General features: G+C 45.5%; 2 protein-coding genes across 3 annotated transcripts; one reads left to right on the top strand and one right to left on the bottom strand.

The window, feature by feature from the left end:
* Positions 1-4,982: 4,982 nt before the first annotated feature.
* LOC133353845 (N-arachidonyl glycine receptor-like) lies at positions 4,983-16,114 on the bottom strand. Of its 2 annotated transcripts, none has more exons than XM_061570284.1 (3): positions 15,998-16,114; positions 11,122-11,234; positions 4,983-7,308 (listed from the first exon to the last, which is right to left on the bottom strand). In XM_061570284.1, the coding sequence occupies exon 3, from the start codon at positions 7,142-7,144 to the stop codon at positions 6,107-6,109; it is 1,038 nt and encodes a 345-aa protein (XP_061426268.1). In that variant the 5' UTR covers positions 7,145-7,308; positions 11,122-11,234; positions 15,998-16,114; the 3' UTR covers positions 4,983-6,106. The 2 variants fall into 2 exon arrangements, with proteins under 2 accessions (XP_061426268.1, XP_061426267.1); XM_061570283.1 differs by lacking the exon at positions 15,998-16,114 and adding an exon at positions 12,201-12,835.
* A 3,613-nt stretch (positions 16,115-19,727) lies between these two features.
* On the top strand, positions 19,728-54,119 carry LOC133353931 (transmembrane 9 superfamily member 2-like). Its single transcript, XM_061570448.1, is given in 18 exon segments — positions 19,728-19,975; positions 23,305-23,372; positions 25,383-25,476; positions 27,665-27,694; positions 27,696-27,796; positions 29,145-29,274; positions 30,095-30,222; positions 31,069-31,180; positions 32,142-32,221; positions 33,628-33,736; positions 38,031-38,163; positions 39,769-39,888; positions 41,719-41,776; positions 42,573-42,732; positions 47,075-47,226; positions 49,182-49,293; positions 52,039-52,210; positions 54,014-54,119. Coding segments are annotated over 18 exon segments (1,956 nt in total). The 5' UTR covers positions 19,728-19,846; the 3' UTR covers positions 54,082-54,119.
* Positions 54,120-57,064: the final 2,945 nt, after the last annotated feature.

Below are 57,064 nucleotides of genomic sequence, written 5' to 3'. Positions count from 1 at the left end.
CCCCCGCCTCTCCCCCTCAAGTCACTGCACCAGATTGGGTTAAATGATGACGTCACCGTGCTGCTGCTCTATTGAAGACCGGGAAGCACGTGGAGGGCTTCACCATTCTGGCAAATCGCCCTCTGATGCTGGATGTAATTACGAGCGAAACGTCGTACTCCAAAATTGTAAATGATGTTGATTCACTCTTCAACACACCGGTGGGCTAAAGTAGTGAACTGTTTGTCTTTAGTTAACGCGACACTTGTTTTTACTGATTGGCCGTGTCGGGTGGTGGAGGGTTACGACACATTTATAAAAAAACGCGATCTAACCCAAAAACCTTTACTATGAATAATATTCGTCGCGAAAGCCTACGTGCTAAACAGCGTGTAAGGGTAGGTCAAATACCATCGAAACGAAGAGTCCGGATTTTTAGAGCTGACTCGAGTGGAAAGTGTGTTGACGTTTGACCTTCCAGAGAAGAAAACTATTTGAACATTTGACTTCACAGACAACTCTCCGATTATTGGGGGGTGGGGGGGGTCAGAATCAGAATATTTATTTATACTGGGGAAGAAATCCGATGAGCCATAAAACTCTTATCCACATATGTCCAGTCGGGGCAGGATATTGAGAGAGAAGGTGGTCCATTCTAGACGTAGATTTCATCGTAAAACATGTTTTTTTATTGATTCCTAAAGTGAATGAAACACATCAACACATTTAAAAGGAAGCGTAAGTAAAAGGCGACGTTTCTGGCAATGACCCTTCTGCATTTCCAGAGCGTGGACAATACGAGTTGGGAGACTGATCTTTACCCCATGGGGGTTGATGAGAATAAATACAAATCCTGATGAACATAAATGTAAACTCTTCACACGCCAATTTAAGAACTGTTAATCATTTTGGTAACATTTTTTAAATTCCCATCAGGCCCCATGGTGTTAAGTACCAACTCTTATTATCCACTCTCTGGCCTCTACAATTATATTTTAATCCTCGCAGCGGATTTTGGCGAGACATCGAACAAAGACGGTCACCGCATTGCTGTACTTCTGCGGCCGTCTGGAACGCTCTTCCGATATTAGGAAGCCTCCTGGAGCTATGTACTTTCAAATCTAGATTGAAAACTCATTTCTTTGGAACTGATTCTTGTATTTAGTGTGTTGTCCTTCTCCCACACCTCCGATTAGCGCGATTGGCTACGTATCGTGCGAAAGAAGTTCAACATAGTACGTACATGTACAGGGACTCCGGTAATTACGAACGAGTTAGGTTCCAGAGGTCTATTTGTCAGTGGAGTTGTTCGTAAGTCCAACTTTACTCCTGTTGATTCCAAACATGTTGTACGTCATGTACACTAAACACCGGGAATGGCTTTAAAAGTTGTATAATCTGCTGTAGATGTAGATGCCACTGGTTCGTCACGTTCTGTAGATGTGGATGTCACCACCGCCATCTATTGTGCTGCGGTTGAACTTACGACTGGGCACGAACAGACAACTGGACATACGGACAGGTTTGTTCATATCTCTGAAAGTTCGTAAGTCGAATGTTTGTAAGTAGAGGAGTCCCTGTACTCTGTAGAAGGGCCATTGCCCAAAACGTTTCCTATTTTATACTTTTAAGGCCGCAGTGTTATTGACAAACGTGTTGAGTCTTGTTGTTCATAATATAGGTTTTTGGGTCAGATCGCGTTATTTATAAATGTGTCGTAACCCTCCACCACCCGACACGGCCAAACAGTAAAAAATGTGTCACGTTTTACAAAGGACAAAATAATTCACTTCTTTAGCCCACCGGTGTGCTGAAGAGAGAATCAACAGCATTTTGAAATGTATGAATAATATTGGTCGCGAAAGCCTACGTGTTAAGTCTTGTTGTTGTTCATGCACCACAAACAAGGCAGTAGCAGCGGAATCACCACCACCACCACCAACATAATTAGTTTCATCTTAAAAGCAGACGGTGTACTTGCCAACCAATGTTTCACCATGACAAGAGCACCACATCACTGACGCTCAGCGAGCGGGGATCGGACAATGTCATAATTTACCCGGCGCGTGCGTAAAAATATTTTTATATGTCTACCATATTCGTTTACAAGTCCAATTAACCCTGCGATCCGCATTCAGAGCCGTCCTCCAGGGTGCGGCGCATCGGGGCGCCTGATATGCGGAGACATTTCGTGCGAATGTATTTTTGTAATTCATATTCTCCACAGCGACGCGTGTGATTGCTTTGAGTTTGGCGCTGTATTACGATTTAATGTCGCGTTGAACTAGCGCCACACATTATACTGGTAGGAACCCACTGGTTCCGCCAGCCCACAGGGGATTATTGTGTCCGTCCGTCTGTCGTGCAGGGAGGGGCTGGGTGGAGAGGGGCTGGGTGGGGAGGGGCTGGGTGGGGAGGGAGAGGCTGGGTGGGGAGGGGAGGGTGGGGAGGGTGGGCTGGGTGGGGAGGGGAGAGTCGGGGAGCGGCTGGGTGGGGAGGGTGGGGAGGGGCTGGGTGGGGAGGGTGGGGAGGGGCTGGGTGGGGAGGGGCTGGTCACCCCGTGGTGCCCTTATAAAACTCAACGTTTAACCTACTCACGCCGGCTTGTGCCCGCCCTCACATTCGGGCATATTTGTGGAATACACCACGCCGCCGTTCACCCTGGCCATTGACCGAGCAACCCAACGTTCCTACCAGCTCGCTCCGCAGGAATGTGTTACAGGCCCTTGCCTGTAAGATCATCAGCATTGGTTCAAGGAAGCCCGTTTCTGTTGATGAGAGGGTGAATGTCACAACCGGGCCAGTTTAATTCTCTTGAAACAGAGCTTGCTGAAATCACGCACTCCCGGAAAGCTGCGTGTAAGAAATATTAAATGTATGTGCAGACTAATATGTGAAGGAGACACGGTCTGCTTATTTGGTTATTTAAGCACTACCGTTTTTTGTCATAGGTCTTCACTTTTTTTAGATTGTGTTGGCGTATATATTACATCGCGTCTAATGCTCCTTCGCAATAATCTATTTAACAGGAACTCTATATATATATACTTGCAGAGGTGTGGACTCGAGTCATGTGACTTGGACTCGAGTCAGACTCGAGTCATGAATTTGATGACTTCAGACTCGACTTGGACTTGCATAACAATGACTTTGTCCCACCTCTGAGGTGTGGACTCGAGTCATGTGACTTGGACTCGAGTCAGACTCGAGTCATGAATTTGATGACTTCAGACTCGACTTGGACTTGCATAACAATGACTTTGTCCCACCTCTGTATACTTGTTTTTCCCGTTTAAAACTCAAGTGTCCTTCTGTATTGTGAATAATTGTTACCGGTTCACAACACGTTCATGTGCAAAACGTAACGTTGAAGGTGGCGCATTTGTAATGTGCATTTTCTGAACAAAGGTACTCTATTGGGATTACAAAGATAAAGGTCCCCCATATAGCCTAAACAGAGTTTTTGGGGCAAGTGCTGTGAGCGAGCACCTATGAAGGCCGGCACGGCACACGAGGGTTTCGGTGGCCAGCACTACGCCCGGCCGCCTTTGTCTTCCCAGTGGCGATTTGTTTACACACCGCGCCAGGGTACTCATTTAAGGACGAGTCGACCTAGGGGAGGCCCAAGACCGGATCAGATAATCGTTACTGGTGTTGGCCGTGGGCAGGAATCCAACTCGGGTCGCCGGGTTCTTAGCGCAGCGCGCTAACCGTTACAGAATGTCTTTCGACTGATGGTGATTAAGAGGCTGAAAGGTGATTGATTGATTAGTCTAGGGCAGGGGTCGGCAACCAAAATAACAAGAAGAGCCATTTCTTTCCAATTCGGTACAAAATTCAGTATTTCAAGAGCCGCAATGCATCTGAGTACATACGTACTCATCGTCAAGAAGCAGCCCGTAAAGAGCCGCCCTAGACCCCTGGTCTAGGGCCTCCGCGCATAACCGCCCAACGCTCCTGGGCATGGCCCAGGACCGGTTCAAATATTCGCCACTGTTATTGTCCACGAGCGGGAATCGAACTCGGGTGGCCGGGTTCGTGACGCAGTGAGTGCGCATGCGTCACTGCTCCCCAGCCAATTGTGATTACAAACACAGAGAGCAGCAATCGTCGTCCCATACTGGCGGACTGATGCTCCATGGCAGTCACGCGTTTGCAAATGAGACTCTGTCCTGGTCTGGTGCGTCCTCACCCGGTTAAATAAAATCAACTTAACACTTAACTTGTGCAATGTAAACACAATGATTGTGGTGGTGGTGGTGATGATACATGATTGTTGTGGTAGGGTGGTAGTGATGATTCTGGTGCTTCTTACTGCTACTGATGTTGGTGGGTGGTATTCGTGTTGGTAGCGCTTTTGATTGTGATAAATATGCTGCTACTGATGATGGTGTTGAGTTAAGGAGGGGTAGTCATGGTTATGATCGTACTTGTGCTGTTACTGGAGCCGTCCCGAGGGCGACCGCCCCAGGCCCCATGCTTTGGGGGGCGCCATGCGTAGATGTCACGGTGGTGTCAGATGTAGATTATGATAACGATACTTGTGATCTGCTGCTGCTGATGAAGGTGATGATGATGATGGCGATGCAGGCGGTAGTTTGGTGATTGATACGTTCTGCTTCCGATGTGTCTATTGCTCACTCAAAATATGTAAATGGCTAGAAGAAGCCATCATAACAGAAGGGGTGATGTGTACATTTGTAATTGTGTAACAGGAACCTACCCGGACTGACTTCAGGACAAACGTGTTCAAAATCGTAGGTGCCTCACAACACTAAAGGGGCCGTCCATAAATGACGTCACGCGATTTTAGACGATTTTTGACCCCCCCCCTCAAATATGACGTCACAAAGCTTTGCCCCCCCCCAAATAAAACATGCTTCAAATCGCTTTAAACTATTGTCATTGTCGTGCGTATTTAATGTGTCGCTGCACTCTGATGTTGTGGGAGAAAACATTAAAACGTCTATTTAATTAAGTAGAACGTGTTGTTTATGTTTATTTAAAGTTGCGCATTTTGATGTGACATCACATTTCTAAAACCCCCAACCCCCTCGTCACACATCGTCACAAATGTCTGACCGAGAACAAAACAGGTCACGCGGTTCTCACTCATTCTCTGCTTATGCCCCAAACGCCTGAAACCCCATCGCTTTAGGTAGACTCATACGTAGATCCAAAGGTTCGCACAGAGACCCATAGACTTAGAGAGAGAGAGACCCATGGAATCATAGATAAGGCAATAGACTCACACATAGATCCATAGACTAACACAGACACCCATAGACTTATAGGGAGAGGCATAGACGTATAGATACATCGAGATAGAGAAACCAATAGCCTCACGCACAGCCTGACAGCCTCACACAGATGCCCCTCGACTCACACACAGACCCACAGACTCATAGCGAAACCAAGTAGACTCACACAGAGTTCCATATTCGGTGTAAATGCGGTGGGCATATTTCTCCGTGAATACCTCAAATTCCTGGAATGCCACCGTTTCAAATATGTCCTCGGTCACCCACCTACCAAAACAACAATTCTGACGCTGAGCTGTCGATCCTTTACGATAACGTCACTGCCAACTGCAGCTGACTCCTTACAACGCGGTGTGTTTACACGTCGGTGCGATAGTCGCCAAAAATTTCTGTTTGGCGTTTCTGCAACTCATGTCATTGTACAACATCATTGGTCTAAAAGTTGTCTGCCCGTGCGAAAGTGTCTTTGTGCTCGTGCGACGTTTTCGATTTCTCGCGTGGCGCAGTTGTTTTTGTGCCGATTTCTACTTGGTCCTTCGTTGCTGCAGGAAGCCACTGGAGCTGCGGCACTTTGAAATCTAGATTCAAAACTGATTTCTTGAAAACGGCTTTGTGTGTTGAGTTTGCGTGTGCCCCCCCCTGCCTGCAACCTCCTATTAGCGCAGTTGGCTATGTACGGCGCGAAAGAAGTTCAACAAAAAGTGCACATACACACACACACTTCGTCACTCTTCCAAATGAGTATCTCATCCCTGGCAAGTCCCATGAGCACCGCACACGCGGTTCGAACGAAAGCACCTCCTGGCCTCAAACTCGACACACGCCGCTGACGATGCTGATGCTGCCGCCGATGGCAACCGCGGCGGTCACTCCAGGGAGTCCATGGCCACGGACGCACGCCTCTTCCTCGTGAGCCTCGACAGGTAGCGCTGGTAGACGAGCACGCTGTTAAAGCGCTGCCTGAAGTACTTGGACACGAGGAAGTAGAGCGGGAAGAGCGCGCAGCAGCTGACGTCCATGAGCAGCGATAGGCAGGCGATGACGGCGCCCGAGACGCCGCAGCCATCCGCCGCGTCGCTCCACAGCCACTGTGTGCCCAGGTGGATGGTTATGCCGATGTGGTAGGGCATGTAGAAGACCGCCAGCAAGCCGACGATCGTGAAGATTATCCTCAGGGACTTCGACCTGCCCTTGCTGCCGCTCAAGCTGCCGCCGAAATTGACGCGGCCACCGCCGCCGTGGTGCCTCTTGCCCAGCAGGAACCTCACGATGTGAAAGTAGGTGACGGTGATGACGGCGAACGGCGCCAGGAAGTGGAAGATGGTCATGACCAGCTGCTGCAGCCATATCTCCCGCCAGGACGTGATCACGCTCATCTTGTGGCAGCTGCCACTGCACACCGCCTTGCCGGCCTCCTCCGTGAGCATGATCGGCGGGATCTGCGTGGCGACCAGAAGCCACACGGCCACGCTGGCGAGCCGGTAAACCTTGGCCCGGCGGATCGGCCCCGCGGCCACCTTGTGCACCACGGCCAGGTAGTGCTCGACGCTGATGCACGTGAAGAACCAAAGCGTGGCCGCCGAGAAGACGCAGCGGGCGGCCACCAGGACGCGGCAGAACGACTTGCCGAGCGACCAGCCGCCAGTGATGAAGTGGAAGAGGCGGAAGGGTATGAAGGCGATGGCGATGAGGTGCGCGACGGTGAGATTGATCATGAAGATGTGCACCTTGTTCTTCTTGGAGGTGTGCGTGAAGACCCAGAGAGCGAGCCCGTTGATCAGGCAGCCGACCACGAAGGTGACGCTGTAGACGACGCTGTTCAGGGCGGCGTACCATCGCTGCGACCACAGCCACTCAACGCACGCGCCGCCGACGGCCGTCGCGTTGGCGTCACCGAAAGCCATGGGCCTTCACGGGCCTTCTCGCCGTGGGTGGGTGGGTGTGCCGGTCGCCCACGGGTTGATCGAAGGGCAGTGGAGGAGCACGCGGCAGTGAGATCGTGAACGGTGGCGAGAACAAGCCCGGGTAAGTTCCCAACGTCCGGAGGTTTTGAAATGTTGCCACGTTCCTGGAAACAGCGGTGCAAACGCAAGCAAGAGTCATATTTCTTGAAATGTCATTTGTTTGAAACTGATTTTTTCGCGTGCATTTAGTTTGTTATCCACCCCCCCTGCCCGCACCTCCGATTAGCATGGTTGGCTACGTACGGTGCAAAAGAAGTTCAACATATTTATATATCGATGCACACTCGGTCAAAATTGGAAAGGATCTCTTGGAAAAAAACCCCATTGACCCATATATAGATGTGAATAATGTAAATTGTTTTATGCATGAAATCCTCACTGAGTCTCCAGACTCTTGCATGAGAAGTGTCCTGCACTGGCCAATTTGTGCACCAAGGAAAGATAACTCACAATAGAGCCAGCGGTCTTTCATCTCCAACAGAAGCATAATCGGCAGCATTGTCAACATTCGAATCATCATCAGCACCAGTGGCAACATAACCCACTATTACCTGATGTGACATGGACCAAAAACACACGGGCAGCGGCATGGCAAAAAAAAATCGAACAAAGGCTGAAAATTGTGCAAAGAAGCGTGCATATCGACAGCGGCATCGAGAGATAAAAAAGGGAAGACAAGAAGACAAAGATACCCCATGTAGATTTTGATTTAACGCTTTCGTGACTGTAGGAATTCATATTCTTGGTTCTTTCGGTAAAGTGCCATAGAACGGAAACAATAAAATAATAAAAATATAAAACAATAAAATTCTGACGATGTTTCGACTGCAACACAAGCAATCATCATCAGGTGTGAAAAACACCTGTTTTTAACACCCTTCAACGTGACTTTACCGAAAGAACCAAGAATATGTATCCTCCACATAGCCTAAAAAAATAAGAGTTTCGGGGCAAGTGCTGTGAGCGAGCACCTATGAAGGCCGGCACGGCACACGAGGGTTTGGGTGGCCAGCACCACGCCCGGCCGCCTTTGTCTCCCTAGTCGACGATCCTTTACACACCGCACCGGGCACAGTACTCATTTGAAGCCGAGTCGACCTAGGCGAGGCCCAGGACCAGTCCAGATAATTGTCACTGGTGTTGTATTCAGGCCCGTCCATGGCATGGAGTTTACGAGCCCCAGGGCAAACCCCACTGTGTACCCTCCCGCCAGCCCCTACCAACGCCTTCGAACTAAACCGGGGAAGTATTACATCTGACACTGTGACGTCGAAACGCTGGGGGGTGGGAGGTGGGAGGTGGAGGGCGGCAATTCGCGGGGCCCCGGGCGGCCGCCCCGATTCTCCGTTGCCCCGGTGGGGAACGGCTCTGCTTGTCATAACGAGACGCATTCTGGTGGGGAAGGAAGCAGGGGTGAACTTGCCGCGTGAAGAGTCGCGCGTGCGGGGACTCGGTGGCACAATGGAAGGCGCAGCAGAGGGGACGGCTCGTGGAGCTTCGGTGATATGGGGGCGCCATGGCGGCGAGATGTTGACTACCTCGCCTGGTATACAGGAGCCGGCAGCATTTATTCAGTACGAGCAAACCCCTGGACGGTTTTCGACAATCAGTGTTTCATCAGCAGTCAGGCTTGCTTGAATCAATGCTGGCGAACTGCGCATCTGACAGGCAAGGCCCCTTACACTCTTAACGAAATGGAGTCCTTGTTCTACACAACGGCGCTCCTCATGATTATTTTTAACAGCAAGTGCCACTGGTTTGCTCGTAATTGGCACCGCGGTGGAGAGATGTTAACTCTCTCGCCTGGTATACAGGAGGTTGTGGGTTCGATCTCGACCCTGGTGCCTGTTGTAGTATATTTGGAGTTTGCATGTTCTCCCCGTGGTGGCGTGGATTTTTCTCCGGGTCCTCTGGTTTTCCCCTCCACATTTAGAAACACGCGTTTAGAGTGTTTGGCTGCGATACATTTACACACGACGATAAGCCACTTCGTTGAGCTATCTTGTGTGGCCAGGTCGCTTCTGAAAAAGAGCTACATAGCTCAGTGGGCTTTGCCTGGTAAAATAAAAGTTTTAGTTTAGTTTTAAATCGGTCCAAGTGCCGGCGTGAGACGGAAGATTATAGGCCTCGCAAGGCCCATGTGGCATGTGCAGGCCTTCATCCAGCAGTGGATGGACAATAGCCGCTGATGATGAACGTACTTACACAGTCATAGTAATAATGAAATTAATCCGTTTATCCAGCTGAGCCATACTACTCCATTTTAGGAGGGTGTTGCATTGGGATGTTTGCCAATATTGTACTACAATATATGGCTATTTTGCACACAAAAATAAAACATTTTACCGAAAGCCCTAGATTCATGAAGGGGTGGTTTGAGATTTGGAAGGACGGGTGGGTGGCACGGTGGTAACATGCCACACGGCAAGAAGGACCTGGGTTTAATTCCCTGCCCCGGGCGCATTTGATAGAGTAGAGTTTGTCCAGCTCCCTCCCCTGTTGCTCTGCATGGGATTCCTCCGACTTCTACGGTTGCCAACCGCAGCTAATAAGAATGTGCAATGTTTGTATGTTGAACTTCTTTGGCACCGTACAGGTGTTGGCCAAATATCCAAATGTAGCAGGACTCCCCTGACAAAAGAGTCGTTGGACTTTGGTGTGAAAACTCATTTCTTTCGAACTGCTTTTCGTGTTGTCCTCCCCCCGCACCTCTGATTTACCACTGTTGGTTACGTACGGTGCGAAAGAAGTTCAACGTACATACATAGCGTGACTTTTCTGGGTAAATAATATATATTTTGAAAAAATGTAAACAAAGTATGCCTCCAGAAGGCCTCTCTTTAAATTGTCAGTTGTGAAAAAAAACATCTCCACTCACTGCCCATTTTCTCCGGAATGAGAGACACGCAGTGAACGGATGGAAAAGAAAAGTAACCCAAAAATAATCTGGATAATACGGAGCTGCATTTTAGATTTCCCAACCTCAAAAGCCTTTTAGCACGACTACAGTGTGAGACTCGGGGCTTGTTTTAAATGATTTCGCCGACTTCCTGAATGTCATTGCCATCTGCAGTCTGCACTAAGTTGATTTACACGCAAATAAAAAAAATCGAGCCTTAAAGGCATTTGGTCATACATCCCGATTACGGGACCCTCCGCAAAAAAAATTACGTGAACGCCGATTTTGTTTGTATCAATGCATGTTTCAAAATTACGTCGCATTTGCCGGGATACATGAATCAGTTATTTATCTTCTTGGTTCTTCCGGTAAAGTCACGTAGAATAGAAATAATAAAATAATGAAAATAAAACATAATAAAATAATTCTCACGACGTTTCGGCCACAACGCAAGCAGCCATCCTCAGGTGAAGACCAGTTCTGTCAGCGTCAGACGCTGTCTCCCCGACAGACCTGGTCTTCACCTGAGGACGGCTGCTTGCGTTGTGGCCGAAACGTCGTGAGAATTATTTTATTATGTTTAATTTTTATTATTTTATTATTTCCATTCTACGTGACTTTACCGAAAGAACCAAGAAGATGAATCCCTGCAGTCACGAAAGCTTTAAATCGAAATTCAGTTATTTACGTTTACACATCCTCTGAAGCGTGACTCCTGAATAAGTACGTTGAACCTCTTTGGCACCGTACGTAGCCGACCGTGCTAATCGCAGGCGCAAGGGAAGTAAGGACAACTAACTAAACACACAGAGCAGTTCCAGAGAAATTAGTTTTCATTCTAGATGTAGAAGTGCTTAGCTCAAGTGGCTTCCTATCGGAGGGACGCGCGTTTCAGATGCCTGCAGAATCGCATCTGATACAGTGACCGTCTTTGTTCAATATAACAAGCAGACCCACCATAGCCACCGGGCACATCGACACAATATCAGAGAGCCGAGTAAATGACGTCGCTACATACCTTCCACCGCGTCCGTCCACTTTGTCCGATGTGCGGGAGTTGGTCCGTAATGTGATCCGTCTCTGGTTACGCCAACCCTCCACGCAGCTGGCTTCGAGTATATTCACGCAAAACTCCAGGGTGTCCGGGTCGGAGGGGGAGAGAGGGGAGGGGGGTTAAGAAGAATGCTCGCTTTGGGTGCTAAAAATTATCAAATCCCTTTTTTTTAAAACATGTTTTTTTCGCCTCCTATTTAGAAGCACGGGCGTGACCAAAACGCGAAGGCGAGCAGCTGGCTGCATGAATTCTGCTCCGCAGCTTCCTATTTCGAGGGCACTGGTCAAAAGCTGAACTTGGGTGCGCAAATGTGACGGCCGGGGCGACGAAAAAAAAATTCCGGTTCATTACTCACTGCCCGCCGAATGACGTCCGCGTCAAGACGGGGAAGTTGGTCGCAAAGCGGTGCGTGCATCCACATTCCTCCGTAAAAACCGTGGGAGCTCGCGTTTCAAGCCGAACATTTTTAAAACTCACTTCTTCAGGACTGCTTTTTGCGTTCAGTGTGTTGTCCTTCCCTCGTAGCTCCGAAAAGCACGTTAGGCTATACGGTGCGAAAGAAGTTCACCATACATATGTACTGAATCGCGCGCTTTCAGATGCAATTCTGCGGCCGTCTGGAACGCTCTTCCGATGTTAGGAGCAATGCACTTTAAAATCTAGATTGAAAACTCATTTCTTTAGAACTGCTTCTTGTGTTTAATTTATTATCCAACCTCCACACCTCCGAGTAGCACGGTTGACTGCGTACGGCGTGAAAGAAGTTCAGCACACACGGTACAAACAAAACAAGCACGATTCTGCACGCAACACGTGCACCGGACCGCGAATGCGAAACAGAAGCAGCCGCAAGCCGTTGTCATCAAATGGCTCACAAACGTTACCCTGGACGTACAGTCTACAGACACACTCCCCCACAAGCTAGAAGAAGGAGATTGTGTTCTGAGACGATGACCAGGAATGCTTAGAAAATCCAGCATTCCATAAATGTACACAGCACGTGCCGATGAACTGGTCAAATCCCTACCAATATAATTGCTCACTGGCGGCTTAATGCTTTTCACTAATGAATGCAACGTCAACGCGAGGACGTTTGGGTCAAAGTCCTTTGTGCTTTCCTCAGGCAATGACTGCGATTTCCCTGCGTGGTGGTGACGTGGGCCATCCCCTCTGCAAAGAGGGCTGGCTCCCTTCTCTTTTGCTGACCGCTCTCTCTCTCCGTGGGTGAAATCGAGTTCGCTGCCCCCATCGCGGATGCTCCAATGCGGCTTGGGAGCCCGCAGCGGCGTCGTGCGTTGGCGTCGAACTCGGCGGTGAAAAGCCTCAGGCCGCTGGTGTGGACGAGGAGCTTTCACGGTTAGAGTTACGACCGACGTCCACGTTGGCCACGCGCAATCATCACGTGGAAAGTTGCCCACTTTTAGCTCCCTACGCTCTGGGCAGCCTTGAACGCGCAGTGTCTGCGTCGTCTGCTGGACGCAGTCACCAGAGGTTGCCGAATGACGACATGAACAGGTCGCGCATATGGCACGCAAAGTGCTTGTCACAAATTAACCACGATACCTTGACGATCTCGTCAAGGAGCATGAACCATCACGCGAACTCCGGGCACCGCAGCAGCAGCAGCGGCTTCTGGCTGGGCCATCGAACGAAGACGGGCACCACACGCGCACTTTCAGATGCGCTTCTGCGACCGTTCGGAACGCTCTTCCTTCCCATATTAAGAAGCCAGTGGAGCCATGCACTTTTACATCATCTAGATTGAAAGCTAATTTATTTGGTGACGTTTTTTGCGTGCATGTGTTTAGTTTAAATTTCGATTTAAAGCTTTCGTGACTGCAGGGATTCATCTTCTTGGTTCTTTCGGTAAAGTCACGTAGAAGGGAAATAATAAAATAATACAAATAAAACATAACATTAAAAATAATAAAAATAAAACATAATAAAATTATTATTTGGTTATGTTTTATTTTTTAAATAAGTATGTGATTATGTTTTATTTTTTATTATTTCATTATTTCCCTTCTACGTGACCTTACCGAAAGAACCAAGAAGATGTGTTTAGTTTATTGTCCTTCCCCCGTCCCTCCAATTAGCGCGGATGCCTACGTACGGCGCGAAAGAAGTTCAACACACATACGTACAACGAAATACAGCGGCATTTTTTTGATGCCATGTCAGCATTTATATTTTTGGGCAGCTTTTACATGTGGCCGTTGCGGGTTTTTTAGCGTGAGCTTGACACTTCCTCCACTGTTTCTGCAGCAGCAGCATGTTCGTTGCATGCACGCGATATCGTCTACAGTAAACCCGTGGTCAGTTATCCCCCCCCCCACCTCCACGAAAAATTAGGTAAGAGTACGTGCACCATTGATGAATTACGAGCAAAAATTATACAACGCAGAACGTACGTACACGTGCGCAGATCCGAGACTATTCTCTGGCTAAACGGTGGCTCAAAAGTGCGCGAGGAAGCATAGCAGAGGTGCATGCTGAGACATCACTTTGAGAGGCAGAGAGAATGATCGTGTGGATGACAGAACGCACGCAACGTAGTGACGTCACATCGACTGTTAGGGAACGCAATTGGGGATTTGGACGGCGGTTGAGAGTGGTATAAAAACACGTTGTTTCAATGATTTCGAATAGTATACGTGTTCTTTGGTTCTATCGGTAAAGTCCCGTAGAAATAGAAACTAATAAATTAAATAATAGCATACGACGTTTCGATTGCAACACGAGCAATCATCATCATCATCAGGTACAAATGAAAGAGAAAACAAACCTAGTAAACTTAGAAATACAATGCAATACAGTACAACACACCCTAACTGTTATGTTATCCAACTCTCTTTGTTGTATTGCATTATATTTCTAAGTTTACTAGGTTTTTCTCTTTCATTTGTACCTGATGATCATTGCTTGTGACGTCACATCAAAATGCGCAACTTTAAATAAATATAGAATTGTTATAACAACACAGTGCCACATTAAATACGCCCTACAATGACAATAGTTTGAAGCTATTTGAAGCATGTTTTATTTAAAAAATGGTAATATGTTTTTTTTGGGGGGGGGCAGAGCTTTGTGACGTCATATTTGAGGGGGGGGTCTGACTTTTTGTGACGCCGTGTGACGAAGGGGGGGGGGAGGTAAAAAATCGTCCAAAATCGCGTGACGTCATTTACGGACGGCCCCTTATTTAAAACGCGGTTTAAGTTATTTTAATGGCACGGTTTAATTTACGTTCCAACATTTTTTATTTAATTCAAGCGGTGGCTGCATTTTACGAATACGGAGCGCGCCACAACGGCGTGAAATGTTCGAAACTGTGAGCGTAACGACGACATGATTAGGCGAGATGAGCCGCGGTATACAATAAGCCTGGGTGCGACCGTGCGAGACACATCAAATCATTTTTGGGCCCCCACGTGACCGATTACCGCACCCAACCTGAGCTGATTACGTCGTCCCCACACCACTGACCAACGGTAACTAATGCACGGCGTCTGCTGGATACGAAACCCCGTGAACCAATTACAGAAGGACGCAGAGATCGCTCTTCTACCCGGCCGCGTCACGGACCAGTGTAATTCATACGGCAACATCGCCCCCTACTGCAAAACTTAGACGGGCGACTCGTGAACAAAAGAGTTACGATGGCCCAGACTGTCCTTGGTAATTCTTAGGTTTTTTCGGTAAAGTCACGTAGGTAAAAATTTAAAATTAATAAAAGTAAAATCAAAATAAAAATCACGACGTTTCGGAGGTATTTTTATTTTTATTTTACTTTTATTAATTTTAATTTTTTGCCTACGTGACTTTACCGAAAAAACCTAAGAATATGAATCCTTGCAGTCACGAAAGCTTCAAATCTAGAATGAATGTCCTTGGTAAGTTACCCAGTTAATATACCAACGGTGGGTCAACGTTGGTACGTGATTGCAACCGTTAGGGCCGTTGGCACCAACGTTGGATAAACGTTTCATGGTTACTGGGTGAATGTTGATTTAAAGCTTTCGTGACTGCAGGGATTCATCTTCTTGGTTCTTTCGGTAAAGGCACGTAGACTTTACCGAAAGAACCAAGAAGATGGGTGAATGTTGTACAGTAATAGAAATGGTATTAATGTGGATGAGCGGCCACTGGAGATTTCCCCAGCAATTCTGTGATACCATTTCTGCATTTCTACCTGTGAGAGTTCCGACTGGATTCCTAGTCTCAAGATGCCGATTACACATCGAGGATAAAGTTGTGGAAATATGCAAAGAATGCCTTGGCTGCACAATTATACAAAGTTGATGCCAGAGGCATTGAATATTTATCTATTTATTTATATTTTTATTTTGCCCATGGTAATTCTAATTTATCAGAAACATAATTTATGAAAGCTGCAAGCCAATGGAAATTTAGTGCAGAACAGTCGACCCAATTGTTTACGTGATGTTATTCTATTTGGGTCCTATGTGAGTCTAATTCTAATGGAAGATTATTGGAGCAAGCTTGATAGAAACAATCTCCATCGCCAACATGGGCCGAATACGTTGGTGAGTAAGACTGACAGAAGACATATTAGCCGCTATCGTTTTACGGTGTGACCGTTTCAGCAAGGTAAACAACTGTAATGTCAACGTCAGGCTTTGGGAGGTACCCAGGTGTCTTAGCTGTTAGAGCAATGCAGAGGTACCATATCCATGATTGAAGAGGTACGGTACCCAGTGATCTCAGCAGTCAGAGTGCTGAGGAGGTACCGTATCCAGGATTTGAGAGGTACCTTACCCAGGGATCTCAGCGGTCAGAGCACTGAGGAACCGTATCCAGGATTTAAGAGGTACCTTACCCAGATGTCTCAGCAGTCAGATCCTTGAGGAGGTTCCGTATCCAGGATTTGAGAGGTACCTTACCCAGGGGTCTCAGTGATCAGAGCGCTGAGGAGGTACCGTATCCAGGATTTGAGAGTTACCTTACCCAGGGATCTCAGCGGTCAGAGCACTGAGGAACCGTATCCAGGATTTAAGAGGTACCTTACCCAGATGTCTCAGCAGTCAGAGCCTTGAGGAGGTTCCGTATCCAGGATTTGAGAGGTACCTTACGCAGGTGTCTCAGTGGTCAGAGCGCTGAGGAGGTACCGTATCCAGGATTTGAGAGGTACCTTACCCAGGTGTCTCAGTGGTCAGAGCGCTGAGGAGGTACCGTATCCAGGATTTAAGAGGTACCTTACCCAGGTGTCTCAGCGGTCAGAGCACTGAGGAGGTACCGTATCCAGGATTTAAGAGGTATCTTACCCAGGTGTCTCAGCGGTCAGAGCACTGAGGAGGTACCGTATCCAGGATTTAAGAGGTACCTTACCCAGGTGTCTCAGCGGTCAGAGCACTGAGGAGGTACCGTATCCAGGATTTAAGAGGTACCTTACCCAGGTGTCTCAGCGGTCAGAGCACTGAGGAGGTTCCGTATTCAGGATTTAAGAGGTACGGCACCCAGGGGTCTCAGCGGTCAGAGCGTTGAGGAGGTACCGTATCCAGGATTTAAGAGGTACCTTACCCAGGTGTTTCAGCGGTCAGAGCACTGAGCCGGCGCGGCTGACATCATAGGGTTGAATGGAGTCTTAAGAAATCAGTGATTAAACCGGGTTCTCAAGTTTGGTGAATTTACGGTCTCAGCCTGGCCATCAACGACTGCTCTATAAAACATTGCAGTTACATTATTGTTTATTTCACCGACTATATTGAGTTTTTTTCCAGCTATGTGATGGGTTTTTTCATGATTGACATGTGAAAAAATACATTTTTTGCAGGCTATTTAGAAAAAGCGTGTCTCCAGAATTGATTTCTTAACTTATACGCATTGTTTCTTTAAATATTTCAACAGCAAAATGCCTTGAAATGGCGCATCCTGGGCATCGAAGGTGGCAAATGGCACACAAATAGCAAACACTTAATGACATGTATATATACACACCAATTTGAAATATACTAATTATGTAGTATGTCTGTGATGCAGTCTTCCATTCTCGAATACAGGATGAGACAACAAACGCCACCTCGGAGTGTTTTGTCTCTGGTGACGTGTGAAGGTAAACTAATTCCGAAACATAATCTTTATTTATACTGGAGAAATCCGATGAGCTATAAAGCTCTGTTTCACAGATGTCTAGTAGGGGCGGGTGAGAATGCTACAACAACAAACAATACAATCACGTGATAGTAGTGCGAAGTACAAGAAAGATAAAAAAAATCACCCAAACACATACAAACGAAACTAAACCAGCCCCATCCTACCAGGCAAAGTCCAGTGAGGAATTAACTTTTTTTTCAGATGCAACCTGGCCACAAATGATAGCTCAACAAAGTGGCCCATCATTTGGACATTTATAGCACCAAAATAATCTAAATAATCTCAATGCATATTTCTAAATGTGGACTTGCCCGTGTCTCGGGTATCAATCGGAACAGATTTCCTGCTCAGCTGACCTATATGTAAGTCTATGGAAAACGAATTTTTTAAGAACTGTTTTTGTGTTTAGTTTGTTGTCCTCCCACCGCACCTCCGATTGGCATGGTTAGCTACGTCCGGTGCGAAAGAAGTTCAGCATACATGCGTAAGTGTACGTGTCCTATGTAAGTCTACAGTATGTCATTATCTTGGTCCTATGTAAGCCTGTGTGTCCTATGTAAGTCTATGGGTGCTATGCAAATCTATGAGTTATATGCAAATCTGTGTGCCGTATGTAAGTCTATGGGTGCCATGTACATCTTTATCTCTTAAATGTATATGGGTTATATATAAGTCTATGTGATTATCTGGGCCCTATGTAAGTCTATGGGAGCCATGTAAATCTATAATTCTTAAATTTATATTGGTTATATGTAAGTCTATGTGATTATCTGGATCTTATCTAAGTCCCCGTGCCCTATGTAAGTCTATGGGAGCCATGTAAATCTATAATTCTTATATTTATATGGATTATATTTAAGTCTATGTAATTATCTGGGTCCTATGTAAGTCTGTGTGTCTTATGTAAGTCTATGGGTGCCATGTAAATCTATAATTCTTATATTTACATGGATTATATGTAAGCCTATGTAATTATCTGGGTCCAATGTAAGTCTGTGTGTCTTATGTAAGTCAATGGGTCCTATGTAAATTCTAGATTTGAAGCTTTCGTGACTGCAAGGATTCATATTCTTAGGTTTTTTCGGTAAAGTCACGTAGGTAAAAAATTAAAATTAATAAAAGTAAAATAAAATAAAAATCACGACGTTTCGGAGGCAACACAAGCTTCCGTCTTCAGGTGGAACCGTCACAGCCCGACAGTTGTATCAAGTAAATGAGAGATTACAGGAGATACCACTCCGTATATATAATGGTTGAGGGGGGGGGAAGGGGCAGGAATGGCCCACTTTTATTATTATGTTAAGGTGCTGTTTGAGACTATGAATAGACTGCATAACAAAAGACTGAGCCTTTATTATGTTCCACCTGAAGACGGAAGCTTGTGTTGCCTCCGAAACGTCGTGATTTTTTACTTTATTTTACTTTTATTAATTTAATTTTTTTACCTACGTGACTTTACCGAAAAAACCTAAGAATATGAGTCCTATGTAAAGTCTATGGCAGGGGTCGGGAACCTTTTTGACTGGGAGAGCCATTAAAGCCAAATATTTATAAATATATTGCATTGAGAGCCATATAGTATTTTTAACGTATAATACATTAAATATGTATCACTTTTAATGCGACTTCTGGTGCTGCATGGTTTTGCTGATGGCCTTGTAGTCTGGTTCGTACGTGGTGAGGTTGAGCTTCATGCAGGCGTTGAGGCCCCGTGACCCGTGACATTTATCTTCAAAACTAATTTCTGTTTACTTTAAAATGACACAGTATTATTAAGCCAAATCATAAGTATTTTAAAATCAGTTCCAAACTGATTTTTGTATTTTTTTTTTCAACTCAAAATTGTCTTGGAGCCCATATGCCGTCACCAGAAGAGCCATATATGGCTCGCGAGCCATAGGTTCCCGACCGCTGCTCTATGGTGTCTCTTATCCTTGACAGCACAAACAGGACCCTGCGGGGTGGGCTGGTAGGAATAATACTTAGTACCGGTACAGAGATATCGACCGGGTATAGAGGAGTTAAAGAAAAAATTACTGTATTCTAGTGTAACGTTAATTAAAAGTGTTTGTTTTGACAAGAAACGCTGTGAGATTTAAAGACTCGTAGTCTTTCATTTCCAACACCACCCTCAACACCACCCCTCCCACGGACGGACACATTAATCTATTGGTGGTCTGGTCCACTTCGTTCCTACCAGTATAATCGAAGAGGTGTCAATCACGTGTCGCCTCACGCTGATTGGCTCTTCCCCTATCACCTGCAAAACCAAACCACGCCTCTGACCGCGCCCTATCCCGCTCAGGTGAAGGCGGGGTAGAGAGGGGGGATTATATTTGCCACTTCATTCGCGCGCCGGCGGCGACTGCACCAATAGGAGCGCTGCGTGCTGTCGTGTTGGACGCCCACTGACCAATGACGAGCCGCCAAAGTGGCGAGCCGCGCTCATGCGAACTGCGGAATGTAATCGCCTCGGGGGTGGCTGACGTGGACCGCATAGGAAGTCCTGGCGCCGAGACTCGGTCGCAACTTTAAATTCGTTTAATTTTTTTGTCATCCGTCTGTCTCGAGGGGAATGGGAAAGATGTCTGTTGCTTCTGTTCTCACTTTCGTCACCTTGAGCGGGTTTTCCGCCGGGTTCTACCTGCCTGGCCTGGCGCCCGTCAGCTTCTGCCCGGAGGAGAGCAAGAGCGACACTTGCCCGGTAAAGTGTTCTAGGAAAAGCGGGAAAAGCCTCGGCCTGGTTTGGCCCTTTCGTAAAAAAAATGTATTATTTTATGAAAGAGAATTAGAAGTCGTGGTTAGGCGCTCGGCAATAGCTGCCTGGTCACGCCACTACTACAGTGTGTGAATACGGTCAATCCGCTGTCGGATTAGGGCCTCAACCACGCCGTAAAGGTCGTGTGAGCGGTTGTTTTGACCATACTTCACCTCACTGGTCATGTGCGGTTTGGTGAAGTTGACGCCGCTTCTGATGTTATTCCGCACGGGGTGGAAATTAAACTCTGATCCGTCCTTAGAACGGTATGAATGACGTGCCGCCGGTTCGTAACTTTAAATTGATGTACGTACGCTGTAGATATGTTCACATTGAGAGACATGTTCAGTGTGCCTATGCGTATACTAACGCTGTATATTCAGCATTTCCTACATAAGCAGGGATCCTACACTAGTGGACAGTTCGCAGTACTGTATAGTATTAAGATACAGTGTAATAAGATAGACGTATTTGCATCGCAGGGTGGCGAGTCATGACAACGCCTTGTTGAGAGGCATTTAACAAGCAGTGCATTGTACCGATTGCTGCTGGTGATAATGACGACGATTAGGATATAAGACACACGTGTTTATCAAGTATTACAACGTGATCATTATCTGACTAAATTACACACAAACGCTCGAACGCGTCAGATCTATAAGGCTTGAGCCTGGGTAGAGGCTTGGATGGGCATAGACCTTGCACTACAGGTGTTGTAGACCGCTGGGCAGCAGAGAGCAAGATCCATATTTCTGCGTTGTATGTACATCTATGCGCCCACGTGTATGCTCCCCGACTTCACAATCCAGCAGTAGATTGACATGAGTGCCCATGCTTTTACAGGACCAATACTGCACCACGCTGGTCAATGCGGGTCGTTCACCGTGTCTCTAAGCCAGTGGTGCAAATTCCATTTATTTTACGGCAGGGATAACCAGAGGTGTGGACTCGAGTCATGTGACTTGGACTCGAGTCATGAATTTGATGACTTGAGACTCGACTTGGACTTGCATAACAATGACTTTGTCCCACCTCTGGGGATAACTCCACTGTACAGAACAATTTAGGCTTCTCAGAAAGCGGCACTTATCTTTGCGACGTGGTTTCAAAGCTTCCCTGTAATTGCCGTAGTTTTCTAAGGTCGTTCGATGGCTTTTGTCAACATGAACAGGAAGTTAAAGTGCACATTGCGCCCTCGGTTGGCATCATTCAACTCGGGCCGGGACGATGAGTCGATGGAGTGGACTGATCGATAACAATTGTATTTGACTATACAGTACCGTATTCACTGGTCGATTACTCGGGCCACTTTTAATAATGGTAGCTGCCCTGACGGCACGTTCAAGTTGATAGGCCGATGATGTCACTCGCCCCCGGGCGTCACCTCCAGTCCAGCGGCACACGTGGGAACAGAGGTTAAACTTTTTCCACCTGTGTTTCGTGTTATCCGATTGAAGAATTGAACCTATCACCGTCTGTTACTGGAATAATAGGGTATCCCTGGTATAATTAAACCCCTAAGTGGAACGATTTTCCTTTAACCTCTACTGCTACTACCATACAATGTTTGTTCAGTATCTTGTTTTAGTTTACGTGAACAGCCAATGCTAAATGCGTGTTGTCTTGTTTACGTTTTAAAATGGTTGGAAGTTAAAGTGGACACGTCACCTGACCTCGTATTCCCGACGAAAAGGATGTGTGACAAGTGGCCAAATTATTTGTCTATTGTCTCTGTGAATATTATACCCCATATTGAAGAGGAAGGATGCAGTGCTTCGCTTTCACTCTTAATGATGTAAAGCATTCACCAAGTTAGGTAATACATTTGCATAATGTCAGCCAGAAGGTTAACTATTTTTTTCTTAAGGCTTAATGCCTTGAAATGTTCTCGAGTTACTTGAAAGGTGAGTTTGTAAATAAAAAATGCTAAGACTTATTAAAAGGCACGTGTCTTTTTTGGTTTACAGTGGTTTGAGTGGCCAGCACGTTGAGTATATGCTCTACTCTTAAACAAATATTTAAAATACTTTTTTTTTAAAACAGCACGCTTTAATGAAATGTACCATACTCGTAATGGCAGAACTCCACGACTCCAGGAAGTGGCCCCGTAGCTTGCCATAGCGTAAGGGACCCCGTGGTGATTTACAGGCAACGTTAGTTGAGCGTGGACAATTAGACCCGTCAAAAATATTGTTTCAAAATATATGTTTTAAAATTATCATGATAGAATATAGTATTGTCATCAGTATGGGATACCTATACCAAGTTTGCAGTCTATACGACTTTGGGAAGACGGTTGAAATTGAGTTACAAGATTTGAGGATACGACAACAGAGTAAGTTAAATAAAAGCGTCTAAAATGAATAAAAATATGCATTTGAAAATGTTTTAATGATAGAATATAGTCTTGTCATCAGTATGACATAAGTATACCAAGTTTGTAGTCGATAGCACATTGGGAAGTGGGTAAAAATTGAGTTACAAGATTTTTTAACGATACGACAACAGACGGAGTGAGTTAAATAAAAGCGTGTAATAATTATAATGAAAACCTGCTTCGGCACGATTGTGGTTTGTCAAATTATTTCCGTAAAGGGTAGTATTGACATCGTATGGAGAGATAAGGTGGAGATTAAAAATGACAGACTATAAAACATTTTAAAGCACAATATCAATGAGTCGGCTTGTGTTCGTGATCTTTTACAACTTGCAGAGTCATCTTCAGGATATCAATGTATTAATAATCACGTGTTGACTTACTCTTAAGGAAAAGTACACATTTTGAGGCATGGCATTTCTTTTTATAAGCGGCAAGCCTTTATGCAATCCCCTTACCAAACCCTCATCTTTATGTTTCCTTGCTCTTATTTCTAAAACCGTATTGTTCTCATGCCTCGCTGTATCCTGTTAGCTTTTGTATTTATCTTATTCCGTATCTTGTTAATCATTTCATTGTCAAGCACCCTGTTTGTATCACGGAAGCAGAGCCATACATTTGATACGATTATCTAAATATGTAACATTCGTTATACATCTTGGTTCTTTCGGTAAAGTCACGTAGAAGGGAAGTAATATTTTTATTATTTTATTACTTCCCTTCTACGTGACTTTACCGAAAGAACCAAGATGAATCCCTGCAGTCACGAAAGCTTTAAATCGAAATTCGTTATACATGATAAAAGTATAAAACTGCAAATGTATTGATTGGTTGTTACAAATGTCAAACTTATGTATTCTCATCACTTGCTACAAAAAATACTTCTCTTCCCACACAGTCCGTCATTGAGCTGTTTGTGAACAGACTGGATTCAGTGGAATCTGTTCTTCCCTATGAATACAATGCGTGAGTATAATTTACCTTATTTTATACGGTATACTGCTAACCACAATTCAAGTCACCTGCTGTTATCATTGTGAATCGACTGGCTTTAAAGACAGTTGTGTCGATCAGAGGTTGAGAGAACCTGCTTTCCTCGATATGAAGTATCGTTTTGCACAATAATCAAACATTAATGAGGATAGTTTTTTCTTATTGTTTTTATTTCTCCCTATGTTTATCCCGATTGTGTTGTCGGCGTCATGTTCATTCACATCTTTTGAGAGCAGTTCAACCGGAATCAGAATCAATCTTTATTTCGACTGGAGGAATCCAATGACTTATAATAAAGCTCTTTTTCACAGATGTCCAGTAGTATTGGAGAATGGACCCACCACTTCAGGTCCCTTCAAGTGACTTCTGGTCCAGACTGTAGAGGACAGTACTTTCTCATCCGCTTTGCAGTGAGAGTCATCTTTTCCACATGGCAGTCAACCCAATATTTAATTCTCGGAGCTGAATTTTTGCCAAACTAAGTGCGGTTCCAAATCGAATGTGATTGGATTTTTGGCAGTCATATTGACTGGGCGGAGAATTTAAACTCGCCACACTTGAGAACCCTGTTTGATCAGTCAGGCAGCTGCCTGGTTGGTTACTGTTTTTAAATATGTGTAAATGTCATCACAACAATGCTAGATAAATTTACAGCAACGATCACATGGGCAACAGTGAGACCCAAGAAATGCCACGTGGACTACATTGTAATTATACAATAGGGCCTACAGGAACATGAGGCCCTACTTATAAACGTCCCGCAAATAATATTTATTCATCATTGGAAGGATCTTAGCTGTCTTACTCCCAAACGTAAACCGGAAATCAACATGTTGGTAAGAAAACAATGGGTGCGGGCATCACAATCCTTTATCAGTGAGCTCTAATTACGATAACGCAATGGCGTGTGTTAATGAGTGTCCTGCCAATTGCATTTTTTGTCTTGTTTAGCCCTCAGTTTGAAAATGGTTTCCCACCCAAGCTGTAGATTATGCTGTGTTGCTTGAGCTAGAAGCGCTTGTGTTACAAGGGTGAGATAGGCTAAAGTAAACCTTTAATTTAGTCGACACAGTGAAACACAACACTTTGCTTGTAAAGAATCAACTGTCACCTAATGGTTGACTTATCTGCCACGACTGTAGTTGTGAGAGTGAAGGCAAGCCAACAGCTCTCATCTGGTCACTGACACGTATTACTGTCATTGGAATGTTTCGCTTAAGTAGAACCCTGGAATGTATTTTGCGATAATTACATTAATATCACTATGAGATCTCTGCTTACTCCGAGCTCTCAAGACTGATATTGCACTGTTTGAGTTGTACGCCTTCTGGTGTCATCTGGTCCAACACCAATGGTGACTAGGCTCAAAGAAAGCCGTCTCGGGTGTGGACCAATCAACTTCAAGGACAGTGCATATTATTATCATTATCAGAGTTGCTTCTTTTTGTTTGCTTTTTTGACTACTTGTGTGGTGGTTATTGCAAACATGATGCCTTGAATAAATGTGTCAGTTTTGTACCAGTTTAAAAGGGTAAAAACCTACTACTACATTAATATCTATAGAGAGACAATTGTTGTCCATGGTGGCACTTGTAGAATAAGCAGCATTTGGCAAAATTCCAGCTCGTTTAAAAAATATTTTGACTGTCATTTGATAAACATTACTGATAGTGGCATGGTGAGTAAGAAAGGGCTTTAAACCTACTGTGTGGACCAGAGGTTACTTCAAAGGCACTCGGAGGTAGCTCTGTGATATCTGCTTTTGTGGGCCTTCCTCTAACACAAGCGGTTGCACTGCTCTGCTAGATATTTTAATGGATTCTTCATCTATGACATGACATTTTTGGGAAAAGGCCAATAAATAATCTAAATTCAACAGCTACGAGACAAGTCTGTGTTTGACAAGAAACGAAATACTGTCTGTACATATTAGTTCAGTGCCTTTGCATGAGGGGTCGAATTTTTGACGGCGGTCTTCCACAGCTTCGACTTCTGCCAAGCAGAAGGAAAAAAGCGACCTTCAGAGAACTTGGGGCAGGTTCTTTTCGGAGAGCGGATTGAGCCGTCCCCATACTCGGTGAGTGAGATGTTAAATAGATTTCGAAACCGTAATTTAGGACAATGATAAGGTGGAACGCATCACATCAAGGATTTGCAAGCGTGACGGTATGTATTGTCATGTACAGTAAAACCTTGGATTGCGAGTAACTTGTTCTGCGAGTGTTTTGCAAGACGAGCAAAAAATGTAAATACATATTAATTTGATAAACGAGCGAGATCTTGCAATACGAGTAGTACGTGTATACGCTTTGTCTGCCGAGCGTCACGTCATCACAACTGATATATACGAGTGCTTTGGATTACAAACACGTTTCCGGAACGATGCTCGCAATCCAAGGTTTTACTGTACTTTTATGTTTGTTCAACCGTTGTAAACCTCTGCAGCATGTCTATACTAGAGTCTGAGCATTGTTAGATATTGTATTATAGTAAGCAAGCACTGTGGTTTTCGCAATCCGAATCCATTGTACTACAAATAACATCACGTAGAATGAAATTGCCTCCCAATAGAAATGTAACCGCACTTCAAAAGTTCACGTTATGTCAGCATTTGCAACTCCTATTACAAACATGACGCATAAACATGTTTTATTCAGACGATTGACTGGTAAATGTATTCAACATTATTCATGAAAAAAACTGACATATAATATCTTTAATATCCAACCACATTCGGGCACAGACTTTGGTCATCCCGTTGCACTAGCATTTACTTTGCAATGCGGAAGCATTCGCATTCCTGGTTGTTAGTGCTCATTGTGTTCATTGGACCCACTGTTACAACATAACGTGTGTGGGTTTTAGAAAGCGCCCAGTTGGACATGGCTGGACATGGCGTGTGTACCGTAAAGCCCACCCCCACTCAGCCCTAGTAACTGTCTGGGGCTTCACTCGTAGGCAATGTCAACAGAACTGTAAAACCTACTCGGAAATATTTCTGGCAGGATTTGGGGGAATATGAATCGTAAAAGGCAACAAGAAAGAGAAACCCAATACTCTCCCATGGTGCTTTCTTGTGAACTCTTCAAAGGGGGATCATTTTAATCTGAGGTTGTGCTTTGTTCCAGCTTCTGTCCCAGAGGCACCACTCTCCCTTTAAACAGACTGTACCTCTTGATCACGTACATCTTAAAAGGAAGCAAATCAAAATATCCATCACTCGTAGGCTTTCCGTGTTATGTCTGTGAAAATAAAGCCAGCCTAGATTTTTCAAGTGGGTTTAAATCCATCGGTTGCACATGCTACACTACAGTACACACATGACATTGATATATTTTGTTCCGTGAACCTGTCAGTTGTGGGACTCTTCCGGATTTACGGTCCTACATTTACATTGCACGATAGAAGAAATATTTGGGTAATTGGTGAACATAGACTTAATTTAGTACACCTTTGGATTGCTTGTGTTTTTGTAAAGATTTCACAAGTTGCATGAACTTGAACTTATGAGATCTGTACTCGAGTATTTCTGAATGTGCCTTTGAAATGCTGTGACAACGGTAAGAATCTCCAACATTCCCTGGTATAGATTGCTTATCACATGTACGCAAGAGTGACAATGTTAGAAACATGCGTTTCGAGTATTTGGATACATTTCCGTGTGATAAGCCAATTAGTTGAGCTATCATTTGTGGCCAAGTCGCTTCTGAAAAAAAAACATAGTTCTGTGGACCTTCCTGGGAAAATACTTGTATAATTATTATTTTAAATTGGAAACACTCAGGGCCTCAATACACTTGGGTCAGAGTTTAGAACAGAGTTGATGTTTAGTAATTGGAGTGCTTTAAACGCAATAAGCGACTTACACATTTCATTCCATACTCCCAGTGGTAGCTGGCCTGACTCAGTACCTGGCAGACAGTTTGCCAGTAGGGGGCAATCATTGCTGTGTAATCCAAATTGAGTAATTTGCAGAAATTTTTTTGGTACTTGGCAAATTTATTCCATGACGCCTGAACACAGTGGACAACAAGTTATGAAACTAGCTTCCCCGTAAGTGGCATAATTGATCGGTCTATTTCAAAACAATTGGGCATCTAGTTTTATTTGTGACAGAAGATGGCGTGGCAACTATTGGAGGTAGCGATAGCTGATGATTGCCCTAAAATGTCGCGAGCGTGTCATGGCCTTCAGCAGCAGAGCGTCGAAAAAAAGACCACAGTGGCATTTTGTTATGTTATTTCATTTTACGACCGTGCGATCAGATCTCCTTCAAAGCTGAGAAAACGTGCGAGAAAGGTGTGCGACACTAAGGTCTACAGCGTTAAAAACACAGAAGACCAAGCAAAGCTGGACTTTCTGAAGAGAGCCATGCAACTCAACTACCAGAACCACTGGTGAGCTCTCTGGCCATTGTCTGAGCGAGAGGGCGTTGCATTCCTTTGTGACGTGCGTCGCTATGCATATCCCAACCGACTGGTGCACCTGGGAGTTTCACCATCTTGCTAAACAACACTACTGTCTTAATTTTCCAGTTTTTTACAATTATCCATAGAATAATTCACCCCCCTCCCCACCCTGCCCTACAAGTGATTAAATGATTTGTCGCAATTCGGCCGCTCCTGATTCAATGTTAGAGTTGATTATTTTTGTCTTGTCTGTATTCATATTGTCCCATCTCTTTAACTAATTTGTACTACCCGTCTCGTTTTTACTCTCTCATATGCAGTAAATAAGGTATCCTATTGGAACTGACAAAACTGTACAAAGAGATGTTTTGTTTATACTCTGTAATTCAAATTAGACTATAATATTTTCAACAAAACTAATTTATCAAATCCAAATAGCCAAGGGTGGCAGCTGGACCCAGAAGGTTCGGTTCGCACGCTGTGGTATGAACTGGCCACCTGTGTTGGATTACCGGTGACGGCTAATATGATTGGCAAGTGATATCTGAACCAGTCCTGACCCCTACCTTCACTGACCTACCACTGACCATCATGGTGAAGTATAATAAAAACAGCTCCCATGACTGAAAAGCATTTAAAGGCATTGTAATACTTAACTTGAACACGTATCACACATTTGTCATTCCACTGCTGTATGAAGGCCTTACCATTCTTTGGTGAGTCGCAAGGCTTTTTTTTACCATACTTCGCCACTTTGGTCAGTGCGGGTTCTTGTCGTCTTTGTGCATAGACTAGCATGGTGAAATATGGTCTCGCAACCCCCGTAGATTACGCAGTTTGGGGAAATCCCTAATCCAGCAGCAGATTGGCAAGAGCTGATAGTAACTAATGATAATTCAGATATTTATTCGGTACTAAGTCCTCACAAGAACAAATATTACCACAGTGATCTGTGCCAGCGACATTGTAAACGTTTACTTTTCATACAAATGATTTTATTTTAGGAATACTTCTTTGAACATTTAAGTATTTGTCTCTGACCACAAAGGTATGGGTTGTTTAACTATGCATGTACCTTTTTAAAAGCTGGACATCAGAAATGTTTGTTTTAAAGTAATTCTCATCTGGCCCCATGGTGTAAAGTAGTCTCCAACCCTTCTCGTCCACTCTATTTCTCTGGCCTCTATGTGCTTTGAAGAAGTACCATTATCCTGACACGTTAATGACAGATCAAGTTGTCCAGTACCAGCCCAACAGCGCTGAAAATACGAACAAGTAAAACTCAGCATGGCTAAGCAAGGTGTTGAAAGATGCTTCACATTGGCTCCCTTTGCAGGATCATAGACAACATGCCAGTTACGTGGTGCTACGAAGTGGAGGGCGCAAAGAAGTTTTGCAATCCAGGTTTCCCCGTGGGCTGCCTCGTGTCGGCGGAAGGTGAACAAAGGGATGCCTGCGTCATCAACGTAAGTATGATGACCCAGTTCAGGGTGGGATAGATGAGTTTGCATAGGTGTGAGTTCCTGTTTCTGAAACCTGACTGCCACCTGTCATTGGGCCCCGGTCCCTTGAGGTGGCACCAATGATGCTAACCATCGAACATTTTGGGTAACAAATCCAACAAAGATGGTCACTGCATCGCGTGCTTTCAGGTGCGCTTCTGTGGCCGTCTAGAACGTTCTTCCGATATTAGGAAGCCACTGGAGCACTTTTAAATGTAGATTGAAAAACTCATTTCTTTCGAACTGATTTTTGTGTTTAGTTTGTTGTCCCCCGCACTTCCTATTAGAGCGGTTGGCTACGTACGGTGCGAAATACTTTCGACATACATACATACATAGTGCGCACACACACACAAAAATAAAATCATAAATACATTTGGTTCTACACTTAATTTGGTTATATTCCAGTGATGCGATTTAAATATCAGTGTGACGCTTATCATGCGATGAACATTAAATTCAGTGGAAAGGTAGGAAGGTGCTCCTGTGTGGACCAGAGATCACTTGAGAAGGTTTCTCTGTAAGTAGATCTGTGATATACACTTTTGTGGGCCATTCTCATCACACGAAGGGTTCTGCTGCTGTTTTGCGAGAGATCCGAATGGGTTCTTCATCTTGTGACAATGCAAAGTTTAAATCTCACATCAGTCCAAAGCGAACATCCGCAGTACTATTTCCTTGAATATATATTTTTCCATTTTTCTTTCGTGCAATTTTCGTTCGAATAATTTGAATCGGACGCTTATTTATATTTCTCCACGGCTTCTTTTTCTCGGTGTGACAGGAAGCTTTCAACAAGCCCAATACTTACTACATCTTCAATCACGTGGACATCACAATCCTCTATCACAGTGGCGATGCTGAGCATTCACAAGAGTCCAGGCTGGTTACTGCAAAGCTGGAGCCCAGAAGGTCAGATGTTTTTCATTTTAGTCTTGCACTGCCCGTGCGTTTGCGTGGGATATACAGCCCAGGGTGGAGGCGTGGGTGGTGTGGGTGGGAGGCGTTAGTGCGACGCACGAACCCAACTCAAAGCTGTGGGACCCTACTAAAAAAGAGTCCTTGGATTGGGTGTGGCCCTATTATTATTATGTTTCCCGTGCCATTTTATATCGGCTCTACAGCACATTTTACCACTTGAGTTGTGACTTAGCAAATACAGTGGCCTGTAGCATAGTATTTACAAGGCTGAATTATTGCAACTCACTACAGGATGTCTGGCAAAAAACATTACCAAGCTGCAGGGTGTACAATATTTTCTGGCACGTGTCGTGATGGGTCCTGCAAGATCTGACCGTGTCTGTCCAGTGCTCGCCAAGCTACATTGGCTTCCGGTTGCCGAACGAATATATTTTAAGGTTGCACTCATTACACATAATGTGCTTGCCACAAATTAACCAAATAACTTGCCGATCTCGTCAAGGAGCATAAACCATCACGCGAACTCCAGTCATCCTCGCAGCGGCTTTTGGCTGGCCATTGAACAAAGACTATCACCGCATTGTGTGCTTTCAAATGTGCTGCGTCCGTCTGGAATGCTGTTCCTTCTGATATTAGGAAGCCACTGGAGCTATGCACTTTTAGATCCAGATTGATAACTAATTTCTTTAGAACTGCTTTTGTTTTTGGTTGTCCTCCCGTACTTCTGATTAGCACGGTTACCTACGTACTGTCTGAAAGAATTCTCCTATGACGGCTGTACAATTGGTTCGTTGACGGTGTATATATTATTTATTAAATATTATATTGTTTTTACAGTTTCAAGCATGCGACTGGGAAACCCGACTGCACATCTTCAGATCCCATGGATATCCCTGTTGAATTTAAGGAAGATGTCAAGATTACCTACACATATTCCATCACCTTCCAGGTGACTGCTCCTTTTGTTTGTCGCTTTGATTTGCGGTTGGGGATGATTAAAATTAATTGAAAACAAAACGAACAAATTGGCCAATGTACTCGGGCAGATTTGTGTAAAGGTGTTATGTTTGATTGCATGTCACTTGTGCACAGATTGCAATAATGGGTGGGAAGAGAAGTGCCCCATGTGTGTGGTTTTTATAGAATTCATTGTCAGTTTTAGATCGGCATCATTTTATCTTGATTGCTTTCATTTAATTAAGGTTATAGTGTAATGTGTAACACTGACTGGGGAGTAGTAGTGTTGTGGTTAGCACACTGCACTACAAACCTGGCTATCTGCGTTCGATTCCCGCTCTTGGCCAGCATCGGCGCAGCCTTCAATTAGAACCTGATATGGTGTGTAATCGTCAGCATTTTGGAGACAAAGGTAACTAAACACATGTGGCAGCTGTCCCTGTGGGCACAATGTGATCTGACTTGCAAATGTGCATGAGTCTATCCGTATGGAGGGATGATCGAGATGTTTTATCCCAATTGAGTGAATTGATGTGATACCCTTATGCAGTGAATACATAGCAGCTTGTTCTTTTTTTTTGGTGAAACAACACGGAGCTAATGTAGTCAACGCGAGCCAATAAGTAAATCAAAACTCTACTAATTGCCTTCATCAGGTTCATGATTGTTGGTATTTTGTGCATTTTGCTTGCAATTTAGAGACAGGGAACAGACTTGGGAGCATAGAAGTATGTCACAGCAATGGATTTTGCTGCACTAACTTATGCTGCCCCGAATATATCGCCCGTAGCTCTTAACGCCTGGTTGTGGTTGCCCATCCAAGCACCTTCCAGGCAAAACAAGTTCAACACACATACAACTTCGCTTTGCTTCTGAGATCTCACCAGATTGGGTTCATTCCAGGTGATTCTTCATAAGAAACATTCTGAAATAACTGATTTTTTTTGTTTTAGAAAAACGACAACATCCGTTGGGCATCACGATGGGACTACATCCTGGAGTCCATGCCGCATACAAATATTCAGTGGTTCAGGTGAGAGCCTTTTGCATAGAGCAGACATGGTGGGGGGGATGTGGGGAAGATGACACGGCATGCATGTAGGTCGTCTCCTCAAGTGTAAAACAAAACAACAAATCATCAGCAACTGAACGTCACTAAAACGACCTCTTGGTGAGGGAAGACAACGATGGTTTGAGTATGAACGGCCCTTACAAGGGCCAAACGAATCTGCCGGTAGACTCGTCACCGTGGATCATGCAGCCTCTGCGAAACGAAAGATTGAAGACGCGCACACGGGTAGTCTTGCGGAATTCTCAGCGTAAACTTGTGTTTCGCTCAATACATCCAAATCAAATTTTCGTGGGGTTTATAATCGCATAACCATTCAGCCACTGCATAATTCGATGACTTGTCAAGATTTGTTGTCGTTTGGTTCATAAACAAAGAGTTGGCCTCGTAGTATGTGTAAAATTAACTTTCTTACTGGGTATTGGTGAGCAAATCGCATACATCGTTTAAGAATGCTAAATCATCTTTTCTTACAAAGACACGATTTGGTAAATTTTGTTGTGGCGTGTGTTCGCGTTAGATTGCTTTATTTGTCCCGTGTTTAAATACTGTAAAAACAACAACAACATTGAGACAAGAGGTGGTTTGGAGATCATGGCGATGCACTGGCACCGCCGAGAACCTGGGTTCGAATCCTGACCGCTGCCTTTGACCAAACCGGGTTCTCTCGTGCAGTGGGCTTGATGGTCTTGGCCCAGTCAACAATGGGCTCACAAAATCTATCACGTAAAATGTTTCTCCGCACTTCATTGCCAATATTCTGACCCTGGAAAATTCGCAGTACCAGTTTCACTGTCAAGCTTTGTGGACCAGAGTCCACTTGAAGGGATCTGAGAAGCAGTTTCGTGATATCCGCTTTTGTGCGCCATTCTCTTACACAAAAGGGATCCACTGTTTTGCGAGAGTTACGTAAGAATGCATGTCTAATGACATGATACCCGCCAACACAATCGTCGTAACATTGTGGAGAACAAAACAAGCAATGGGACAGTCGCAAAACGATTGTCCCTGGCTGTACTGGGAAGTCTGGACTGGTTGGGTCGCGCAACAAGTGTGCTTACGCCATACTCTTTGGTTCTTTCGGTAAAGTCACGTAGGTAGAAATAAAATAAAATAAATCACGACGTTTCGATCGCAACACAAGCGACCGTCATCAGGCGGAATCGATACAGCAGGACAACTGCAATTGTGCTGTATCGGTTCCGCCTGATGACGGTTTCTTGTGTTGCGATCGAAACGTCGTGATTTATTTTATTTTATTTCTACCTACGCGACTTTACCGAAAGTACCAAAGAGTATGGATTCCTGCAGTCACGAAAGCTTCAAATCAAGTTTGTGCTTATGCCCTCGCCCATTTTTTGTCCCGGCAGCATCATGAACTCGCTGGTGATCGTGCTGTTCCTGTCCGGTATGGTGGCCATGATCATGCTGCGAACACTGCATCGCGACATCGCCCGCTACAACCAGGCGGAGTCGGCTGTGAGTACTCGCATCGCCTTCCTCCTCTCTTCCGAACATTCCTTGGTTCTCTCACGCCTGCGCTCGCCGCCTCAATGCATCGCTGCCACCTCCCGAGTTGTCCCTCGTTTAATCTTCTTCTAGTTCCCTCGTCTGTGTGAAAACGATCGGGTTCGATCGGACGCGGTCAGCCTCAGGAATTTTATATTTTTCGGTGTGCGAGCGAAACGCCAGTCCTGCCTTCCTACACTGCAGCTCCGTACATTTTTGCGTCGCTGAGAGAGCAACGTCACGTTGGTGTGCGTTATACAAAGCGTCCCTTAAGTGCACGGCAGGGGGCACTACATTTGGATGTGCACACTAGTTTCGGCTTCACAATGCAGGCTCTGGCGGATTGGGTGCAATAAATGTTGGCTTCTCAGTAGAATTGTAAATGGGTCTCTGTGGGATTTCTTTGCCGAAGAGGTGGTGGCAAGTGGGAGAGAGATGTTCTTGGCATCTGAATTTCAACTCTAGCTGTTTGTCACCTTTTCCGCAGTGTCACGACAACCCAAATGTGTTGTACATTGCTCTAAAATTAGCAGTAAATTTAAGCTTGCTCGTAAAAAAAACTGTCATTCAGCACAGTTCATTCTCAGGCAACACGGTGCGTTTTGTCACTTGAAGCACGTTATTCGTAATATTTGCGTTTGCGTGCATCAAGTTTGTTTTTTGTACGATGTGGTGTGCTGTGGATATTCTTCTTGCATAGCTGTGTATGCTGGACATTTCACAGCAGCACCAACCGTTCATTCAATGTAACCATTTCCATAGCACTGATTACAGTGTGGGAGCCAGAAAACCCACTGGCATGCTTCAATTGCTCAATCTCTAGAGTGCCCTCCACTGGACTGCAAAATTAATCCATGTGTATTGTAATCAGTTGACTTTGACTAATGCACCAAACAGCACAATTACCTTTTTTCCCTTTCATTTATTTTACATTCATGGAGACACCAGACCTCGATCATAAAAGCTGAGAGTGCAGCCTTGTACATCCTACGGTGGCTTCTCGGTGCTGCGTGCTCATTACTCTGGCACACGGCGCCTTAGACACCTGTGTAGCCGAGCTACTTCCAGCTTCTTTGGATTTGTAATGCCGCTAATCAGATGAAGTGCCCCCTATTTGAAAGGCTTAGCAGATGGTGAGGATAAGTGCTGCTATTATGGTGCTTTCATCTCTTTTGCCCAGCTCACTGGGGCGGTTGGCCAATAACACATCCGTTCAGTTTTCGTAATTCCTCCTTCAGCTCGCGTGCAACACTGATGAGCCCCCCCCCCCCTTCTCAACGTGTGCTTGTGAGAGAGACCTTGACCCAAGTTGAGTCACACCTGGCAGAGGTGCTTTATTGGATGCAAGAGGCTGAGATGAGCATTTCGATGCAACACAACCGCGCGGATATAAAAAATGACGACGGTGATGACGACGACGGTGGTGACGACGGTGGTGACGACGGTGGTGACGACGGTGGTGACGACGGTGGTGACGACGGTGGTGACGACGGTGGTGACGACGGTGGTGACGACGGTGGTGACGACGGTGGTGACGACGGTGGTGACGACGGCGGTGACGACGGCGGTGACGACGGCGGTGACGACGGCGGTGACGACGGCGGTGACGACGGCGGTGACGACGGCGGTGACGACGGCGGTGACGACGACGGTGGTGATGACGACGGTGGTGATGACGACGGTGGTGATGACGACGGTGGTGATGACGACGGTGATGACGACGACGGTGATGACGACGGTGGTGACGACGACGATGACAATGGGCTGGGTGTCGTGACTCACCTGTGATCCAGTGCTTTGGAGGCAAAAGAGTTGGTGAAATCAAGTGTGAAGGTGCTAAACTCCCAAACTCGCTGAGCAGCGAGGTAGCCAGGAAATGGCAGTATGGCAAGTGGACCTTTTGAGTGTTATCCTCTTCCTTAAAACGAGTTTGTATACAGTGGAGAGGCCTTTTCAGGGTAATGATTGACATTGCTACCGACCTTGCGTCTGTGAGCTGTCCAGCTTGCATTTTCGCTTGCATAGCACCTCCGATTCGCACGGTTGGCTGCGTACGATTGGATTTTGATTGGATTGATATTAGGCACTCGCCTAATATAAATCTGAAACTTGCAAGCGAAAAGCAGAACGCGACATGATATTCATTGCATCCATTCGTGTGCAATTTGTTAGGCCGCGGTGACACAGACTTATTTCATTTAGAGGTTATAATCCCCTGTTCATCATGACGTCCTTTTTACTTCTATGTCTCAATAGCGTCACGTAGATCGCGTGATGTGAGGGTTCTGCCTTTGTAGTGAGGGTTGTAAGTTGACGCTGAGGAGGGGGGAGGAGGCGCCTCGCCCCCCCCATGTGGAGTGATGTCACCCGCTAATTCATATTAATGGGGGGGTGTCCATTTGGAAGACGTCACCTGCTCATGATTATTAATGAGGGGGGGGGGTCCATGTGGAGGACGTCACCTGTTCATGATTATTAATGAGGGGGGCTGGCCGACGTGGAGTGACGTCACGCGCGGGACACAGACATTATTGGCTCATTATCATAGTAAATAATATTTGGTCGCGAAAGCCTACATGTTAAACTGCCCTCTGCTGCCCACAAGATAGCCATGACGCTTAAAACAACCTGTTTTTTTTTTAAGTGTTATTGCGTTAGATCTCGTAAATGTTAATATGTCGTTAAACCCGGCAACACCCGACAGGCAATTACTACGGTTTGTCACGTAAAATAACGTGCCAATTATTTGATACCTTAGCATACGCGGGTGTGTTGGAGAGTCAACCCACAACATTTATAATTCAAGTACGACGTTTTTCTGGTGATTAAACTAGCTTCATCAGGCGATTAGTCAGAATTGTGAAAGACTTCTTCCTGTTTCAGTCTTAAATAGAGGCGAGGACGGTGCTGAACATACATTAAAATGTTGTGCTATACTACTTTGCTCCCATGCCTCTGGCCTTCACAACCCCCTACTGACCAGCGTATGGTCGAAATAACCTCCACGACCCGCACAGCGTGTGTAGGCCGTCATCCAGCAGTGGCTTGAAATGCACATGCTAGCTTCGTTGGAACGTTATGAAATTAACTTTATACAAGGTGGGGAGCAAGGTGGCACAGCTGTAACACCTGTGCCTCGCAGCAAGAATGGCCTGGGTTTGATTCGTGACTCGGCATCTTTTTTGTGTACAGCTTGAATGTTCTCCCTCTGTTACACATGGACTCTCTCTGAGTTCTCTGGTTACCTCTCAAAGTAAAAAAAAACATGCACTGTCCAGGCATTCCTCGCGTAATGCCTCCCCTCCAGCCATTAGCGCAATTTTGCAGTTACGCGATTACTCTTTTCGGGACTTACGTCACACTTACGCTCCCTGTTTGACAGTTACACGAAAAAAAATTGTAAAGTACATTTTTTTTAAACGATAAATATTCTAAGTAATAAAAAATATATATTCTGATGGCGTCACCTCGCCATGGCAGCAGTGCCCAGTGTCACGGGTTGGGCGTAGCCATCTTAGAGCTGCCGCCTTTGTTTGCACCGTGTGTGCTGCCGCTGCAATCAGCCCACGGAAGCTTTGAAATGGTGCCTGCAAATTTGCGCAGCATTGCCCCCTTCCTTTTTAAACCTCGGCAGGACCCTCATGAAAAATTGTCTGTAGATACATTGGGACTTTCCTGGGCAAACAAGCAAAGTAATAATAATATCCTTTTTTTTGTATCATCTCCCAACAGATGGGCACACATTGAACTTAACGATTCATTTTTGTCACCCTCTTAATCCGCCTACTCTCAACAAAACCATACTTTGTGGACAGTGAGATAGTGGGTTATTTTTTGCCAGGACACTCCCTCAATTCATCAGATTGCTGGGTGGTGAGGTGAGGGTGGGTGTCGTTGGGCAAGGGGTCAGGGTGAGGTGATTAGTGACAAGCTTAAATCAAATCTTCTTTTCGAGGAAGATAACGGTCATTGTAGAGCAAAGCGCCACGAGATGGGGAGGTTGCGAATTCAAATTCTGGTTTTGGGGGTTGGTGGGGGGGGCTGGTGGGGGGGGCGAGAGTTTGACTCGGCCCATCATATATCATTTTGTGGTTGATAAAATTAGTACTACTTCATGCGGTTCTCCTGTGGAAATATTGGTCGCCACAATCGGAATGAGGAATTTTACACCACTGGCTCACCGTTGTAATTGGGGGAGACCAGCACCGCTTCGATGCTCATTGGAGTCGGAAATAACTTTTGATTCTTTTTTTTCTTTTTCTAGGAGGAGGTGCAAGAGGAGTACGGCTGGAAGCTGGTCCATGGTGATGTTTTTCGCCCTCCCAAAGCCAGCATGCTCCTGGCTGTCTTCCTGGGCTCCGGCACGCAGATCTTCATCATGACCTTCATCACTTTGTGTACGCGTGCCGCACTTCACTGGCCACTGCTGTCGAGGCAGAATGAAAATATCTCCTCCCTCCGACAGCCACCACGCCTCTCGTCATTAACACTGACTTATGACTGATGGAAAAAGAACAAAGTAATTTTACCGCAATTTTGTCCCAGTTGTGTCTGTCGGCATCATGTCGGTAAAGAGAGTATCTGTTTGGATCTCTGACAGACCAGTGCTACGAACAGCGCGCTGAAGCGGATATCACAGAGCTTCTTCTGAGATCCTAATAAGTCACCTCTCAGCCACACTTTGTGTGGCCACACTTTGTGTGACTTAGAGGTGACTAGCCTCTGACCAAATGACCAATAATGCGTTACATTTCCAAGGCTCTAAGCAGGTTTGAGCCTAGTACGTTGTGGGCTGTAGAGAGCGGTGCAGCAAAATCAATTGTGTTACTCTACATCTATGGATCCACATTTATGCTACCAGCCTTTACCAACCCACACCGACCAGCATGGTAAATTGTGGTCAAATGAAACCTATGACCCGCACGGTGTGTAAGGAAGCCCTTGTTCAGAATTTGTTTGACATCTGCAAACATTTGGGCAATGGCCCTCCTGAACAGAGAGGCTCTCGTTCAGAGCTCTGAAGAATGACCATTGCATCATTCCCAATGCAGACATTTTCATTCAGCCAAGTATGCAAACCCATGTGTGTGTGTGACCTTTAACTACTTTTGAGTCAACATGAAGTGGTTAGACTGGCCGGTCTGGTTGCAAATGGAGCTGGTTAAACCTGTTTCCCAAGTTGGGCCAGCTTATAGATCCCCCCTCTCCCTTCCTCGGGGAAGATTAAAGAGTTGGATTATGTGTTTGTTTATGGTGATTCACGGCCCTCTATACTATGTCAGAGTTTGATTCTTGAATCGTTTTATTTCGCTTTGTACGGCATTGCAGCGTCTTAAGTGGCTGCAGGGGTAATGCGAACCAAATACAAAGGGCATACAGGAATAGAATTGCTCCTCACGCACAATTGGATGCGCGTGTCACTAGTATAACAATCGATGAATTGATGCATCGTTACATGCAAAGTACGTTTTTCATCTGCGCTTATTTCCTGCAACTACACAGGGAGCTGCCGTGGTGGAACGGTTAACACATTAGACTGGCAATCCAGAGGTCGCTGGTTCGACTCTGATCTAATGGAGCGACAGTAGGAGCAATGGGCCAAATTTATTAAATTCCCCACGCAACCTCTGCCCACCCAGCAGCGTGCGAATGGGTTCATAGCGAATGGCAGGTCATGTGCCATTGGGTAAAGTGTGGGTGTACCCACCTTTTCAAACACGTCTGGACGACGTGTAAGAGTTGAAGAAATTCCTTCTGGGGCTCGCTCTAGTGGAGGCCTTTCTGGCAGCAGTGGCTCGAGCAAGCTATTGCAGGGCCGTGCCTTTACCTTTGCGGAAATCCCGAACGCAGTTGCGCTCGTGTCGCATCTCGCGCGAAAGATTCGATACGAGTATTGTAACTGTTTAAATTAAAAATTGTCGACTAATCCGTCTCGTTGGATTGTAGAGGCATTCTCCGCTCGGCATTGTTGTCTTGCTGTGGTGCGGGTGTGTGCCGTGCAGTCTTCGCCTGCATGGGCTTCCTCTCCCCGGCCAACCGCGGTGCGCTCATGACCTGCGCGATGGTGCTGTGGGTCCTCCTGGGCCTGCCAGCGGGATACGTGGCGGCACGCATGTACAAGTGTGAGTACTCCACCACATTCTGGGCGGTTCCCCAATCACATAGAACCCCCCTCTCCCCCACCGCCGCCACCACCCTTCTACCTTCCCCATTACAGAGCTGTTAGCGAGCACCTAAGACGGTCGGTGCTGATACTGACGCACTGCGCAAGGTACTCGTTGAAAGTTGAGTCGACTTCCAGGAGTCCCACGATCGGTTTAGGAAAATTATTCCTCCCATTTTTAGACTAGATGTCTTCCAAGATTTTCGTGTAGGCTTCTCTTTGTGCATCTGTAGAGGAGTAGTATGGAGACAGGTCCACCTGTGAAAGATGAAGGCAAAATAACCCCACATTCTGAGCGTTTGCATCTCCGCCAGCATTGATAGCGTTCCTGAGATGAGCAGTCTGTTCTACACACAGGCGTTTTTTGATTGAGTTAAATGTCAAGAAGGCGATCACTCTCAATGTTGGCATACTCATCCACAACATAGTGGTGAAAGTATTAGTGATGAATGTGTTTAGTTTTTATTGAAAACTCAGTTGCTGACAGCTGATTGGGGCTGAACTCTAAACTTTCTCTCAAGAAGAATTTTTCGGTTGGAATGCTTCTTCTCCCTAATTAGGTCTCCCAACGACTGAAGTTAAAAAGTCATAGTTGCTACTTCAGCGCACTTGTACAATGAATAACAGATAAATTAAAAATAATAACAGGGAACTTTGAATGTCACTGACAGGAAATAACCCTCTTAATGTTTTGGCTGACTGGTCTTAAGAAAATATTGAAGTTCACCGTGCGAACATTTTAAGTATACATTTGCTGCTGTCCCATTAGCATCGGCTCAGCCCACACTTTTTATCTCGTGTATTTTAGACTCTTGCGGTGAACCTCAATGTTACAAGTTAGTTGGTGACACTGCGTAGGCAGTGGTTCAAAAGCAAAAAAAACTCAACACATTTGTCAATAACACTGGGGCCTTAAAACAATGATAATGTATCACAGGACACCTTACGGCTAACGGCCCTTCTGTATAGCACGTAACTAGAGGGGCCAGAGAGATAAAGTAGCTATGGGTTGGGACTGGCACTTTATTCCTTGGTGCCCTGAAAAGTATTACGTTTTCAAAATATTCCCGGATGAACAGTTTTAAATTGGCGTATTAATATTTACCTGTTGAGTAGATATCGAGTAACCAACAAACCTTTCAATGATGAAATGTATTGTTACGTAAACTAATTTGTATTAAAAGTAAAAAATTATGAAATGTTGCTGACATATTAATCGCCAATGCAGGACCCTCCTGACAAAACTAGTATTTACTGTCAGTGATAATTACCATTGCAATAAAATTGCATTATTATTAAATTAGTGCATTATTATTAAATAGAGGGATTTACACGATTTAACCCAAGAAACCTATGAAGGAGAGCAGGTCAGTCGCAGGCAGAAGGGGAGGGTCTTGGACTTCATCAAGGAAAGAGTCCTGGCAGGGTGGATTTACCAGAAGGGTAGTTCCAGACAATGTGGAGCAGCACAGGAGAAGGAGCGACCTCTCTTTGAGTGGAGGTTAACTCGAGGTTTTGACAAGAGGCCTTTGTTGCTGGATCGAGAGACGTTGTTGGTGGGAAACTGTAGAGTGTGACGGAAGGGAGAGGTCACTGCCATCAGCTCCATAGAATTAAGAGAGTTGCTAGTTTTGCGTTTTGATACAGGAGCTTAATTCGTGAAGCGCTTTGTTTTGGGGATTTTTTTTTACTTTCTAAACCCGGCGAAAATGAATTGACACGGTGGGACATTGGTAAAGTTGTAGAGGGCGTTTACAACAAAAATGCACGCACTTCTTTTTCTTTGCAGCACTTGGAGGGGAACGTTGGAAGACCAGTGTGATCCTCACTGCTTTCCTCTGCCCAAGGTAAATCCCTACGAAACACCTGGCACCTCATGTTGCTCTGCATGAAAAGACAAGTACATCAGAGTGGTTGAACATTCCGCAATCTTCAAGTGCCACGATTGACAACGAACCTAGCGGTAGCGCATTTGCCGTTTGTTGCAAATGTTGCAAGCGTTGGGTCCCACAGTTTATACTGTAACGACATCCGACTTTTTCCCGATGGCTTGGTTGGGTTTTGTTCATGTGCGAAAGCAAGAAAATTATGTAATTTTTTTGGTGTTTATTTGTCACAAAGTAAGAAACAATTCGGCTTACCCAGACTAGCGTAGTCTCTCACCCGAGCGAGTGTGCGGCTCAGTCCGGACCTCGCGCGGGAGCGCCCACCCTCCAATTTCACAAACAGTAAAATCTTGGGTGATCCGCAAATGACTCGCGATGAACTTGACCCGACCGACCCGCAACCATTAACAGCTGTTAAGAGGGGCTGTGTTCCGACCCGAACGTGACCTGCTGTGCGGGTGGTGACCCATGGCGCACCGGCGGCTACCCGACCCAAAGCATTCCGCTAACAGACGCCAATTATCGCCTGTTCCATCGGAACTACTGCAGACATTGTCAAATGCACCGCCTTCCGCTCGTAATCCCCTTGCTGCCTTTATAATAAAGGTGCTTATGCCAAACGTACGCGTGATGCGACGAGTTGAACAATTGTGCATTTGCCGCTTTGCTTTCGCTCGACACAATAAAAAAACGACATTTGCTGCAAACGGAAACGTAGCCCACGCTGTATCTAACGCCGGCCGCTGTGTGCCCGCAGCCTCGTGTTCGTCGACTTCTTCACCATGAACCTCATCCTGTGGGGCGAGGGCTCCTCCGCCGCCATCCCGTTCGGCACGCTCGTCGCCATCCTCGCGCTCTGGTTCTGCATCTCCGTGCCGCTCACCTTCCTCGGCGCTTTTGTCGGCTTCAAGAAGGAGGTAGGACGATGGATGCGACTGCCGTCCGCAGCGGTGGTTCCCGACCCTTACTGGCCCCTGTCTGTGACCTGTCGGTACAGAGCAGCGCACACCGATAACTTTTTTTTTTCATGTAAATCTTTACGACTCTAAATTGTAGGACCTGCGACCGTTCCTCGGACCACTTTCCATGGTGTCATGGACCACCAATGATTTATTGGACCACAGGTTGGGAACCACTGGTCTAGATGTTACTTTTTACTAAATCCGAGAGCCCATGACCTCTGACAGGATAGCCTGCCATGCGTCAAACAAAGTCGGATCTCGTGAGCCAAGCACGGTTTAACTCAAGCAAAACTATTTTTATTTTACCAGGTTGAGTCGACCTAAAGGAGGCCCAGGACCGGTTTAGATATTTGCCAGGTGATGTCAGCCGTGAATGGGAGTCTACTAAAAAATATTCACCGAACTAAACTATTTGTATTTTACCAGGTAAGGCCCACTGAGCTATATCGCTCTTTTTAAGAAGTGACCTGGCCACAAATGATAGCTCGATCAAGTGGCTTGTCACGTGGAAATTTATAGCTGCCAAATTTTTTAGACGCATGTTTGTAAATGTGGAGGGAAAAACTGGAGCACCTGAGAAAAATCCATCACTACTGGGAGAATGGGCAAACTCCAAATATACAGTTTAACACGTCGGCTTTCGCGACCAGTATCATCCATAATACAGGTTTATTTTTTAGGTTAGGTCGCGTAAATATATAAATGTGTCGTTAAACCCATCACCACCCAAAACACCCAATTAGTAAGGTTTGTCACGTAAACAGGCGTCAGGGTTGGGATTGAACCCTCCTGTATACCAGGCGACGTAATTTACATCTCTCCACCAAACCGCCTTCAGTGCTTGAGCCTGGAGAGTGCTCGAATGTGGCTGCTCCACACTGACATATTGTCATCGGAGTTGCAGGCCTACACTGGGCAGTGCAGCAAAATCCAGTGTTGTACTCTACTGCAATGCTTTGACATCTTTGCTCCCCACCCTCACCAAGCCGCGCTGACCAGGGCGAAGCAGAGTAAACAAAACCTCTCACGTGGGAGATGTCCTCATCCAGCAGTGGATTGATGAAAGAGCTTTAAATGCGGCACGTGTACGCGACCTGCTGGGATATCCCTTTCTCCTCTCGCTCCGCTCACACGCACACAAGGGGCCCCGTATAGATTTTTATCCATCACGCCACCTCTCCCCTCCACCTTTTTTCTCCCCCCCCCCCACCTCTATTGAGCGTGAAAAACGGTCGCCGAGTTTTGCAGGATACGGGGAAGAAAAAAAATCAATCGGCGTCTTTGTGACGCACGGCGGTAAAAAAAAAAAAAAGCATCGCGTTGCATCGGCCGGCACCGGTAAGCGCGGCTTCCGGAGCAATTTATGCGGACGCATGGCGCCTGCCCGTGCACGCGCGGCGCGGGCGGTAACCTTTCCGAAAGATTGTCGGCACCGTCGCATCTCCCCCGCGCGTGTTATTTATTTCCTCGTCTGTTTATTTTATTGATAAACGGGAGAGGCAAACCGTTGCGCCGCCACGCTGAGCCGCGCAGGGGTGTAAATGGCGCCGCACCACGCTGTGCACTCATTGGGCCGCTGGCACTCTCGATATTGAGTAAAGCAGTTTTTAATTTGCCACTTTACGGCTGCCGGGTCCCAAGGTGCGAGATGTGTTGTTGTTTTTTTTTAGCATCGAGCACAAGTGGGCATCTGCAGTCTCGGAATATTTCGGCGAGAGATGTGCGGGGTGTTGTCGGGAGCAGGTGTCATTGCGGTCGCGTTTTAGTCTTCTCAATTGCTCGCAGGAGGTTATTTAAAAGTCAGCCGAGGGGCCACTGAGACTTGAGATTGTTTCCTAAAGGGAGAGCTGTGTCGGTGAATGGGGAATTTTGCCATCAAGCTTCAGTTGATGCCCCATGAATACAATTTAGTGCAATATAAAATATACAGAAATTGCACTCGGCACCGTACGTATTGGCTGATTTTTCTGTTTGTTTTTCGTTAATTCCCATTCTTTTTAGGCGTACAATGATGAATTACCACTGTTGAAGTGACAAGACATTGTTGCAATTTGGGGTCATTATTCGATTCAAGAATTTATTAATTTTCACTGTCTTGTTTGTATTGTTAATTATCTCTGCGTCTCATTTACACAGTTTTTTGTTCCCAATTAACCTAAATGTAACATTGGTATATATGATTAGCACATAATTGGCATGAACTGTAATTAATAGATTTTCACATGCACAAATTAATGCATGGATCACAAGTGTCATAATCAATTTTTATTGATAATTGAATGCATCATTACATGCCTAATAATTACCTATCGCATTATATGGTCATTAAAGCTGGAGTGGTGGCGCAGTGGTATCAACCATTAACCCGAATTAAATTCTAGACCAATAGCTGATAGCAGACTTGAGTGATATCGGACCAGTCCTGGGAATTCCCCCTTCGTCAATCCACACTGACCAGCGTGGTGAAATCTGGTCAAACAATCTCCATAACAGACACCGCGAGGGGGAAGCCTTCATCCAGCATAGGATTTGGAAATGTGCTGTACATTTAATCATGTGATCAGTACATAAAGTGAACTTCAAAGTAAGCCTAACATAAGATGATTTTGACCAGATGTGGGTTATTTTGGTTATCACACATCACAATGTGGTGGTGTTGAGTCGGCTTACATGAAACCTGAGATAAGGAAAGCTATATTCTTGGTTCTTTCGAGAACGTCACGTAGAAGGGGAATAATAAAAATAAACAATAAAATTTTCACGACGTTTCGATTGCAACACAAGCAATCATCTTGCCGTGGTTTTCACACCTGATGATAATTGCTTGTGTTGCAATCGAAACGTCGTGAGAATTTAATAGTTTTATTTTTATTATTTTATTATTTACTTTCTACGTGACTTTACCGAAATAACCAAGAATATGAATCCCTGCAGTCACGAAAGCTTTATATCGAAATTTAAGGAAAGCTTATTGAGATGTTCCTGCCCTGTCACTGTGTCCAATGCTCAACTGAGAGTAATGATACGCGCGTAAGGCAAATTGCATAGACAGCAAAATGCATGATTCCATCATGTGTTGGGTGTCGCATCATGTCACAGTACTGGTGGATAATATAATATACACGGTGTCTCAAAAATATGGACCTGATTTGAAATCGCTATATCTCTGCAACCACGAACCGCCCATGAATGAAACTTACCACTTGAAAGGGCGGGGCGTAGAGTTCCAAATGATTATCGTCTGATGCCTCTCCCAGTGCACAAACAGCCCCTAGCCTCAGTCATTCGCAAGATGGTAACCCCACAACACAAGGCGTTTTGCGTTCTGCAGTTCAGCAAGACTGAATCCGTAATTGCGGTGCAGCGTGCGTTTCAACGGCGTTTTGGCATTGATCCACCAATGTCAAAGAGCGTTCGTCGTTGGTACCGACAATTTGAGGGAACAGGCTGTTGATGTAAGGGGAAGAGCACAGGGCGAGCACGCACCTCAGAGGAAAACGTGACAAGAGAGGCGTTTGGGACGAATTCAACTATCGTCTCGATGTTGTCCGTACAGCACGTGGAGGGCACATACAGCCTTTATAAAATGGTTGGTTAAACGTGATAACTCATTAAACCGTTTGTAACTTTTTGTGTAATTGTAGCATTTTGCCATCGTGAAATATTCTGCTTTGAAATTGGGTCCATAACTTTGAAACACCCTGTATTATTGGGTGCTGGCATGGCCAAGCAGTAGCACAATCGTCGCTTGTTCCAGAGGTACATTTTTCGAATCCAGCATTCTGCCCTGGTTAATACTGCACGTGTATGATCTTAACGGATAATGCGCAGTCTGCTTCACAGTACAAGTTGAAGGCCTCCTGGCGTCATTCACAACAGTAGCCCATTGAGTGCCAGCGTCGTGGTCCAATTTTTGGCAAATAAAAAAAATTACCTGCAAATTACTTTTTTCGGAATTGTACGTAGCAACATCGGTCCCTGCTGCCAAAACTTGGCAAGGCCCTCGGTGAGGCTTTCCTGGGTAAACAAGCATAATAATCTTCCAACTCAAAGCTTCCCCTTTATCGTGCATTTATTTATTCATGAAATCTTATTTGTTTCCACCCTGCTTGCACACTTCTTCGTGGAGTTTCTCATCACTTACAGAAAGTGTTGGAATTGTATTTGTTGTCACCCTTAGGCAGTGTGCCAGCGTTCAACTGCTAACGACGTCTGGATGCGGAGCGGATTCCTGTGTTTGTGCAGATCCGCCCTGGTGCAGCAAGTAAACAATCACTGCTGCCTCTTGTACCCGCAGGTCATTGAGTGCCCAGTGAGGACCAACCAGATTCCGCGCGAGATCCCTGCTCAGTCCCTCTACACGCGGCCTTTGCCCGGCATCATCATGGGAGGAATTCTTCCCTTCGGATGCATCTTCATCCAGCTCTTCTTCATCCTCAACAGCATCTGGTGGGTGCCAACAAATGTCACTGGCAAATGTCTCTGCTGTTTGCGAGGCGCCATCAGCAACTCCGGTCGCCCCCTTGTCGCTCTTCTATCGCTACTAACATGGTTACTGTTCCTGTCAACGTCACTAAATGATTCCTCCACCCGTGTTGAGGATTTGGTCTACTTGAGTTGACTGTTGGCTCTTCCACATCGTGTTCAACCACCACACTGCAGGTCACAACGCGACTCTTTGTCCTTATCCTTCCTTCGCACTGCTGCCCTTTGGAATTCCCTGCTGTCTTCCCTTTTTCCGAAGCTCTCGTGACCTTGTTTAAATCAAGAGGCGTGTGAACGCTTATCTATTTCGACTTTGGTAAATCTGTTGCTGGCGGCTTGACATTCTGGGCCTCTGCTGAGCGACTCTTAAAAAAAAACATGTTTTCTATTGGTCGGCAGCAATCATGGACCTATCCACTCGAGCCATCGCCATGTCTCACGGTGCAAGAATGCACGGGGGGTTGGGTTGTCTCGCACTCGAGCTGATTGCATCGGGCCCCCCCTTTCTGGCCGTGGTCTTCCTCTCGGCTGCGCTGCGGAGATCGGGATAAAGATGAGCGAAGCGAGAGCCGTCCACAACTAAATATAAATGTGTCGTTAAATTCGCCACCACCTTATGCAGCCAAATACAGTGGTACCCCAGAGATCGAACTTTATTTGTTCCAGAAGGCCGTTCGAACACCAAATTAATTTTCCCCATAAGAATTAATGTAAATGACATTAATTGGTTCCAGACACAAGAAATCTCTCCTTATAAAGCATTTTTACACGAAGTTTACAGTAATTACATGCATAAAATCATACAAAAAAACAAGAAACACAATAAATAAATGGAATAAATGAATACATATATGGAATAAATGAAATAAATGAACATTGAACTTCACTTTACCTGTAGTAAGGAGAGTTGTTGTCTTGAGTGGAAGGTGGTGAGGAGGAGGAGGAGGTGGTGTTATTGTTTGGAAGGGGAGTCCCCTTTGTCTGGGCAAGCGTCATGCACGCTGACCATACGCGTCTCAGCCGTATAGCTTCTTTCAAGTCACGATTGCCCGTTCGACCTCCGAATTTCGTTCGGTTTCCGGGGCAAAAAATGTTCGGAAATATCGTTTGAACACAGATTTGTTCGAGTTCTGGTGCGTTCGACCTCCTAGGTTCTACTGTAGTAAGGTTTGTCACGTAAATGTTGTGGGTTTACTCTCCAACACACCGGTGTGCTGAACTAGCAACGAATTGTCACGTTTTGTTTACGTGACAAACCAATCTCATTGGCTGTGTCGTCGGGTGTTGGCGGGTTTAACGACCCATTTATATTTGCGCGATCTAACCAAAAAACCTCTAATGGATAATATTGGTCGCAAAAGGTGTTAAACCGTCTACAACGAGATTGCTGAACAGTTGAAGACGTCTACTGGAGGGCCACAACTGTAAAGCACGTTCGAATTGGCACACCCAGGACAGTTAGTGTTGCATTAGTAGGAGGGCTGAAAAAGCCTTTCGAATGTGCGTTATTTTTGATAATAACACTTAACCATCGAGTCAGTCGGGCACACGGGGTAATTTTAACACAATTTAAACACACCTCGTTTCAACGGAGGTGTTTATACGATGCTGGAAAGTGCTTATTTCAGTATCGCATTTGCCTATTATTGAAATTGCCTTCCCAATTCTGGAAAAAAACCCATCAGAGTCTAGCGTTAAAAGCCCCGATGCAAAACGTCTTTGCAACGCCCGCGCTAATGCTCGGGTAGTTTGGTTGCCTCAGCACATTTTCAGAGACCAAAATATGGCACAATATTACGCAATCATGGCTTAATATGATCTTAATGGCTTTTCTCTCCGTGCGGCACGTTATGAGATTTGATGTAAATGTCCTCCTAATGATGCAGCGCTTACAGGAGAATTGTGCTTTGTCTGTGCAGGTCCCACCAGATGTACTACATGTTCGGATTCCTCTTCCTGGTGTTCATCATTCTGCTCATCACCTGCTCCGAGACCACGATTCTTCTCTGCTACTTCCACCTGTGTGCTGAGGTAAGAGTTCTTCTGATTCTTATTCTTCTATAAACCAAAAGCCCCATCTTTGCATGGTTATTTGGTGATGCTGCTGCGTTGGCAGTGGTGCACAAGCACAATTATAATCAAAAAAATTAACCCGTAAAAACAAAGTTTTTCACTATAAATCCTTTATATGCGTGTTCAATGGGCCACAACCCAGCCCACATTGGTCTTTGAAACGGGCGGCTAGAGTCCTCTCGTCCTCTGGCTTGAGATGGCTGTCAGATGATTGCCTGCCACCATTAAGCAATTGGTAATTAAATATAAAAAAACATTTCCTAAAAAGTGTAAAATTTTGAAAGAAAAATTTAACGAAAATACATTGTCACGCACAACGAGTCTGTGTGCAAAATGTCAGCTCGATTGGATCACGGGAAGTGGGTTAAAAACGACCGAAAGATTTGCACGGTTGTAAGCGCGCAAGCAAGCAAGCAAGTGAACTTCATATAAAGGATTTAAAAAAAGACCAGATGGCTCATTGGGACACTGTCTACAGGAAAGCCACCCACACGGGTGCCTATCTTAAACCTGACTCTCACCATCATCCTGCCCAGAAGAATTCCCTCATCAAACTTTACACCACAGGTCTCGTTGCATTTTCGACCATCACCACTTAGCCCGTGAACTGGAGTACGTACACCAAGCCCTCAAGATGAATGGATATTCGGATTGCACAATCCGTAAAGCTGTCACCCCAACCGTTTGGAGAGATTTCGATGTAAAGCTTTTGTGACTGCAGGGATTCATATTCTTGGTTCTTTCGGTAAAGTCACGTAGAAGGGAAATAAGCGAGCAATCATCATTAGGTGTGAAAACCACAGCAAGAAAATTTGAAAAAAGTGGTTTTCACACCTGATGATGATTGCTTGTGTTACAATCGAACCGTCGTGATAATTTTATAGTTTTAGTTTTATTATTTTATTTTTTCCCTTCTACGTGACTTTACCAAAAGAACCAAGAATACGTTGGGAGAAAACCACCCGAGGACTCAATCAAAAACATCACCTTGCCATACATAGCAGGGGTCACCAAAAAGATTTCCACAATCATGAGCTAACACAAGATCCAGGTTCGATTCAACACAGTACATAAAATTCATCATCTGATCCCATCTGTGAAGGATGTGATCCCTGACGTGCAATACCCCGGTGTCTACAAACTATGTTGTGCCTGCGGGCAGTAGTTACATTGGAGAAACCAAGCGACATGTCTCAGACCGTGTTCGCGAACATAAGACGGATCTGAAACACGGTAGGACTAATACCTCTGCCGCGGCTGATCATTGTTTTAGCGCTGTGGGCACACGTGAAATTGAATTCTCCAAGACGAAGATACTATGCAAACCCACTGGCTATCAACAAAGATTTGTTCATGAAACCATCCAGATATATTAACAGAACACAATTTCAACCTAGAAGATGGGTACAAACTGAGCAATCATTGGAAGGATGTTATTAACGAGGTAAGTGATAACTGGCTGTGATGCTTCCATCCTACCTACCAATGTTAAGTTATTTCCGACTCTGATTTACATTGCCTTGTTAAATGTATTTACATTAACAGGCTAAATGTCTCGCTAACATAGCCGCTGCTTCCCTTTTCCAACACATTTATGAATAACGCTGCGGACAATCGGCGACGTTTTGGGTAATTGCCTGTCTTCGGAACACCTAAATGGCAATGCCTGCAACGTTGTGTGTTGTATATTTTCTCTGTTAAGGCCACGGGGTTATTGATGGATGTGAGCTTTAATTTCATTCTGTATATGTGTTCAACAACAATACAGTGAAGGCACAAAGAACCTGGTGCTCCGCAACTGTGACCCAGGGAACGGCGGAAAAAAACACGTGAATGAGAAAGAGAGGCAGGAGTAGGACAGGGGAGGGCAGAAATAAAGGAATAAAAATTACTGTTGGACTAGAGCCCCCCCCCCCCCTTTCCTCCCCCGCGCATGGCATTACATCAGGAATACCTGAACTAATTTACCGCCAACCTCTCGCGGTCCTGCGACACAACGATCCGTGTCGGTATATCTCTCCCTTCGCCGCGCAGTGGAATGAAAGGGGGGGCCCAAGCTTTTTGTCCATCTTTTCGAGCGAAAAAAAACTTTTTTTAACCCCCCCAAAAAAAGTTTGGACGTTAACACGGAGTTATCTTCACCTCCTCGCGAAGTGCATCGGCATCATCATCAGACTTGAGCATAATAGGAATGTTTGACCATAACTTCACCACGCTGGTCCGTGCGGGTTGGTGAAGTTGTATGGGGGGGGGAGTACAGAAGAACCGTGGCTATTGCTGCACTGCGCTCTATTGCTCACGATGCCTGTTACAGCTGTTTTATTGGCATGGCGGTCACCCAACAAAGCTCCATCCAGGCTCGACCTCTGCTTATCTTCTGAGATCTGATAAGATGGGGTGCATTCCTGGTGATTTTGTCACACATTCTTAACACTACGCTCTACACTTGCCTGTTATCTGCAATGCCGTGGAAGGAGGTCCGTGCAATGCCGCAGTTAGATACTTACCAACTACGTTCTAGACCCGCAACAATTGTTTTTGTCGATGGTTGACGGTGACCGTCTGCGGGTCCAGAAAGATTTCGAACCACCGCTCGGCATTGAACCGTACGGTGAGCGAACGAACGCGCATGCATTGCGTTTTGTGACGCGTCGAGAAAATCGCAGTCCCTTCGCACGGCCGCTAACGTGCGCGATGTTGCAGGACTACCGGTGGTGGTGGCGTTCGTTCCTCACGAGCGGCTTCACGTCCGTCTACCTCTTCATCTACGCCGTGCACTACTTTGTGTCCAAGCTGCAGATAGAGGGGATCGCCAGCACCATCCTCTACTTCGGTTACACCCTCATCATGGTGCTCCTCTTCTTCCTCTTCACCGGTGAGCTCCACTGGCGTAGCCGTCGGAAGTGCGCAGGCGGTGCGACTGCGCCGAGGCCCATCACGGGGGGGGGCCCGAGGGAGCCCAGAGCGCCAGGCTACAAAGGGGGGGGGGGGGGGGATCCGTTTCAATCTTTGCACCGGAGGTTTGTGCCCAACCACACGATGCCACTGGGTCATGACATTGGGTGTAGAGTGATGTTTGTCAACCCTGATTTTATCATCCTCGAAGCGGTTCTTGGCTAGCCACCGAACGAAGACGGTCACCCGCATTGCGCGCTTTCAGATGCGCTCCTGCGGCCATCCGGAACGCTCTTCCTCCCGATGTTAGGAAGCCACTGGAGCTATGCACTTTACAATCTAATTTTACTTACAAACTGCTTTTTGTTTTTAGTTTGTTGTCCTTCTCCAGCATATCCGATTAATATGGTTGGCTACGTACGCTGCAAAAGACGTTCAACATACATCCATATATACATATTGAACCTGAACCATTGTGGATACGCTTTGTCCTAACTCGTTGCAAGTTAAACAGCTTAGTTCACCTGCTATGATGGAGGACCATTGCTTAAATTGTTGAAATACTAGTTTCGTAATATAATTTGGTAGTAATGATAGAGAGGTTAATGTAATAATTTTCAATCCTTTGTAAGTCCGCTGATGGATGAAGACTTCCCAGCACAGCGATGTCAATTGGGGGAGTTGATTGACCATACTTCACCACCTTTGTCAATGTAGATTGGGAGTTGGGTGGACACACATCAACTAGTTCAGTTGCGGTCTGGATGTGAACCCATGTTTCCGGGAAAGTGGCACAGCTCAACGTATTTGCTCATCGTATATTCAGCGCGTGTCCCGCTTCTAAGGCGTTGTGGGTTGATGGCGATGATTGGAAATATTTTTAGCCTGGTATTTAATATAATGAGGATTGACATTTCTTCTCACACAGAGATCAATTCTATTGGTGTGTGCCTGTAAGGGATGTGAGATTGAAAACTGCAGGGAATAAGTTTAACAGATTATTCACTGTAATTATTTGTAGATGTGTTTTAGTAATTAGAGTAAATACATTTTTTTTATCTACTTTAAATTCGTTGTGGGCTTGTAGCAATTCGCAGCCTTCATTACCATTGAATGAAATGCCACGATTTGATTGGCCGGTGACGCGACCCAGCGGTTAGGAGCTCGCCGCTCGTTGCAGAGGTTCACGGTTGTATTCCAGCGGCCGCCCTGGTTAATGCTGCGAGTGTAATAACCATAACACTGCTACGCGCCCTCTGCTTCACAGTGGACATTAAAGTTCCCCTGCGTCATTTTTTTTATCTACTTTAAATTCGTTGTGGGCTTGTAGCAATTTGCAGCCTTCATTACCATTGAATGAAATGCCACGATTTGATTGGCCGGTGACGCGGCCCAGCGGTTAGGAGCTCGCCGCTCGTTGCAGAGGTTCACGGTTGTATTCCAGCGGCCGCCCTGGTTAATGCTGCGAGTGTAATAACCATAACACTGCTACGCGCCCTCTGCTTCACAGTGGACATTAAAGTTCCCCTGCATCATTTGCAAGTGTAGGCTGCCACTGTGTGCCGGCGTCAGGGTCCAAATTTTCTAAATTAGAAAAGAAATACGCTGATATTACTCGATTGGGAAACGCACAGCAAGCATCACCACCCAACTGCAAAAAACCCTGACAGGACCCTCCCGAGAAGAGTTTTTTTTTATGCTCTGCGAGATTCCTGGGTAAAAACAAGTGTAACCTGAATGTCTCATCTGTACAATGACAGGTTACTCTGGTTCTCTTTTGCAGGTACCATCGGATTTTTCGCTTGCTTTTGGTTCGTGCGCAAGATTTACAGCGTGGTGAAGGTGGACTGAACATTTCACATCGAATGAGTGAGGAGTGGGGCGGGCGGGCGAGCGGGCGGGTGGGGTGGGTGGTGGGTGGTTTAATGTAAGGAAGTTTTCGAGCGTGTTTGCGCAAAACACATTTTTTGGACGCGGTGTAAATGCTGTGCACATACTTTTGAGCGCGACCGCAATTTTTCCGAATCGAGAAGTCGGGGGAGGTCACATTGATAAAAACAAAGGAAAAAAAAACCGATGTATTACCGCTTTTTTTCCCATTTACTTTTTTGCATCAACTAAATTTTTCTGAGCAAAAGCACACATTAGTGGGACGTTGGGATCGGGATTGTTGTTCTTTTCAGGGCGCTGGTGCGTTCATTTTTTTCCCCTGTAAAATTATGTCGGCATGCCTTTTTTGGCACTGGTTAGAGAAATAAGCGTAGTGTGCCCGAGGATGGTGTGTCTGTTGCGTAAAGTTGCAAATTCCAAACGAGGCCAACGTAATTACGCTTGGGGCTGTGCACGGTTGTGGCTCCCCCCCCCCTGTTTGGCCTGATGACCCCAGCTCTTATCTAACACCGGAGTTTGAGCCACAAAGATCGGTAAAGCTTCCAGTTCTCATACCGAAATAGTGCTTCATTGCACTTCCATGTTGTTTTCGATTTGTGCAGCACGTTGTCCGGCATGATAGCCACTTAAGGACATTTTGGTATTCATGCCATTCTTATATGCAGGGGGGCCAGGTGTCTTGGCAGCAGAGCGAGAGGCTCGCGATCGGACAGTAGCTCGTTGAAATTCTAGGTGTGGGGTGGGCGTGGACGGGGGTTGACTCAACCCTTCATCCCTCCGGGGTCGATAAAACGATGAACACATTTTGGGTAAGTAAGCAGTGGATGGCCTACGCATAAATTCACCCCCTCGATGGCAATGAGGAGTTTACGCCACTCGCTAAGGGCTGCTGTAAACAGGAGTTGAACACAGCCTCAGTGTCACATTTGAGCAGGAAATCCACTTTTGGCTTCTACTACATCGGCTGTCACGAAGGCTGTCACGACACATTTATATATTTACCTGATCTAACCCAAAAAAACCTGCATTATGGAAGGCCATATGGCCTATGATCTCCGACCGATTTGCTCGTCGGGAATCATTCCAAACAACGCACGCTGCAACCCGAAGAAACATCCGAGAGCTACAGGGCACAACTGTGAAAACCCACAAAATAGTAGTTTTAGTCGTTAAACAAAACACACATGGGCTTGGTCCTTACATGGTTTTATATTCGTTTGAGTGTAAATAAAATCGACTGCACACTAAAATCCGTCTCATCCCCATCATGGGTGGCACCGACTGTTGAAAAATGTGACTTTGTGCGCCAGGAGACGGAGCCCTAGACGTTTCTGCGCGTGTCTCAGCGACGAGCTCCACAAACAAGCAGTGTCTACTGCATGGATGGAGGAGCTGTAGCCGAGGCTGCTGGGCTGTTATGTTACCGTGGAAAGGATTTTGATTCGATGCCACGGTGCAGGTTTCACAGTGCCCTTTTCACTCGGCTGCAGCGTCTCGCCAACAATTTGCACAACATTCAACCAAATTTTTACTCTTCACTGTTTAATCCGCATCTTAATAATTTTTTCCTACTGTAGATTACAAACAGAGTGTTACTACATTACATGGTTGCGTTCACCATCGGGTTCATAGTGAATGCTTTACACTGCAAACAATTAGTTCATTGGCCGCTACTCTGTGTCAGTTTGAACGTGGGGTGGGGGATGGGCTTGGGGGGCCCTCTGCTGTGGTGCCACATCTATAACTTGCATACCTACTGCACAACGTTGTACTGGACATTCTGAAGGGTTTATAGGAGAATTCCTGGCACGTTTGCGAAATGGGCACGTGCAATCCTCCCCGCATTTTAAATTGCGCACAGATGCCCCAGTTTGGGGAGGGAGGGGTGTTTAGACTACAGTGATTACACTTTTTAAACGACTCAATTAACACGTACAACTCTCTGGAAATATGTAGCTAATAAATAGCTTTGCCCATCCCCCCCCTTAAAAAAAAAAGTGATCCATTTGGAGGGCCGCTGTATGAACTGCCCCGTGCACCTCATAACAGCTTGAGAGAGAGAGAGAGACATTAACACCGATTAAACCGATGCGTACAATAGCTCGGTCACTAAAGGAGGGCCTTGCGCCGTCATAGTTGTTTGGAAGCCCGTCTTGTGTGAAGTCGCAAGTAGCGTCGACCGCGTGCTTCGTAATGAAGCGACTGTCTTCGTATTGAAATGCGTGGGCCGTGCCTATTAGCGAGCGCCAGTTGGAAGACGCGGCGCTAACCGCCTGTCCTCCTCGTACAGCTGTCCGATGCCGTGTTCCCAACTCGGAATTCAACAATTAGGAAGCAAGAATCGCCCACTTTTTGTTTCGGTACAAGTGCTACATTCGTGCTCCACTGTGATGAGCAGTAAACGCTTTGTTATACACGTGTGGATTATTGCGATTGCGCATTAACCGTGTGAATATCCTAAACACGCGATGCTGCTTTAATAACACTGGTCAACACACTTTTTCTGGCATAAGGTATTCCAATGGTTTTAAGGTAATTTTGGGGTGCTGATTCCAAATCTGGCATTAGTTTTTGTCTATACATCAGGTTTTTGAGATATCAAATATTGCATTTTCAATAAAAACTGCAGAAGAAAAATATTAAATAAATGTGGATATTTACATAAAATGATATTATAAACACACTATCCTAAAAATACAGCACCATATTTTAACACTAAAGCAGTCACTGACTCGCAACAACTTGCAATCATAAGTGACAGAGTTAATTTTGGGTAAAATCAATGAAAATGGGGTATGCCGATAGCATAAAAATGAGATGTGATAGAGCAACTCTGAGATCAGATTTGGAATCATCACCCTGAAATTAGTCTAAAACAGCTGCAAAAGTCCAGGCCAGAAAAAAATGTGTGTTTTTTGTTGACCAGTGTAATTAGTATACGCTC

The sequence above is a fragment of the Lethenteron reissneri genome, chromosome 45 (genome assembly GCF_015708825.2).
Source record: "Lethenteron reissneri isolate LAM-NWPU_2019-01 chromosome 45, ASM1570882v1, whole genome shotgun sequence".
NCBI classification, from domain to species: domain Eukaryota; kingdom Metazoa; phylum Chordata; class Hyperoartia; order Petromyzontiformes; family Petromyzontidae; genus Lethenteron; species Lethenteron reissneri.
The sequence above is the reverse complement of the archived record's forward strand: the minus strand, read 5'-3'. Positions and strand labels throughout refer to the sequence as shown.

Bases quoted from the DNA above. Each gene is read 5' to 3' on its own strand.
- LOC133353845 (XM_061570284.1), bottom strand. From the start codon at position 7,144: ATGGCTTTCGGTGACGCCAACGCGACGGCCGTCGGCGGCGCGTGCGTT.